The sequence below is a fragment of the Nicotiana attenuata genome, unplaced genomic scaffold (assembly GCF_001879085.1).
Source record: "Nicotiana attenuata strain UT unplaced genomic scaffold, NIATTr2, whole genome shotgun sequence".
NCBI classification, from domain to species: domain Eukaryota; kingdom Viridiplantae; phylum Streptophyta; class Magnoliopsida; order Solanales; family Solanaceae; genus Nicotiana; species Nicotiana attenuata.
Window position 1 is genome coordinate 79,018 of NW_017670860.1, and position 72,089 is coordinate 151,106.

General features: G+C 40.0%; 4 protein-coding genes across 4 annotated transcripts; 2 read left to right on the forward strand and 2 right to left on the reverse strand.

Moving 5' to 3' along the window:
* Positions 1-345: 345 nt before the first annotated feature.
* LOC109243965 lies at positions 346-2,347 on the forward strand. Its single transcript, XM_019410986.1, has 4 exons — positions 346-874; positions 1,254-1,394; positions 1,705-1,902; positions 2,022-2,347. The coding sequence occupies exons 1-4, from the start codon at positions 346-348 to the stop codon at positions 2,345-2,347; spliced, it is 1,194 nt and encodes a 397-aa protein (XP_019266531.1).
* A 3,142-nt stretch (positions 2,348-5,489) lies between these two features.
* Positions 5,490-6,314, forward strand: LOC109243971 (cell wall / vacuolar inhibitor of fructosidase 2). The gene has a single exon (XM_019410991.1). It carries the CDS (start codon positions 5,618-5,620, stop codon positions 6,176-6,178), a length of 561 nt encoding a protein of 186 aa, XP_019266536.1. The 5' UTR covers positions 5,490-5,617; the 3' UTR covers positions 6,179-6,314.
* Positions 6,315-26,101: 19,787 nt separating this feature from the next.
* LOC109243966 (uncharacterized mitochondrial protein AtMg00810-like) lies at positions 26,102-27,292 on the reverse strand. Its single transcript, XM_019410987.1, has 3 exons — positions 27,151-27,292; positions 26,928-27,055; positions 26,102-26,740 (listed from the first exon to the last, which is right to left on the reverse strand). Exons 1-3 carry the CDS (start codon positions 27,290-27,292, stop codon positions 26,102-26,104), a joined length of 909 nt encoding a protein of 302 aa, XP_019266532.1.
* A 16,664-nt stretch (positions 27,293-43,956) lies between these two features.
* LOC109243967 lies at positions 43,957-44,580 on the reverse strand. The gene has a single exon (XM_019410988.1). The coding sequence runs from the start codon at positions 44,578-44,580 to the stop codon at positions 43,957-43,959; it is 624 nt and encodes a 207-aa protein (XP_019266533.1).
* Between the last annotated feature and the right edge of the window lie 27,509 nt (positions 44,581-72,089).

A 72,089-nucleotide genomic window follows, 5' to 3' on the forward strand; every position in this document is an offset into this window, starting at 1 on the left:
GGTGCATGTGCAATCTGGAAAGGTCATTAAAATGCTAAGGACTGATAATGGTGCAGAATTCTTTAGTAAAGAGAGTAAGGATTTCCTATCAGGTTGTGGAGTCCTTCATCAAAGCAGCTATCCTCACACTCCACAGCAAAATAGAGTGATGGAAAGGAGACATAGGCACATTCTGGAGGTGGCAAGGGCACTGAGATTTCAAGGAAACATTCCACTACATTTCTGGGGAGACTATGTTTAATAACTATCTACCTTATAAATAGAGTACCATCCTCAGTTCTGGGTGGCAAATCTCCTTATGAGGTGTTTCATAAATCTAAACCAAGCCTATTACTTTTGAGGGTCATGGGTTGCCTGTGCTATGCCACAGTTACAAAAAAGATTGACAAGTTTTCACCTAGAGCTGTAGCAGCAGTTCACATGGGGTATTCGGTATCTCAAAAAGGCTATAAGTTGTATAATTTTAAGGCCAAGAGATTTCTTGTGAGTAGAGATGTGACATTCCAAGAGAATATTTTTCCTTTTCAAACAATGAAGAGAGGTGTAGACTTGCCATTGTTTCTGGAAATCCAAGATATTCAGATGATTAACAGAAGGGCACCTGCACAAGTAACAACTCATGGCACAAATGAAGTTGATGTAGGACAGAATGCAATCACCACACTTGTACCAATGCATGATGAACCAGCTTATGACACTCAGTTAGCAGTAGTTGATGAACATGCATTTGTTGAACAGGTTCAGCATGATGAATTGCATGCCACTGAGCCTACTATTCCAATAACTCCACTAAGGAGATCTTTAAGAGATCTAACACCACCAACATGGCTGAAAGACTATATCTATCCCGGGAAAGGAAGCTCATCCTCCAACTGTATCTATCCCATGTCCAACTACTTAGATTACTCTTCTCTCTTAGCATAATATCAATCGTTTCTGGCTGCTACATCTGAGATAGAGCCTGCATCTTATGTTGAAGCAATGAAGGACCCTAGGTGGATTAAAGCTATACAGACAGAAATGATGCTCTTGTCTTAAATAACACCTGGGAAATAGTTGAAGTACCTAAAGGCAAGGTTCCCATTGGATGTAGGTGGGTGTAAAAGATCAAATATAAATCCAATGGGGAGATTGAAAGGCTCAAGGCCAGGCTAGTGCAAAGGGTTATAGTCAGCAAGAGGGACTGGACTACCAGGAGACATTCTCTCCCATAGTTAAAATGGTCACAGTGAGGGTAGTTATTGCTTTTGCAGCTATGAACCAGTGGAACCTCTATCAGATAGATGTTTACAATGCTTTCCTTCAAGGTGATCTTGAGGAGGAAGTCTACATGCAGCTTCCACCAGGGTTTGGTAGCCAAGGGGGAGCAAGGCTTACAGACTACACAAATCCTTGTATGGGCTTAAACAAGCATCAAGACAGTGGAACTTGAAACTTACTGAAGCACTGTTGAATGCAGACTTTGTGCAAAACAAGCATGATCATTCTTTGTTCACCTTGAAGAAATATCTAAGCTTGTCATCATTTTTGTTTATGTTGATGACCTTCTTATCACATGAAATGATGCAACTCTGATTCAAGAAGCCAAGACCATACTTCACAAGGCCTTCAAAATTAAGGACTTGGGTCTTTTGAAATACTTCTCGGGAATTGAAGTTAGTAGATCACAGAAGGGCATATTACTATGTCAAAGAAAATATGCAGTTGAACTGATAGCAGAATTGGGATTAGTAGGATCTAAACCTGCAATTACTCCAATGGAGCAAAACAGGAAGTTGACAACGGTCGAATATGATGCACATTGCAGCTTGAAGGATGATCCAGCACTCACAGATGTAAAAGGATATCAAAAGCTCATAGGGAAGCTTCTTTATTTGACATTAACTAGGTCTGATATTGCCTGTACAGTGTAGACTTTAAGCCAGTTTATGCAAGCCCCTGAAAGGTCTCACTTGGAGAATCACATAGATTGGTGAGATATTTGTAGAATGAATCAGGATTAGGCATTCTTATGAGTGCAGATGGTGATATGACTTTAAGAGCATACTGTGATGCAGATTGGGCAAGGTGCCCCAATTCAAGAAAGTCAGTAACAGGTTACTTAGTAAAGTTTGGAGAGTCTCTAGTCTCATGGAAGTCAAAGAAGCAAAGTACAGTAGCAAGGAGTTCAGCAGAATCAAAATATAGGAGTATGGCACTAACAATTTCTGAATTGATCTGGCTGCTGGGAGTTTTCAAGGAACTGGGAGTTGAATTATCCATTCCAATTCAGTTGTTCACTGATAGTAAAGCAGCAATACAAATAGAGAGCAATCCAGTGTTTCATAAACGAACCAAACATATATAGATTGATTGCCATTTTATAAGAGAAAATGTGCAAGAAGGATTCATTCAACCTGTATATGTCCCAACAGAAGAACCGGCAGCACACTTGTTAAATAAGGGACTTGGGAGTGTGCAGCATCACCACCTGATGTGCAAGCTAGGTGTTTTGAACATCGTCATGGCACCTAGCTTGAAGGGGGGGGGGGGGGGAGGGTGTTGAGATGGCTAGAGTGACAGCTGGTGACAGTTGTGAAGCTGAATGCTTAGAGGGTGACAAAGTTAGTTAGGTGACAGTTGTGTACTGTAGGAGAGTACACAACTGTCATGGCACCTAGCTTGAAGGGGGGGGGGGGTTGAGATGGCTAGAGTGACAGCTGGTGACAGTTGTGAAGCTGAATGCTTAGAGGGTGACAAAGTTAGTTAGGTGACAGTTGTGTACTGTAGGAGAGTTAGTTAATTAGTTAGTGGAGTAGGTGTTAATTATATATACTCATGTGTACAGTATGTTAGGTGATTAGCCATTGTAATCTTTTACTTTCTCTGCAGTTGAGATTCAATTAATCTTCTTCTTCTTCCTTCGATTCGATCTAAGCTTCAATTCTCCANCTCATACTAAGTTTTTAAGAGAGTAAAGTGGACAATATTACAACAAACTATAAAGAAGCACAATTTGAAATAAATGATATATGTCGTTGCCCGTAGAAGGAACAAAACATACCAGATGTAACACATAGCAGAAGATTATTTTGCCTTGTTTTTTATATTTAAAAAGGAAAAGGCAGTATGATGCACAAAGTATTCCGCATTCACGCAAGGGCACGGGAAGGGCCGCATTTCAAGGAGTGTGATATAGACAACTATCCTAATGCAAGCATTAGTGGCTGCTTTACAGCTCGAACCCATGACCTATAGTGTCACACGAAATACTTTAATTTATAGTTTAAAATAGTTGTTTTTAATTATCTTTATGATAATTTGATTGTGTCAAGGTTAATTTCAAACACCTTGCAACTTTATGTAGCAATGGGCCATTAGCATACTACAGTAGCGGAGCAAGATTTTTCATTAAGGAATATCAAAATTTAATAAAATAAATACACAAATAAATATAAAGAGATTCAATCAATAATATGTATACTTAAAATATAATTGTTACCGATTTAAATAATATAATTTTCCGGCAAAAAATGTCAATTAAATCCGCCACTGGCTGCTACTTGTGTTGTGGTGGAGCTTTCACGAGGCTGAAAAGATCTTTATTGACTTTGATTTGGCAGTTCACGTGGTGACAATCTTCCTCTGCAAGGATGGAATACGTAATACATGCATTGATTCACTTTCACAATTCACAACTATTCCTTGAATAATGTGATAAAGTTGGATAGAAATCTAATTTTAAATTAAAAAAGACGAGTTTGTACATGCATGATGCTTTTTGTTTTGAAGATTGGCCAATGTAATCGATTTGAAGAGAAGATTAGATATGAATTGATTGCATCTAATTAAATACATAACATAATTTTACAAATTATATAAATGTAATACAAGTTTACAAATTTGTATCCTTGAAACTATTAAGATGTCACCAATATATACATAATATTCAAATTTATATATATAAAAGCACTAACCAAGTTTACTGAGAAATAAAAAGTTCACAAACCATAAATTAATGTGAACAAGTAAGAACAAAACATCTTAATATATATTATGAAACCATGTTTGTAATATTGTATGTTTCAACTTGTACCCTTATATGTCTTCCTTTGTTTTTGCCTTAATGTTTCTGATACTTGTAGCTCTTGACTCCTCGAACGGTGGTTTCTAAGTTTTTCGAAGCCTGGTGAGAGTACAACTTGTTAAGGGTGTATGCGTTTTGTCCGAATGGATGAAGGAGTTCTTATCGACGGAATCGTTTGGCACCTTAATATCGACTCATCCCATCCGATCCTGGGATTGTAGAAGGTCCCAAGGGTTAGGTATACCGGTCTTTTGTTATAATTCCTACTAAATTCCTTCCATTATTCGAAGAGATAATAAAGAAAATGTCAAGATATCAATAATTCTAGACATCAAAAGACATATATGTGTACTTGGAAGTTGGAACATGTGAATTTAAGTAGCTATAGCCTAGTCTAAAAGAAACAAATATTCCAGACATTAATATTGAAGGGGTCCAATGTTCCCGTGAACTCATTTTGGAAGGTAGGTAACTTCCAAAAAGGGCCTATTAATTGTTACTGTCCCTGCCAAACAGACCCTTACAATCAACTAGGAGAAAAGCAACAAAACACAACTAAAAGTCCATAATTTATCGTACCAGATTTCGATAGTGACACCAAGACCACTATCCAAAGTTCAAAATAATTATTAAAAAAGGTGACAAGAAATGTCTAAATCTATTATAAGGAGGTAATAATGATTTATGTCTCATTTTATTCTCTGATTGAGTAATTTCGTTTCTATAGTTTTCTTTTACTTGGAGATTTTTATTACTCCGTATATACCCTGAGTTTCTTTCTTTCTACGTAAACTTCCGTTGGCATTTCTTATGAATAACCAGTCTTTCTTCGTTAAAGATCTCTCGATATTTTTCTAAATACTTTTCTAGTTTTTCAGTTGCATAGTTAAAAGAAGTTAAATTTTTTATACATAAAAAGAAAATAGAAGCCTTTCTCTCACACTATACTATGCTTCATTTGGTAGAGCAAGAGGTCTTATTAGTGACAAACTAGGCAACCGTTTAGGTCAAAGGACTAGTGGCTAGGTCTCAAACATATAAATAGAGAGTAAAATTCTTGAACAAGTATTAAGTAACAAGAAAATTACAACGGGAGAAAACAACATCCACAATAGTCTTTTAGAACTTAAAAGGTCCTATTAGGGGGAAAAAATTCTCTCGATTATTTTGTATGCTTTTTTATATTAGAAGATTGTATATATATATATAAGGAAATGAGATTATCAACTATCCTCATTTTCAGCGATATTTTACATTCTTTGACAAGTTTTAAGTATATTTTATAAATACCCATCTCTTTATTCCCCGTTCAGTAATATGTAAAAACTTAATTGACACATTTTTATTTCTTGGTTTCCTATTCCCTAATTGGTAATTATTCCTAGTATAAAAGAGAAAGCAACCCTTTTCATACAACTATGCTTCCTTTACTAGACAAAAGAAATCTAACAACTCAAGTTCAATTCCTTTTTATCCCTTAACCCCATACCCTCTTCAAAACCCCAAAAGAAGAGAAAGTGAAAAAGGAGATCAAAATCCCTTTAATCAAGAATGTCTACTTGCTACTTCTTATTAATTCTTGTTTTCTTGATTTCAATTCAACCAACCATTTCCTCATCATCAGTTGATTTAATCCAAAAAACATGCAAGAACACAAAATACTATGATCTTTGTATATCCTCTTTAAAATCTGATTCCACAAGCCTCAAAGCAGACACAAAAGGCTTAGCAACAATTATGATTAAAGTTGGAATGGTCAATGCCACAGCCACAAATTCATACCTATCTTCTAAATTACTACTTAACACTAGTAGTAATAACAACACTACAAATAATGATACAGTTTTAATGAAGAAACTTCTTAAAGATTGTGCTGAAAAGTATGCTTTTGCTGCTAATGCTCTTCAATCTTCTCTTCAAGATTTAAATGATGAAGTTTATGACTATGCTTATATGCATGTTATGGCTGCTGCTGATTACCCTAATGTTTGTCATAATGGATTTAAGAGAAATCCTGGAGTTGTTTATCCTCCTCAACTTGCTATTAGAGAAGATGGATTTAAGCATATTTGTGATGTTGTTTTAGGTATTCTTGATGCTCTTGGTTGGTGATATATTTTATCTTTTTCTTGCTTCTTTCACGTGATTTTGTGAATTGTAAACTTTCCTATTATTTAATTTTCTGTTTGGATGGTCTTGTCTATGTGTAGATTTAAAGAAATGAGGTCTTGGATGTTGCCCTTGTTTACTCTTTTTTTCTTTAGAATTTACCTTCTAACCTTGAAAGTGTTAATAAGTGTAAGAAGAATTTTTACATAATCAGATTATTTTAAAAATTAATTACAAATAATTTTTTGTAAGAAGTAAAATTAGTAATCGAGAAAAAAATGATAATTGAAAATACCTGTTTATAACAAAATGATATTAATATTAGTAACCTTGAATATGATATAGATTTTTTATTATAATAAATTTACGTATATTTTCTACCCTATTAATATATACAGTCAAATCTTTTTATAAAAACATCCCTATATAATAGTCATTCACTATAAAAATCGAGTTATTTTCGGAATCGAATATTATATTATGTTATAATATATGTTCTTTATAACATCATTTCATTATAGCAGTTAAAAACTTCGAAACAAACAAAATTATTATAGAGAGGTTTGACTGTACTGCAAATAAAATCCTTTTAGCCATAGGGCAATAGTCATGATGATAGAATTCGTTCTTTTGAGAGTACTGTATTTATTTTACCAACACCATGAGAGCAAGTTGGAAAAAGGAAGGGAATGATGAAAGCAAAAAGTGGGAAGATTTGTCCCCTGCAAATTGTCTGTTTTTTTTAGATTTGAGAAAAAAGAATGAAAATACATAAGAGATGTGTATTAAAGGATAATTGTTGAATCATTAATTCCAGCATACTGAACTCATGCAAGAAAAATCTAAAGAAATTGAGAGATTATGATATCTCGTCCACATAAATCTTTTCGCGATCGTTTTAGTTTAACTTATTTATGTGTCCACTAAAATTCAGTTCCTTTGACTCTCTCAACAATGAAAAATGTTTTTTTTCCAAACTAAAACAATATATAGAAGGTAATTAAATTGTTTCCTTTTCACTTTCTTCTTTATCTAATATACCAATCTTTAGTTTCTCCTCTCATGAATACCAATTTCTGGTTTCCAAACAAAAGGAAATTTAGAGCCCGTTTGGCCAAGCTGTCAAAAACTGCTTATTTTGAAAAGTATTTTTTTCCAGAATTGCTTCATCCATGAGTACTTTTGAAAAAAAATTAATTTGTGTTTGGCCAATTCATTTAAGAAGTACTTTTTGCAACATTTGGTAAATAAATTGTATTTAGCCGATCTTTCTAAAAAGTACTTTTAAGTGTCAATTTACCAAAAAGGATAGTATCAAGGTCTTATAATTATTTTAAAGAAAAAAATGAACTTAAATATTTATCGTAAAAGACCTTTATTATTTTTTATTTTATTTTGTTGAAATATAAAATATAAAGTAAACATACATATTAAAGATTTAAATCAATATAACATATATAATTATACCAAAGCATATAATATTATCTACTATAATAACTTATTGTTAACATGATGATTTGAATCATCAAAATACATCATTCAGTATGAATTAAAAGTGTATTTCACAAATTACTATGTATTGAGAATCAACCATGAAATAATAAGCAAAGTCACTCGCACATGATAACAGTTCTCAATAATTTCATCTTTAATTCTATCACACTACGCCTCGATATTAGTAGAGGACTTGCCTTGCATTTCTAAAAGAATATCAGAAGGCACATCTCCTTCCTCAATATCTACAGTAATGTCTTCATTAGCATAATAGTTGAATTCCTTATCGGTAGAAGAATCTCATCGGATGAAATATTGTATAACTATGGTAAGTGTAACAAGATAATCTGAGTGTCACACTTGAAATATGACATTGAGCGTAAAATAGAACTAATTTTAAATATATAAAAAATTATTATTTTTCGAAAAAAATAATAGTTAAGTATGTTTAAATTCAAATTCAAAAAGAGTAACTAATTATTAACAACGCATACTGCATAATTTAATTTTTTTTAAAATTTAAATTAAAAAAAAAACTAATCATTACCTAGCCTAACTAACTTTGTCCTGAATTACCAAGTGGCCTATTGCGAGGCTGCCATTTGGCTTCGTGTGGAGGCTTTTTCTTCTTCTTTTATTAATATGTTGTGATGACCCAAAAGGTCATCTCGCGTTTTAGAACCCAATTCGGGGTTCTGAGGTCTTCAAAATCTCATTTTCTTTTACCTCGATTTGCGTGCGCAGTCCGGTCACGATTCCGGAAAAGCCTTTATGTGAAAATTTGAGAAAATATTAAGTTTTGCCTTTAAAAATTGATTTAAGTTGACTTTGATCAATATTTTGAGTAAACGGACCCGGACTCGTGATTCGACGGTCTTGGAGGGTCCGTAGGAAAATATGGGACTTGGGCGTATGCCCAGAATTTAATTCCGAGGTTCCTAGTCCGAAAAATGAATTTTTGAAGAAAATTGTTAAACTGAAAATATAATGGTTTTTAGAAATTTAATAATGCTTTATGTTGTTGGTATCAGGCCCGTATTTTGGTTCCGGAGCCCGGTACAGGTTTAATATGGTATTTAAGTCATGTCTGTGAAATTTGGTAAGAAACGGAGTTTATATGACGTGATTCGGACCCTCGGTTGAGAAAATAGAAACTTTAAGTGTTCTTGAAAATTTTATTGATTTTAATGCTAAATCTGTAGTCTTAGATGTTATTTTGGCGATTCGATCGCACGAGCAAGTCCGTAGTATGTTTTTAGACTTGTGTGCATGTTTGATTTGGAGCCCCGAGGGTTCGGGTGAGTTTTGAATAGGCCACAGAGTGTTTTGGTCTTAAGGAAATTTTCTAGTATGTTGCAGGTCCGCAGACTTTGCATTGTCTGGATCGCAAATGCGAGCATCGCATTTGCGTTGAAAAAGAGGAAGGAAGGGGAGTCGTTCTCAGGTCTCATGTGCAAGCTGGGCCTATTATTTAGTGCTAGAAGCTAACCGCCATAAGCTCACCCTTCGGGTCTCGCTTCCAGCGCAGGAGGCCAAGCATTCTGCCAGACGTCCCGGCCTGGGAGCCCCGTTCGCCTTTGGTACTTCAGTAGATCAGCAAGCTTCTTTCCGACCAGACTGACCTAGCAAAGAAGTATCCCTTCGCATTTGCGATCAGGAGGCTGGGCAGGGGACCTTCGCATTTGCGAAGTTCATCGTCGCAATTGCGACTTAAACAGTGGCCGCATTTGCGAACAACTATTCGCATTTGCGAAGACAGCAGGCCAGGCCAAGCTTCGCATTTGCATAACATTGGCACATTTGCGAGTTCGCATTTGCAACCCTGTGATCGCAAATGCGATACCTCCAACTGTTCAAAACGAGTTTTGGACGGGATTTTCAATTCATTTCTCAAATTTTCAAACCCTAATCTTCAAGAGGCGATTTTCTAAAGAGCAGTTCTTCCCCAAATCAAGGTAAACGATTTCTAACTCATTTCTTTCAATCTATTTCATCTTTTTACAAGATTTCATCACAAAATCTAGGGTTTTTCATGGGGAAATTGGGTGTTTTTGGGTAGAATTTAGGAATTTCGAAATTTGGGGAGTTAGACCTCAAATTGAGGTCAGATTCCAAAACTAATTACATCTTTGGGCTCGTGGGTGAATGGGCAATCGGGTTTTGGTCCAAACTTTGAGTTTTGACCAAGCGGACCCGGGGTCGATTTTTGACTTTTTGGGGAATTGTTGGAAAATCTATAATTATGCATTAGAATTGGTTTCTTTGGCCTTAATTGATGTTAATAAGTTAACTATGAATAGATTCGGGCGTATTGGAAGTGGAAACTAAGAGGAAAGCGGTATTTGAGGCTTGAGTTTGGCCGTGGAATGGAGGTAAGTGTTGTGGCTAACCTTAGCTTGAGGGATTAGGTGTTGTTGCCTTACTTGCTACTTGTTTAGTTGTTAAGTACAATGTATAGGTGTGGTGACGAGTATATATACGTTGTTGTCGGGTCATATCATGCGAGTGAGTCCTATACTTGTGACCGTTGTGTTCCTTTATACGTATTGTTTCTGTTGAAACTAGCTATTACTCATGTTAAACAAGTCTTATTATGTTTTTCCTAGTTTGGATATTGGTTGAGTATTGGCTCAAGTTGAGATTTCTGTTGTGAAATTAAATGATGAAACGAAGTTGTTTGATTGTGATGCCCTTGCCGGGTTGTTATTGTTTCTGTTGTTTCTTATGGTGAGGAAGAGTGATAAAGCACGAAGGGTGATGTCGTGCACATTTCTATTATTCGTGTGGTGAGGAAGAGTGATAAAGCACGGAGGGTGATGCCGTGCACATTTCTATTATTGATTGCATGGTGAGGATTGAGAGTAAAAGTACGAAGGGTGATGCCGTGCATTTTCTGTTTGTTGTGTTTACTTCTTGTTATCGGTTCAAGTGTACTAGCTGTTTAGGTTCCTTTACTGCTAAGATTCTTTATGTTGGAACCCCCATAGTATGTTGCCCCTTCCCATTCATTTCTGCTTAATTTCTATTGCTTGTTATTCTGGTAGTATATTGTTTAACTGCACAGGTTTATATAGTTTGTCGTGTCCTAGCCTCGTCACTACTTCATCGTGGTTAGGCTCGGCACTTACCAGTACGTGGGGTCGGTTGTACTGATACTGCACTCTGCGCTTTCTGTGCAGATCCTGGTACTGGACCATACTGATCAGAGTTTGGGTTGCTTCCTTCAGTCCACAGGAGACCCAAGGTAGATATGCCGGCGTTCGCAGACCCTGGAGTCCCCTTCCCTCTATTTTAGATTCCCGTTTTCTTTTATTCCGAAAAACAGATGTATCTTCCTTGAAACCAGTGTTTGTAGAAATTGTTAGACGTTCGTGGATTGTGACACCAGATCAGTGGGGTAGTTGTGTTTTAGAGTTTTGAACTGATATAAAATTTTCGCACTTTATATCTGTTTAGCTTTAATTATTATTTATTAATGTATTGGTTAATGATTAATGTGTTAGCACCATATTTGTTGGCTTGCCTAGCATTCAAGAGTTAGGCGCCATCACGATCCCGATGGTGGGAAATCTGGGTCGTGACAAGTTGGTATCAGAGCACTAGATTTCCTAGGCCTCACAATTCACGGACAAGCTAGGTAGAGTCTGAGGGATTGGTACGGAGACGTCTGTGCTTATCCCCAGAGGCTATAGAGTTTAGGAATAACTTCACATCTATTCTTCTCTGTCGTGCGATTTGATTTCTCAATGCTAATTGAAGTTCTACTCTGTTCTTTCGCAGATGGCGAGAACACCTACCGTTTTACCAGCTGATCAGCAGCTCGAGCCCCCAGTGGCAGCTCCTACGAGGGGCAGAGGATGAGGCCGAGGCAGGGGCAGGGCTCAGCCTAGAGCTCGAGCAGCAGCACCAACGGCGGAGCCTCAGGTAGAGTTTGATGATGAGGTTCCGGCCTAGACCATTCCAGTAGGACCAACTCAGGTTCTAGAGGGGTTCATCGCTACCCCGGTACTCCAGGATGCTCTGGTCCGTCTAGTGGGCCTTATGGAGAGTGTCACTCAGGCAGGCATACTTCCTATAGCACCAGCCGTTTCTCGGGCTGGGGGAGGAGTACAGACTCCCGCTACTCACACTCCGGAGCAGATGGATCCCTAGTTTCAGACTTCAGCAGCTCAGCCAGTTGGGGCAGTTCCCCCGGGTATTGTAGCATAGACCGGTGATGGATCAGCTATGTCTTCTGATGCTTTGTGGATATTAGACAGGTTCACCAAGCTTTTCACTACTACATATGGCGGTACATCTTCATAGGATCCCTTGGATTATTTAGACAGTTGTCACGAGGTTCTACGGAACATGGGGATAGTGGAGACCAATGGGGTCGACTTTGCTGCTTTTCGTCTGTCAGGTTCCGCCAAGAAATAATGGAGAGATTATTGTTTGGCCAGACCAGCCGGGTCACCAGCTCTCACTTGGGACTAATTTTTACAGTTATTTCTTGAGAAGTTTCTTCCCGTCACTCAGAGGGAGGAGTACCGCAGGCGGTTCGAGCATCTTCAGTAGGGTTTTATGACTGTCACCCAGTACGAGACTAGGTTTATTGATTTGGCTCGTCATGCTCTTCTTATACTCCCCACCGAGAGAGAGAGGGCGGGGAGGTTTATTGAGGGACTCGCTCAACCTATCAGATTGCAGATGGCTAAGGAGTCAGGGAACGAGATTTCTTTTCAGGATGCGGCCAATGTGGCCATGCGAGTTGAGATGATTTTAGCTCAGGGGAGTGGTTAGGGGTCTAACAAGAGGCCTCGTCATTCTGGCAGGTTTAGTGGTGCCTCGTCTGGAGGCAGGGATTCTTTTGGTAGAGGACATTCTCCTAGGCCGTTTCATTCAGCACTTCAGGCTTCTCATGGTGCTCCAGGTGGTCGTGGCCCTCATATGCAGTATTCTGATCAACTAACCTACAGTGCATCACCAGCTCCTATCAGTTGACCACCACTCCAGTGTTTTCAGGGTGGTTATTCAGGCCGTCAAGGTCAGTTTCAGGGTCACTAGTCTCAGCAGCCGAGGTCTTGTTATACTTGTGGCGATCTGAGGCATATTGCTAGATTTTTCCCTCGAGCATCGAGCAGCTCTTAACATCAGGGTTCTAGTGCCATGATTCCAGCACCGCCTGCCCATCCAGCTAGAGGTAGGGGCCAGGGAGCCAGAGGTAGGGGTCAGCCCGCTAGAGGTGGAGGTCAGGCCATTAGAGGTGGAGGTCAGGCCACTAGAGGTGGAGGTCAGCCAACAGGAGGCCGTCCTAGGGATGTAGTTCAGAGTGGTGGGGCCCAGCCCCGATGCTATGTTATTCTAAATAGGCCTGAGGCTGAGTCCTCCGATGCAGTTATCACAGGTACGGTTTCAGTTTGCAGTAGAGATGCTTTAGTTCTATTTGATCCAGGGTCTACATACTCCTATGTGTCATCTTATTTTTCCCCATATTTGGTTGTGCCTCGTGATTCTTTGAGTGCCCCCGTGTATGTGTACACACTAGTGTGGATCTCCTACTTCTCGATATGGTGGATTTCGATGTCATTTTGGGGATGGACTGGCTATCACCTTACCATGTTATATTGGACTGTCATGCCAAGACCGTGACCTTAGCCTTGACGGGGTTGCCTCAATTGGAGTGGAGAGGGACTCTTGGTCATTCTATCAGCAGGGTTATTTCATATATGATATGGTCGAAAAGGGGTGTATAGCTTGTTTGGCTTATGTTCGTGATTCTAGTGTTGAGGTTCCTTCTATGGATTCTATACCAGTTGTTCGGGAGTTTCCAGAGGTATTTCCTGCAGACCTGCCGGGGATTCCACCCGAGAGGGATATTGAATTTTGCATTGATTTGGCTCCGGGCACTCAGCCTATTTCTATTCCTCCGTATTGCATGGCCCCGCCAGTGTTAAAAGAATTGAAGGAGCAGTTGCAAGATTTGCTTGATAAGAGCTTTATTCGACCTAGTGTCTCGCCCCTGGGGTGCGCCAGTGATGTTTGTTAAGAAGAAGGATGGATCAATGAGGATTTGTATAGATTATCGGTAGTTGAACAAAGTCACCATCAAGAACAAGTATCCATTGCCGAGGATTGATGATTTGTTTGATCAGTTTCAGGGTGCCAAGGTATTTTCGAAGATTGATTTGAGATCTTGCTACCATTAGTTGAGGATTAGGGCATCCGATGTCCTAAGACAACTTTCCGCACTCGGTATGGGCATTATGAGTTTCTAGTGATGTCATTTGGGTTGACAAATGCCCCAACAACATTTATGGATTTGATGAACCGGGTGTTCAAGCCCTATCTGGATTCCTTCGTGATTGTTTTCATTGATGATATTTTGATCTACTCCCACAGCCGAGAGGAGCATGAGCAGTATCTTCGAGTCATTCTTGAGACTCTGAGAGACAGTCAGTTGTATGCTAAGTTTTTGAAATGTGAGTTTTGGTTGAGTTCAGTTGCTTTCTTAGGTCATGTTGTATCAGCAGAGGGTATTCATGTGGATCCTAAGAAGATTGAGGCGGTCAAAGACTAGCCTAGACCCACATCAGCTACAGAGATTTGGAGTTTCTTGGGTTTGGCGGGTTATTACCGTCCGTTAGTGGAGGGGTTCTCATCCATAGCAGCCTCGATGACCAAGTTGACCCAGAAGGGTGCCCCATTCAGGTGGTCGGACGGATGTGAGGCGAGCTTTCAGAAGCTCAAGACAGCTTTGACTTCGGCGCCGGTGTCAATTTTTCCCATAGGTTCAGGGCATATATAGTATATTGTGACGCATCTTGTATGGACTTGGTGCGGTGTTGATGCAGAATGGCAAGGTTATTGCATATGCTTCGCGGCAGTTGACGATTCACGAGAAGAATTATCTAGGTCATGATTTGGAGCTAGCAGCCATTGTTCACGCGCTGAAGATTTGGAGGCATTATTTATATGACGTGTCGTGTGAGGTATTCACGGATCATAAGAGTTTGCAGTATTTGTTCAAGCCAATGTGGTGGCCTATGCTTTGAGTAGGAAGTCGGCTAGTATGGGTAGCCTTGCATATATTCCAGTCAGTGAGAGACCGTTTGCTTCAAATGTTCAGGCTTTGGCCAATCAGTTCGTGAGGTTGGATGTCTCTGAGCCCAGCCATGTTCTAGCTTGTACGTTTGCTCGGTCTTCATTATTTGAGCGTATCAAGGATCGCCAGTATGATGACCCTCATTTGCTTGTCCTTAGGAACACAGTGCGGTACGGTGGTGCCAAGCAGGATACAGTTGGAGATGATGGAGTTCTGAGGATGCAGGGTCGATTTTGTGTGCCTATGTAGATGGACTCCGTGAGTTGATTCTAGAGGAGACCCATAGTTCCCGGTATTCTATACATCCGGGCGCTGCCAAGATGTATCAGGACTTGCGGCGACATTACTAGTGGAGAAGGATGAAGAAGGATATTGTTGCATATGTAGCTCGGTGTTTGAATTGTCAGCAGGTAAAGTACGAGCATCAGAGACCTGGTGGTTTGTTTCAGCAGATTGAGATTCCTGAGTGGAAGTGGGAGCCTATCACTATGGATTTTGTTTTTGGACTCCCACAGACTCAGAGGAAGTTCGATGCAATATGGGTTATTGTTGATTGGCTGACTAAGTCAACGCATTTCATTCTTGTGATAGTTTCCTATTCCTCGGAGCGGTAGGCTGAGATCTATATCCGGGAGATCGTTCGTCTTCATGGTGTGCCCGTGTCTATCATTTCTGACCGAGGTACGCAGTGTACCTCGCATTTCTGGAGGGCAGTACAGCGTGAGTTGGGTATGCGGGTCGAGTTGAGCACAACATTTCATCCTCAGACGTACGGACAGTATGAGCGTACTATTCAGATTTTGGAGGATATGCTTCGCGCCTGTGTTATTGACTTTGGAGTTTCTTGGGATCAGTTCTTGCCGTGGGCGGAGTTTGCCTACAACAACAGCTATCAGTCGAACATCCAGATGGCTCCTTATGAGGCATTATATGGTAGACGGTGTCGATCGCCAGTTGGGTGGTTTGAGCCGGGGAGGCTCGGTGTTGGGTACAGATTTCGTACAGGATGCCTTAGATAAGGTTAAGATTATTCAGGATAGGCTTCGTACAGCTCAGTCCAGGCAAAAGAGTTATGCCGATCGTATGGTTCGTGATGTGGCTTTCATGGTCGGAGAGCGAGTGTTGCTTCGAGTGTCGCTTGAAGGGCGTGATGAGATTTGGGAAGAAGGGAAAGCTAAGACCTAGGTTCATCGGACCTTTAGAGATCCTTGATCGAGTGGGGGAGGTGGCTTACAGACTTGCATTGATGCCAGGTTTATCACCCGTTCATCCAGTGTTTCATGTGTCCATGCTTTCGAAGTATCACGGCGATCCATCCCACGTGTTAGACTTAGCACTGTCCAGTTGGACAAAGATTTGACCTATGAGGAGGAGCCGATAGCTATTCTAGACAAGCAGGTTCGTCAGTTAAGATTGAAGAGTTATCCTTCGGTTCATGTGCAGTGGAGAGGTCAGCCTATTGAGGCAGCTACCTGGGAGTCCGAGTCCGATATGTGGAGCAGATATCCCCATTTTTTCTCTAGCTCAGGTACTTTTCTATGTCCGTTCGAGGACGAACGATTGTTTTAGAGGTGGAGAATGTGATGACCCAAAAGGTCATCTCGTGTTTTAGAACCCAATTCGAGGTTTCGAGGTCTTCAAAACCTCATTTGTTTTTCTCCTTGATTTGCATGCACAGTTCAGGCGCGGTTCCGGAAAAGCCTGTATGTGAAAATTTGAGAAAATATTAAGTTTTGCCTTTAAAAAATGATTTAAGTTGACTTTGGTCAACATTTTGAGTAAACGGACCCAGACTCGTGATTCGATGGTCCTGGAGGGTCCGTAGGAAATTATGGGACTTGGGCGTATGCCCTGAATTTAATTCCGAGGTGCCTACTCCGAGAAATAAATTTTTGAAGAAAATCGTTAAACTAAAAATATAATGGTTTTTAGAAATTTAATAATGCTTGATCTTGTTGGTATCGGGCCCGTATTTTGGTGAGCCCGGTACAGGTTTAATATGGTATTCAAGTCATGTCTCTGAAATTTGGTAAGAAACGGAGTTTATATGACGTGATTCGGACTCTCAATTGAGAAAATAGAAACTTTAAGTGTTCTTGAAAATTTCATTGATTTTGATGCTAAATCCATAGTTTTAGATGTTATTTTGGCGATTTGATCGCACGAGCAAGTCCGTAGGATATTTTTATACTTGTGTGCATGTTTGATTTGGAGCCCCGAGGGCTCAGGTGAGTTTTGGATAGGCCACGGAATGTGTTGGACTTAAGGAAATTTTCCGGTATATTGCAGTTCTGCAGACTTCGCATCGCATTTACGAAGACCCTTCGCATTTGCGATCAGGAGGCTGGGCAGGGGACCTTCGCATTTGCGAAGTTCATTGTCGCAATTGCGACTTGAACAGTGGCTGCATTTGCGAACAATTGTTCGCATTTGCGAAGACAACAGGCCAGGCCAAGCTTCGCATTTGCGAAGAATTGGCCGCATTTGCGAACCTGTGATCGCAAATGCGATACCTGCAACTGTTCAAAACGAGTTTTGGACAGGATTTTCAATTCATTTCTCAAACTTTCAAACCCTAAGCTTCAAGAGACGATTTTCTAAAGAGTAGTTCTTCCCCAAATCATGGGTAAACAATTTCTAAACTCATTTCTTTCAATCTGTTTTATCTTTTTACAAGATTTCATCACAAAATCTAGGGTTTTTCATGGGGAAATTTTCTGGTATGTTGTAGGTCTGCAGACTTCGCATTTGCGAAGCCTGGCTTGCAAATGCGAGCATCGCATTTGCAAAGACCCTTTGCATTTGCGATCAGGAGGCTGGGTAGGGGACCTTCGCATTTGCAAAGTTCATCGTTGCAATTGCGACTTGAACAGTGGCTGCATTTTCGAACAACTGTTCGCATTTGCAAAGACAGCAGGCCAGAAGTGAAAGAGTAATTAGGTGCCCTTGTGTTAGGTGCGACTGTGTGAAGTTTGGAAAACCGGCGGAAGTTAAGCATCATCTTTATAGGAAGGGGTTTATAGCAAATTACTTTATGTGGACTAATCATGGAGAGATCGATGGTAGCCATGGGATATTTCATAATATGGTTGTGGGTGAAAGTAGTAGGTCAGTGGAGAATACAAATCGTGATTCTAGAATTCATGATATGGTTGCGGATGCTTTTGGGATGCACTTAGGGGGTGAGCCCAATCAATATGTTGAACAAACTCCTAATGATGACGCAAAACGTTTTTATGAACAGTTAGAGGAAGCTAGTCGTCCACTACGTAATGGAAGTCCGCACTCTAAGCTGTCTGTTGTAGTTAGATTACCAACTAGCAAATTTGATTGGAATATTTCTCAAGCAGCCATGGACTCTTTCATTGACCTTATGAGTCAACTAGTTGACCCTAATATCAAATTACCTGGTGATTTCTATAAGGCAAAGAGATTAGTTTCTAAGTTAGGACTTTCGTCAATGAGAATTGATTGTTGTGAAGATGGTTGCATGTTATATTATAAAGATGATGCAAATGTAAACAGTTGTAAATTTTGTGAAAAGCCTCGTTTCAAGAGGCCTTCCAGTGGGAATATGGTCGCTATCAAGGCGATGCATTATTTCCCTCTTATACCTAGGTTAAAGAGGTTATATGAGTCGATGAGTTCTGCTCCTCATATGAGATGGCACTTTGAAAATAGAAGACCACCTAGTGTTATGTGTCATCCTTCAGATGGAGAAGCTTGGAAGCACTTTGATAGGACATATCCAAATTTTGTTAGTGAACCAAGGAACATTTGGTTAGGTCTGTGTGCGGATGGCTTCACGCCTTTTTCTGTATCTGCGACACCATATTCATGTTGGCCTGTCTTTCTTACACCTTATAATCTACCACCCGAGTTGTGCATGACTATTCCATATATATTCTTAAATTGTATTATCCCCGGTCCACGTAATCCGAAAAGTTTGATTGATGTGTATTTGCAACCTTTGATTGATGAGCTAAAAAAATTGTGGTATGATGGTGTTGAAACATATGACATATCAACCAAGCAGAATTTCAATTTGCGTGCTAATTTAATGTGGACAATTAACGATTTTCTAGCGTATGGAATGTTGTCTGGGTGGATGACTGTTGGGAAGCTAGCTTGTCCTTACTGCATGGAAAATAGTAAAGCGTTCACTTTGAAACATGGCCGAAAGCAATCATGGTTTGATTGTCATCGTCAATACTTGCCTGAGGGTCATGAGTTTAGAAGAATGAAAAATGCTTTCAAAAAGAATAAACTGGAATATGATTATCCACCTCCGATACTTTCAGGTGATGAAATTTGGGAGAGGGTCCAGAACTTCAGTAAAGTTATTGAAGTTCCACCGCATAGATTTCCCGGATACGGTGTTACTCATAATTGGACCAAACAGAGTATATTTTGGGAGTTGCCTTATTGGAAGGATAATCTTCTCCGTCACAACCTTGATGTCATGCATATTGAGAAGAATTATTTTGACAATTTGTTCAACACAGTGATGGATGTTAAAGGTAAGACAAAGGATAACCCGAATGCTAGAATGGACTTACAAGAATATTGCAGGCGGCCTGAATTACACTTGCAGACAGCAAACAATGGTAAGTTATTCAAGCCCAAAGCAAGTTACACATTCACTTTGGAGGAAAGACGGCAGATTTGTGATTGGGTAACGAAATTGAAGATGCCTGAGGGTTATGCGTCCAATTTTGGGAAAAAAGTTGATATGGAGGTAGGGAAGTTGAGCCATTTGAAAAGTCATGACTGTCATGTTTTCATGGAGACCTTAGTGCCTATTGCGTTTTCTGGTTTGCCTGAAAGAATCTGGAAACCTATCACTGAGATTAGTTTGTTTTTCAAAGACTTGTGTTCTTCCACATTAAGGGAAGAAAACCTACTCCGGATGGATCAGAACATTCGTGTAACTTCGGGTAAGATGGAAAAGATATTTCCATGTGGGTTTTTTGATGTGATGGAACACCTTCCAATCCACCTTGTACACGAGGCACGACTTGGAGGGCCTGTTCAATGCAGATGGATGTATCCCTTTGAGAGGTAATATTATAGTCCATATATAATTTTCTATTTTATTTGAATGTTCTTGGCTAACCTGAAATTATGTAGGACAATTGGCAAATGCAAACAATTTGTTAAGCAGAGGAATAGAATTGAAGGATCTATATGCGAAGCTTATCTTGCAAAGGAAACTGCTCATTTTTGTTCTTATTATTTTGAGAGTAATGAGCCATGTGCTAGGAATAGGCCCAACAGGCACACGGTCGCCCTTACGAATGATCCATTATATCCGCCTATGTCCATATTCAATCAACCAGGCCGATGTTCTAAGGATGGTAGAAAGAGAAATTTGAGTGATATGGAGTTCAAGTCAGCTACACTTCATGTGTTGCTAAATTGTCCCGAAGTAGTACCATTTCTCAAGTAAGTATTGATTTAATAGTTATCAAAATATAAAATTTACTGTGATTACATCTCAATGCAACTACTAAAAATATTTGATGTGTCACAGTCACTTCGTGGGTCAATTTGGCCAAGATGCTGTATATACGACATTTGATACGTGGTTCAAACAATTTGTAAGTTTATCCTTAAAATATTCTAACACTATGTGGGTAAACAATATTTGGAAGTTATGCTAACTTATGAATTTTTTAACATATGTAGGAAATGATCCAAATAATGGTGTAAATCAATTTTTGAAAGATATATCTTTGGGATCTGGGCTTGAGGTCACAACAATGTCTAATTACGTTGTGAATGGTTATAAGTTTCATACAGAGGATTGCTCTAAAAATAAAAATAGCAACAACAGCGGGGTGTGGGTTTAAGGCGGTGATGGCAACCAAGTTGGAGATATTGATTATTATGGTGTGCTCAAAGAAATAATAGAACTAGAATATACAGGTTGGCCATTTAAGAAATTGATACTCTTTAGATGCAAGTGGTTTGACCCAAATCCAACATGAGGTACAAGAGTACGTAATCAATACAACATAGTTGAGGTTAATCATACGAGGGAGTATGATCGCTATTATCCTTTCATAATTGCACATAATGTTTGGCAAGTGTATTATGCTCCTTATCCATTGCGGCGGAATAAGTCCGATTGGTGGGTTGTAATAAAAACTAAGCCTGTAGGTAGGGTGGAAGTCGAGAATGTGTTAGATGTTGCATATCAAAACGATATCTCCAGTGTTCACCAAATAGTGGACAAACTTTTAGAAAATGATTTGGAACATCCTGAACACATATTGGAAGAAGTTGATATAAATGAAGTAAGAATTATAGAAAACGAGGAAGAAGAATCAACTGATGAAGCTCAAACTAGTGAGGAAGAAGAATTCTCGGACGAGGAACAATACGTCGATGAGCTTTAAAAAGTTGGTTTCTTTAATAACTCTCGTTTATAGCTAGTTTCTTATATGTTTCAATCTAAATATGTATTATATTATGCAGATGACAGGCAAGGGTCGAGGTAACAATGACCTTACTGGTTCTCGGGGTCGAGAAAAGGCTAGGAAACCAAAGAGGAGGGTAGAAGATAATACTCAATCTTTTCCACCCTCTTCAGAGATGCCTATGTCTTATCCTCCACCCCAGGGCTATTCTGAGCTACCACAAAATCACGAGCCCTACACCTTCGTGCAGACACTAGGTCTTTCGTCATAGGGCCATAGGACTATACGTTCGGCATACAGTCCAGCTGCCTCACGACTACGTGGATCACAACCATCTACATCGCATGGATCGCATCGATCCATGTCACATCCACATGGATCACAGTCATCAGTGTCACAGCCACTCGGGTCACAACCACTCGGGTCACAACAATCAGTATCACAGCCACTTGCAGTCCATCCAGCTATGTCGCAGTCACAGGGATCGCAGCCATCTTCATTAGCGACTCCATCTATTTCAGGCCTTCGCCTGCGAGATAGTAGCTCCGACCCCCCTACACCTTCCACACTTGCCTCTGATATACATGTTTCGGACCGTAATGATGATGATGACGTGGAGGTGCATTATGATCAATATGGCAGGATCATCATAGTCCTTGAGGGTGATGGGTAAGAGTTATTTGTTATTTTTATGTTTATTGTTTTGTATAGCTTGTACTAAGATATTAATGTGTTTTTTTGTTAAATTGCAGGTTCATCCTGAGTAATATTACTACGAGGATAATCACCAAAGCCACCAGAAAGCTTTATGATGGCCCTCATGTGACTTGGAGTGAATTCCCATTCTCGCTGAAGGAGCAAATTTTCAATCAATTTAAGGTATAAATGTTCTTTTAAGCAGTATAATTATTTATATTTATGATATTTCCATATAATATTTAAATTTTGAAATACAGAGCAAGTGTGTATGGGAACACCACTATAGCGCGAAAGTGGCTGTAAATTTTCATCACAAAGCTCGCAAGCGGTTGTCGCATAGTTTCTCCAAAGCTAGAAAGTTGAACCAGAAGCCTGACTGGTTGCTTCAAAATTTATGGGAGGATTTGAAAAGGCAATGACTTACCGCAAAGTTCTTAGAGACGAGTGAAAAAGGAAAGAAAGCTCGCGCATCTGAGAAGGGAGGCTCCTGCACACTAGAGGTGCGATCAGCCTAGGGACAATAAAAAGAAGATTGGTACGTAATTGCTTAATTTATTTTAATTTTCAAAGTATATCTATTCTGTTTATTAACTAAAATTTATGAGTTTTCAGGAAAAGAAGTTGGGGCATCCAATGAACCAAGATGAGCTATTCAAGGAGACTCATATTGTAAAGAAGAAGAAAGAGACGTATCAAGAAAGGTGGGTTGAGGCTCGAGCCTCGACTGTACATGTAAGTTTTCACTTTTCAATAACTATTTTGATTTACTTTTATATAAATTTTGAAATACTAATTCAATGTACTTTCTTATAGGGTCGCTTCACAGCTGACGTGGAGGAATTCATACGCAGTCGGCCACCTAATGAGTCGGGCAAGCCAATCCAAACTTCGGATGAGGATGCTGAAAGAATATGGATGGATGCTGCTGGCGGTCCAAAATGGGGGAAGGTATACGAGCTTCCTACTAAGAAATTCCATTGCTATATGTGTGGAATGCAAGGAATAGGGACTTCCTCGCAAGGCGAGCAACTTGATGGGGAGAGCCTCTCGGCTATGCGGGAGACTATGACAAAGCTCACATCCGAGCTAGAAGCGGCAAAGGAAAGAGAAAAGCTTAGAGATGCTTAGTACATTAGCATGCAAGCTCAGTACCATGGCATGCAAGCTCAGCTCAAAAATCTCCTAGCTTCTGGAGCTTTTCCGATTCCCCGGTCTCGTGAGTCATCGCCAGAGGCTCGACTTGAACGTGAGCGTTCCTTCCGTCCTCCCCGTGCTCGTTCCTCCCGTCCTCCCCGTGATCGTTCTTCCTGTCCTCGACAAGTAGACCCTTCTGTATACCGTCTTGTTGATGAATCTTCATCAGATGGTGATGATAATGATGCTATACAAAACACTCCTTGACTTTTATATACTTTGAACAAGACAAATAGAACCGGTTTTGAACTAGTTGTAATAAGCGTTAACTTAGTATTGTTAGTTTAATTTGTTAGTTCTATTGAACTTTAATTTGTTGGTTTTAATGTATTTTTTGAATTGTGTTGTTGTTATGTTGTTGTTGTGTTTTTGTGTTGTTGTTGTTGTGGAGATTTTGGTATTGAAATTGTAGTTTATGAATTGAATTATATTGTTATTTAGGGATTTTGGTATGCTGGTAGGTGGTGTAGCTGCCAAAACAGGCATTTTATGCCAAAATTATTACCCAGAAAAGCGACCAAAGTTGGTCGCTAACCTATTAAAAAAAATATTTTCTGGCAATTAGCGACCGCTTATATTTAAAAAAAAATAAAAAATAAAAAATTGGCGACCAAGGTTGGTCGCTAATGAAATCAGATTTTATTTTTAAAAATATCTTGGAAATTAGCGACCAAGGTTGGTCGCTTATCTATAAAAAAAATTTAAAAATTAAAATAAGCGACCAAAGTTGGTCGCGTATGAACCCAGATTGTTAAATATATATTTTTTAAAATAATATATATTTTAGTTTACAGACCATCATTGGTCGCTAATTGTTGAATTCTAATAATTAAAAAAATATAGTATTAAATATACAGACCAACGTTGGTCGCTAAATTTATATCATTAAAATATTGTACCGACCAAAGTTGGTCGGTATCTTATTTACATTGAACATTTGGTCATTTTACCTTAGCGACCAATGTTGGTCGCTAAGTAAAAAGGACCACCAAAATAGCGGCCAAGCCTGTTTGGACGCGTTTTGGTCGCTAAATTGAGATAAACGACCAATGTTGGTAGCTATATGTGATCGCTTTTTGCCGAATTTCTAGTAGTGCTTATCAACGTAACTTACTTAAGAAATTGTTTAAAAATAAAAAGATAAAAAACCATCTCCTTTGAGTCGAAAGTCCTAAAAACATTATTTCCTTAGTCATTTCTTATTTTGTTGGACATAGAGTCAGTGGATGCAATTGAGGTAGAAGGTGAGGCTGCAGTGTTGATAGTGGAAAATGTTAAGTTGTCCCACATAGCTTGTGGGATATGGAATTGGTATTCAATATGTTTAATTTTTTGGCAATTTTCATTTCATGAGTTAGTTTTCGTAGTTGAAGCTGTCCCAACGTATAATTTCACATGTTATAAAGGAGTGGGGTGGAAATAGTTTTCTACAATTTAATTAGCAACTACAAGCTAGAAAATTGTTTCATCAAAAAAATAAGTATTATATTTCATAACAAATATCAATGAGAAAAGATTTCACCAACGGAATGGAAGTTTATGTTGTCATACTTATGATATATTTCATGTGTAGTCAACAACAACAATTATGCCGCAGTCCCAAATAAGATAGGATCGACGATATAAACAAATTACACTGTTATCACGGCGTCTGCACCTGAAACTTGTAATTGTCATATTATAGCCCCTATTCCGTTGTTGCTTAAAGTTCAAGAATCCTTTTTTTGGAGCCCTTCCATTAAGAGATTATCTCAAGAGAGAAGCGAAAGTTCAAGAAATCCTTTCCTTTTGATAGGTAAGTGTATTACCTATAATTAATCAAAGCAAACATGTAGCCTGGCCTGTTTACTTTTGGTTGAATACTTTTAATCCATGTAACTGCTGTATCTTAGAGGCATTTCTCGAATTTTGGTGTTTAATTCTTTATGCGATTGAATGTATGTTATGTATGACCCTGCAATTATATTCCATAAATAAATATAAACACTTCTTCCGAACTTATGCATGCATGCAGCCAAGTATCAGGTTGTATTACATATACATTCCTTTTATAACCTGATAATATCAGCTGTTATCCCTTGGACAACATAGCTTATGGGATTCGCTATAGTTAGACATATCTTATATATAGGTTACTATAGCCATTGCAAGGGAGGTGGAATCTGTTACTCGACCTGGCATTGAGGTAATTAAAATGTTGAATTCTAGTTGGAATCTGTTACTAGACCTGGGATTCGCTACACTCTGATTTTTTTCATGCTTTATTTTATCGAACTATTTCTTGGAGTAACAATAGTCTGTTGCTATCTGCATCCAAGGGTCTAGCCTTGTAGTCAATGAAATTGGAGACCAACCAAGGTTCGTATCTCAGGAGAGACAAAAATTACTAGGTGATTTCTTCCCTCATGTCTAATGCATGCAGAGTTACTCGGTACCTCTGTTGGTGGGAGAGGTGTAAAAACAATGAGAGTAATGGAGGAGCAGAGCTCAAGCTTGAGCTCCAATGGAGGAACCCTAGAAGGTTCTCGAAGATGAACAGAGAAGAGAGAATGTCGGTTATGTGAAATGAATTGACTAAACTGTATTAGACTTTCAACTGAGTACATATATACACTTTACACGTGTGTATTGTAAATGACCAATATCATCTAACTAATACACAATTAACTAGCTATTAACAAACTACTAACAAAAAATACCTATACACATAATAAATACACTATCTCAATACCCCCCCCCCCCCCAAGTTGGAGGTGAGGGTGTCACTGCCAACTTGCTCATAACTGTTGCATGCTTGACTCCAGTAAGTGCTTTAGTTAAGACATCAGCCAACTGACTATTAGTCCCAATATGATGAAGAGACACCAGTCCTTCCTGTAATTTGTCTCTTACAAAGTGGCAGTCTACTTCAATGTGTTCGGTCCGCTCGTGGAAAATAGGATTTCGAGCTATATGCAGAGCAGACTGACTATCCCAAAACACTGTGACGGGTGTAGGAAATGGAACTGTTAGCTCAGTAAACAGTCTGCACAATCAAACAAGCTCTCCAACTACATTTTTGAGGGCTCTGTACTCTACATCTACAGAAGAAAGAGATATGGTAGCTTGCTTCTTGGACTTCCAGCTAATGGAACTGTCACCAAGTAATACCAAATACCCACTAACAGATTTCCTAGAATCCGGGCAGGCAGCCCAATCAGAATCACAATACCCTCTGACTGTGCAATCTTGGCTAGCAGACATAAAAATTCCAAGAGTGGGATCAACTTTCAAGTATCTAAGTAAATGGTAGGCAGCTTTGAGGTGAGGTTCCCTGGGATCTTGCATGAATTGACTGAGGTGATGGACATTATAAGCAATGTCCAGCCTTGTATTCGTAAGAAAATTCAATTTGCCTATCAAAGTTCTGTAGAGACAGGGGTCTGCTAAGGGTACACCTTCCTTGGCTTGAAGTTTGACCGTAGGATCCAGTGGTGAGCTGAAAGCACTAACATGAAGGAATTCATACTCCTTTAGTAGGTCAAGAGCAAATTTTCTTTGAGAGATTATCACACCATCTTCCCTGTAGAGAACTTCTAAGCCTAGAAAATAATATAGTCTGCCCAGGTCCTTGATTTTGAATTGAGCATTAAGAAAGGCCTTCAAAGAATTGATTTCCTCTGAATTATTTCCCTGTGACAATGACATCATCCACATATACAACAACATACATAACAGAAGAGTCAGGTTTCTTGTAAAACAAATAATAATCATTGAGGGAATGTGCATAACCCTTGGAGCACAAGGCCTCAGCCAATTTGGCATACCACTGTCGACTGGCTTGTTTCAAGCCATACAATGACTTGTTCAATTTGCATACCAGCCCAGGTGTATCAACCAACAGTCTAGGAGGCAAATCCATATACACTTCCTCATGTAAATCCCCATGGAGGAAGGCATTGTTGACATCAAGTTGGAAGACACCCCAATGCTTCTTTACTGCAGTGGCTACAAATGCTCTAATGGTTGTCATTTTCACAACAGGGGAAAAAGTTTCAATGTAATCAACACCAGCCTGTTATGTATACCCCTTTACTACTAACCTGGCCTTAATCTCTCAACACTACCATCAGCTTTATGTTTGATCTTATACACCCATCGACAACCTATTGGTCTCTTCCCTGTAGGTAAGGGAACTAAGTCCCAAGTGTGATTGGCATGGAGAGCCTCAAACTCTAGTGACATTGTTGTTTTCCAGGTAGGATTCAAGGCTGGTTCCTCATAAGATCCTGGCTCACTATCATGGTAAACATTTCGCAGAAGTTGCTGACTATCAGGGACCAATGAAGTGAAAGGGACATGATGATGTTTGGAGAAAAGGGCATTGAGAGAAAAAAGGAGAATCTGAGTTAGATGTGGTGGTAGAAGAAGATGAAGTAGATGGAGGGTGAACAGTAGGATACAGGTTAGGTAAAGAACACACATAGTCTTCTAAATGTGCAGGTAAATGATGTTCCCTAGTAGACCTTCTAGGTACATGATTATTCTGAATTTGAGGTGTTGAATGAAGTACATGGGATTGCAAGGATGAAGAGTGACTTGGGGTGATATGGGAGTAGTTGTAGGTGAGGCTATATGGGAAGTGTCAGCTGAATCTGACTGTGGTCTAGACACACAATCAGTTGAGTGCATTTCAGGAGGTGACATATCTACTGTAGGAGGGACAGAATTAAGCACCAAAGGAAAAGAGGAAGATGAATTAGGTAGAATAGCAAAAGGGAAGATGTGTTCATGGAAAATCACATCTCTAGACACATGAATTTTTCTGGTGGCCAGATTCAAAACATTGTACCCTTTAGTATCATAGGGGTATCCCACAAAGACATGAGGAGTTGTCCTAGGCTCAAACTTATCTCTATGAACTTTAGGTATAGTGGGAAAGCACAAGCATCCAAAACTTCTCAAGTGGGAATAGGTTGGTGCTTTGTTATAGAGGATCTCAATTGGGCATTTATTTTTTAGATAGGTAGTGGGAAGTCTATTTATAATATGGGTTGCAGCCAATAGACATTCACCCCAGTATTGCAAGGGCAATTTGGACTGGAAAAGGAGTGCTCTGGCAGTCTCCACGAGGTATTTATGCTTCCTTTCTACAACTCCATTTTGTTGAGGAGTGTAGGGGCATGTTTTTTGATGAACTATCCCCTTGGACTGAAAAAATGATAAGGTTTCCATATTGACAAATTCTGAACCATTGTCTGATCTGAGGTATTTGACACTGGATTTAAAATGGGTTTCAACTAAGGATATGAAGTTCTTGATGACTTGTAAGACATTGCTTTTACTACTTAAGACACTACTACAAAAAGGGCATTTGGAGGCAATTATTTAGCGGCAATAAGTCAATTGCCGCTAATATATTCTATAAGCTAAAATATATGCGGCAAATGACCATTGGCCACTAAAAAATAACCTTTTACCGGCAATTAAAATCAATTGCCATTAAAAACTATTAATCGACTAACCGCGCATATAGGTTTTTCTTTTCTTTTTTTTTAAAATTTTCTCTCCCTGCCAAATAAATCGTTCCCTCCAAATATTTTGCACAAAATATAATCGATCGATTCCCTCCAATCAGAAAAAATAGGAAAACCTATTCCTTCATTGAACGAGATACGGTTTTCCTTCATCGAATAGGATACGAATCTCACATATCGATTTTCCTTCATTGAACAGGATACAATTTACAGAGTCTACATATAGGTCTGGCGAGTTTTTATTGTTTCATTGAACGGGATAACTGTTGTTCTTCCCCAGCCAGAATCGCAGAATCACAGAATCGTAGAATCGCAGGTCTCCGGCCAGATTAACAGAATCGAAGGTCTCCGGCCAGTTTCTTCCCCAGATAACTGCTCTTCTTCCCCAGGTATTTTCGTTTTTTCACCCAGCAGACGCGATTAACAGTGGAGTTAGGATTGTGCTGCTCGATTATGCTCTATCGTCGTTGTTAGTATTCTCTGTTTTATCCGTTTCCCACTTCTCTTTTCCTGTAGGTTTCAAGATCGTTGCAGAATTCAGATTTCAATTTCTTGTGTTTATTAACAAAACAATATGCTTACCAGGTACAAATTCGTGCCTTCAACTGTTGCATTTTGAGCTTTGCGAAAGTACAGTTTTTTCTGCATATGCGAGTCTTTTGTGATATCCGATTGTTGTAAATTGACGTGCGGTGATTGTGTTTATTCCTCCTCTGTTCTTTGACTGTTTTATGATTTTGTTCCTTTTTTTTCTGCTATTCTTGTAATTATTCAGAAATTTTATAAGTGTTGCTGATACATATTGATGTTTTCATTGAATCTACCACTAGTCGAGATATGAATTCCTCTGTATGTTTTCTGTTATTCTCGACATTGTTCATAATTTTTAAGTGTCGTAGATGCATATTGATGTTTTCATTGAATCTACCATTAGTCGAGATGTATTCCTCTATATATTTTCTGTTATACTTATCAAGAATCTGCCAATCAAATGCAAAGGCGATGGTTCCTTTGATCTATGTAAATACTAAAAGTATAATTGAGTATTGAAAGGAAGGAAAGATACATGTCTTACACAGTAAAGAACAACATTATAGTCTTGAGATCTAAAAACCTACAATCAGACAACAGATTGGTATGCTAGACAACTTTAGTTCTATTAGGTAGGTACAAAGTATTTGCGTCTAGAAAACTGAATAGTCGTGGGTGAATCCACATAGATGTGATGCTTTTAATAACAAAACTCAGGTAAAATCAAAATGATAGCATTGCCATTTGTAATAACAAATGTTTCCCGCTATCTCACCTAACACTAAGAAGAAAACACGCAGGAAAGAAAAAAAGAAGTGAACCTTAGTAAACTAATAAATATGTTTAGATAAGTAAATTGCCAATGAAACAATGCCTGCGTGGATCCCAAACTATATATTAAAAAATTATAATTTTAAACAAGATTAGTTGGGTCCCAAACTGGAAAACTGAATCGAGAAATCAAACTAAGAAAAGAAAAATTGAACAAAACAGCTATTGTCGAATAACTGAGAAGAGATAGAAGAGAAGAATGAGATAAATGAGTGTATCCAGTACTTTGTTGTTTGTTGTACAATAATCTTTGAGTTATGGAATTACATACAAATAGGNATACAAATAGGATGGTTATTTACTACATTTTGAATAATTCCCTCTGTGTTGACAGTAAGTGTAGAAAAGAAAAGAATATCTTGAACGTCATGGACAATCCTAGAAATAAAAGATGGAAGCATTGCGATAGAGTTAGTAAAAAATATTTGGATGGAGTAGATGATTTTATAAACCATGCCTTTTCTATAAAACAAGATGGGGAACAAATTCTATGTCCTTGTACGAAGTGTGAGCTTATCCATCAAGTTAATCGGGCTACAACATATGATCATCTTGTGATTAATGGTATTATGACATCATATGATACTTGGTTTTGTCATGGTGAGTCTTTAAAGGGATCAAGCAATGCTCAAACAAATAATCGAAGCCAGTCAACTCTAAGGGGCGATGATATGACAGGAATGATACATGATGCCTTTGGAGGCTTTACAGAGTTCATTAGTGAAAGTGGTGACGTAGATCATAACTTACAAGAGAATATTGCTCATCCATCTGGAAATCAACCTCATGTAGAGGTGGATAAGTTTGAACGGCTCATGAAGGAGGCAAATGAAGAACTATATCCAGGATGTAAGAAGTTTAGCAAACTGTCCTTTTTGCTGCATATGTATCGTACAAAGTGCATGTTCAAATGGTCAAATGAATCTTTTAATGCTTGCTTGGACTATTGAAGGATGCGCTGCCTGAAGGGGAAAAATTGCCTCCTTCTTTCTATGAGACCAAAAAGATAGTTGAAGGCTTGGGCTTAAAGTATGAAAAAATCCATGCTTGTCCCAACGATTGCATGCTTTTTAGGAAAGAGTTTGCTAATAAGAATATCAATGAATGCAAAGTTTGTGGGGCTTCTAGATGGAAAAATGATGCTAGAAAAATTCCAGCCAAGGTCCTAAGGTATTTTCCTTTAAAACCGAGGCTACAGAGATTGTTTATGTCATCAGAAACTTCCAAAGCAATGCGATGGCATCATGAAGAGCGCAACAAAGATGGAGTTCTACGACATCCTGCAGATTCTGAAGCTTGGAAAATTTTTGATAATAAATATCCTGAATTTGAAGGAGACCCTCGCAATGTGCGCCTAGGATTAGCTTCTGATAGGTTTAATCCATTTGGCACAATGCGAACTGTTCACAGTACATGGCCAGTGATTTTAATACCATATAATCTTCCACCATGGATGTGCATGAAACAAGAGTTTTTCATTCTGTCCTTACTTATTCCTGGACCAAAAGCGCCTGGAAATAATATTGATGTCTTTTTGCAACCTCTAATAGAAGAGTTAAATGAATTATGGGATGTTGGTGTAGAAACGTACGATGCCTCCCCTAAGGAGATATTCCAAATGCGAGCAGCTCTCATGTGGACGATAAATGATTTTCCAGCATATGGTACTCTCTTTGGATGGTGCACTTATGGTAGATTTGCATGCCCGTCTTGTAATATACACACTCAATCTAGAAGGCTCAAACATGGCAGAAAGTTTTGTTATATGGGGCATCGCCGCTTCTTGAAGTCAGGACACAAATATCGGAATGATGCAAAATCATTTGATAGGACTAAAGAAACAAGATCTGCACCTTGTCCAGTAACTGGTTCAGTAGTGCTGAATCAAGTTAAAGATATAAATTTTACTCTTGGCCAGTCAAGTGAAGCGGTAAATGGGGTGATGAAAAACACATGGAAGAAGAGAAGTATTTTTTTATATCTTCCTTATTGGAAATTTAACTTGGTGCTCCATAATCTTGATGTGATGCACATAGAAAAGAACATGTGTGATAACATAATTTATACATTATTGGATCTTGGTAAAAAGTCTAAAGACAACTTAGAGGCTCGATTAGACTTGAAGGAGATGAAAATAAGACCAAGCTTATGGCCTCAGTACCGAGCTAGTGGTAAATCATATCTTCCTCCTACTTTTTTCACAATGTCTCCGATGGGAAAGGAGTTATTTTATGAAGTACTACAAAATGTCAAGTTTCCAGATGGCTATGCGTCTAATATCTCACGTTGCTTTCGCAAACGAAAGATATCTGGGCTAAAAACTCATGATTGTCATGTTTTAATGCAAGAACTTCTTCCTCTTGCCTTGCGGAGATCAGTATATAAAAGAGTTAGTTCAATTTTAATTGAACTATGAACATTCTTTCGTGTTCTGTGTAGCAAAGAGATAAAACTAGAAGAGTTAAAGTTACTTGAAGTAAAAATCCCAGAAACATTGTCTACTATGGAGAAACTCTTCCTCCCAGGATTCTTTACTGTTATGATACACTTGGTAATTCACTTGGCAACTGAGGCTAAACACGCGGGACCCGTACATTATCGCTGGATGTACCCAATTGAGAGGTATGAAGAATATCACTGAATCTTTATCTTATGTCTTTAGTTGTTAAATATTCTAATATCAAACTAATAATATTACTTTGTTCCATAGGTTTTTGGGTACTTTAAAATCATATGTTCGTAATCGTGCATGTCCAGAAGGTTCAATAGCAGAAGCATGCATAGCAAATGAGTGTATGGCATTTTGCTCACGATATTTGGAGGGTGGAGATTCAAGGTCTTATTGTTCAAGAAAATGCAATGATGAGATTGAGCATGAGACTAGTAAAGAAGAATGTCTTTTTCCTACTGTTAGGGAGTCATACGGTGGAGTAGATGTATTTGAGTTGGATGAGAAAACATGGTTGCAAGCACATCGGCATGTGCTTTTCAATTGCGAGTCAGAAGTCGTTGAGAATTATAAAAAGTAAGTGTTATATCTATTATTTAATATATGTATATTACTTATTTGATAACAAAATTGATATATGCGAGTTACGTGAATAGGGAACATATTGCTGAAATCAAAAGAGCACATCCTAAGCGTCGTTTTTTTTGACACAACATCAACTTGACCGTGTGCATTTCGATACATTCCATGAGTGGTTCAAAGAGCAAGTAAGTAGTAGGACTAAGTCATTGGTTACATTAATTATTGTCCTTGTACAGATATCCACATTTAGTTGTATCTTTTATTTGGTTAGGTAAAGGAGTTGGAGGCAATATCTAACATCTTAAAGGATGTTAAAGTCCTTGCACGAGGGCCGAGTTACATTGCAAAAAGATTTAGTGCGTTTGATGTAAATAATGGCTACCGATTCCGAACGAAACAAAGTGAAGAGTTCAACGTGACACAAAATAGTGGTGTCATGGTCGATTCAAAGACTGAAAGTTATGCAAGCACAAGTGACAATGCTCCAAAATCTGCAAATATCACATATTATGGCATATTGAATGATATTGTGGAGTTAAACTACTATGAAAAATTTAAGGTTGTCTTATTTAAGTGTGATTGGATTGATGTAACCAAAGGTAGAGGAATTAAGGAAGATGACTTGGGTTTCACACTTGTGAATTTCTCACACCTGACATACTCTGGCGATCCAGAACGTCATGAGCCCTTTATTTTTGCAGAACAAGCTCAACAAGTAATATTTGTGCAAGATCCTCAAGATCATGAATGGTTTGTCCGTAGGTTAATTAAACCTCGAGACATTTTTAATATGGGGGAGGAAAATAGTGCATCTTGAGTCGTCAACGCAGAGTGATGCCACTGACTTAGCTCTTTTAGAAAATGCTCGTGTTTTAGAAGATGAGTTTAACGATTGGGTAAGAAGTGGTATTGATGGAATAGTAATTGATACAAACGTACATTCTCAAGCTTCTCTAAATGATGGTGAAGCTAATGTTGAGGGAGGAAATGACATAGAAAATGAATGTGATTCTGAATAAGAGAGGTGGAACTTATAGAATATTTTTTTGCAAGTGTTATTTAAGAACTTCTAAGGGTGTTATTTTTTTACTTCAGAAGTTTGATATTGGATGTTTGAGTGAATTCGTTGTGCTTTCTTTTACTTATATTTTGCTTATTATATCCATTTAAATGTGATATGCTAAGGTGGTATTATCACTTGATAATTGTTTTATTAGTGCATCAATAACTCTTATCTCTAAAACAACCTTTGTCACAAGGCTTTGTTTGTGTGCACGAGTTGTTAATGTTTCTCACATCTTGAGAATAGGACGGTGCTTCCTCCTGTTTTGTACGTGACCTGCTGATCTATTGGAGTTAATCTGGTACTAATATAGCTTAATGCAACTAGATAATTTTTTTATTTTTGGAGAAGGAACTATGCGAACTAGAGGTCGCAACCGACTTGTAATTGAACAAGACGACGATGAAGATGCGCGATCTTATATTGAGCATTTGATGGATGCTCAAAACCATACTGCGACCCAGCCTTATATTCAGCAGTTGATGGATAATAGGAACAACTCTGAAGACCACGCACATGATAATCAATCTAATGAGTTGAACAGTTCTGTTGGTGGCACTGAAGTTCAACATAATGATGATGAATCAGGTAACACTTTTCTCTGAAATTATTTTCAAATCTTAATTGTGTGTTAATCTAACTAGTTTATATAGTGTAATTAGCAACCGTAGTTTTCTGTAATATCTATTGTGATATGAACTGGTTATATGGATATGCCTCTTCTGCAATTCTTCTAGGATCTAGTATTGCTGTCAAAGATGTCGTGCATCCCATAACCATAATAGCTTCTCTTGCAACTGTAATGTTATAGAATTTGTATATACTCTATAATGTTGGAAAACCGAGATTAGGCCCAAGAAAAAGACAGATTGTCGAGGTAGAACATCTATCATAATAGCTTCTGTTGCAACTGTAATGTTATAGAATCTGTAACAGATTTTCCTGAAGCATTACAAACATGTTTGGCTTCATATTATAATGCATGCAACTCAAAAACTTAATCTAACCAGCACTTTCTAGTGAGTCCTGAAAATTCTTCACAGATTGCTGGAAATATTGATGATATTCACGAGTTGAGTCCTAAAACCAGCAAAGGGAATCTGTAACAAAGGATATTCACCAAGTATTTCTACTGAGTGCTGAATCTGTAACAAATTATGTTTGGATTTGTAGCTGTTTTCTTTGAAGTATCAAGTACATGTCCAACACCTTTAGCCATAGGAGTTTGTCCAGCTGCTTTTCTCTCACAATGATCATCCTTAATCCCTTCAATAACACCAATATATCGCGCTGATGTAGGAGTTTGTCCAGCTGCTTGCATATTTCGCTAAAGTTGCAAAAATAGCCCATTTCGATTAAGAATTCTGTCCTAGTCATGTGCTTGCCATAGTAGCTATTGTTATGTCATAGTACTGCCCAGTAGTATCCTGTCCAACGCAATGTCCCAGTGTGCTTGTTTGTTTGTTATCACTGCCCAGTTCCACGATTCTATGTTAACTCTGCTGTATGTGTATCCTGATATAGTCTTCTAGTTGTATGTGTTAAGTTCCTGCTTTTAAGAATGTGTATATCACCTAGATCCAGTTAAAACGTGCTGCCTCATCCACAAGCTAAGAACTTCTCGCTTGTGCCTCATCCACAAATGGTCTAGCATATCATGTTGTTTCCATGACCTTCTTTGTGATGTTTTGTGTTGTACTTTCCAGTTTTTTCTGTATCTCCACTTAGTACCCAATGTTGCTTCTATTGCTTTCCTCTTGCCTTGCTCCATGTATGTGTTGCTAGTATTAAAAATAACAAATCTGGCCTGAAGCTTTGTACCAGTTGATGATACTGATTTTTTTGACATTAGCTGCATGTGAGGTCTTGGCTGCTGATTTCAGTAGCACATTCCAGTAGCACGAGATTTATTCCACTTGCCATTAGATTCGTACGTCAATCCGAAAAGCAGTATTTGGTTTCTGTAAAACATTTACATTAAGTAGCTTTCCAGTAGCTTCTCTGAGGCTTGGAATTTTAGAGCTAATCCAAATTAGAGTGACTTTGAAGGCATATATACATTTATTAATGGCGAAATGGCTTCCTGGCCACTTAAACTTGTCGGGGTTTTAAAAGCCGATACATAAACTTATAATTCTCCCATTTGAACACTCGAACTTAATTTTTCCATAACTAATAGACACATCTGACAAGAGACCATGTGCGTGTGTATTACACATACACATACGTGTCCATCCAGTCAACAAATGACCAATAGATGTCTTACACGTAAGGGCGCAAAAATAACAACTCCTTCTCTTTGACTGCTTTAGCATTCTTCTTCATCCCATTAATTACCATTTCAAGCTAATTCCAACGCCCCTAGCAACAGAACGCCTATCTCTGCTCTTTTTTCTTCCCTTCACCACACAACACTCCACCTGATCAATTTTCTTCCTCAATCAAAAGCCGAGGTTGCTGTTTGGAGGTTTGTCGTGGTTCAGTTTTTTCGGCGAAGTTCCGGTTACTCGGAAGTTTTCTTTTTCGGTTGCCGATTGAGGTTCCGTTCGTGGTCGTTGGTTCCTGATCTTGACCGCTGGTGCCGATCCTGAATTTTTCCGACTATCAGAGTTGAAAGATGCCATTATAGGGTTCAAAGAGTTCAACGAACTTGGAAGGGGAAGTTATGGGGAAGTATGAAAAAAAATAACCTAGCGCACCACTATTTGATAATATTTTGGGCAAAATTTAAAGTATCCCATTTTTGGTTAAAGTTTAGAGAATCCATGGCCGGCACCACTACCGCCGGCGACACCAGCACCAGCAGTAGAAGCAACCTAGCGCCGACAAAAAGTCTCAGCAAAAAGGAAAATCAAGGACTTTTATTGTATGAAGTTATGGCCACAAAGGCCAAAATTTTCACGGTAAAAAATATACAACTTTCCACCATTTTCACGGTCTGAAAAAATGAAAAAAAAATTGAAAATGGACCTTCAGATTTTTAAAAATGGAGGAAGGGGGTATTTAGAAGGAATAAATAAGAACACAATTAAACACAACCCATTTTGTACTGTTGGGCGTTGGGAAGGGGGTTTTCACGCTCCTGTGCGTCGTGTTCCTCACGCGGGCTGCTGATTAGGACCAACTGACAACACATGGGCATGGTAAATGGTCAAATGTGTTTATTAGTTATGGAAAAGATAAGTTCGAGTGTTCAAATGGAAAAGTTATAAGTTTATGTATCGGCTTTTAAAACTCCGACAAGTTTAAGTGGCCAGGAAGCCATTTCGCCTTTATTAATTAATTGAAGATAAAAACTTACCTTTTGGTGTACATTTAGTGTTGACCATATATACTTTTGCCATTTGATGACCTTTAAATCTTCCATTCCAGGTAATTCGGAGCCAAGAAAGGTTCGTGGGCCTAATTTACTGAAAGATGTTTGGAAACTTCCTCAGGGGAAGGTAGTTGATGTGCCGTTTAATAATCGTAAACAAGCTATTGGGAAAAAAGGTCGAAAGCTTTCTAGCTTTCTAGGAATTATTGCGAGAACTCCAGAACTAACACCTCCAGAAATTGGTGGATTTTGTGAGGGTATGTAGTAGTAGTAGTTTTTGTTATTATTATTATTACTACAACTATTATTATTATTATTGTTATTGTTGTTGTTTTTGTTATTATTATTATTATTATTATTATTATTATTATTATTATTATTATTATTATATGAACGAGTTCAATCTTTTATACATGATATTTTTTTCTAAATGTTGGCTTTATTTTTTTAGAAGAAGTTCTGTATCCCAAGACGGGGAGAAGCTTATGTCCTAAAGTCACTAGGAAAGAAATGGAAAGATTACAAGTGCGATTTAAAAGGTGAGTATCTGCCAAAATATAAGACTAAAGACGCTTTGCTGAAAAATAGACCAAGTGCATAGCGAGGGATCAATGGAGTGGTCTTGTCTCCTATTGGCTTTCAGATAAAGCTAAGGTATTAACAAATCTTTAAAACACCTCTACTTCATTATTTTCAGTGTTTTGATCTTAGTTATGCTCAATTTTATTTATAATTTATAAGATATCATTTTAATATTTCAATGACAGAGGCGTACCCAAGCAAATAGAAACAATAGGCCCAATCAAAAGATGCCTCACACAGGAGGATCCAAAAGTATTGCTACCTTGATGAATGAGCAGGTAAACTTGTAAAAATCGCTAATTATAATATTTTAAAATCCTTTTTTTTCACGCACATCTGACATCAATTTGTATTAGGCTGTAAATGGGGTAGAACCTACACGAGCAGAAATTTCCTTATTAACTCATAAACAACGTAAGGATGGTAGACCACTGGATGTTGATTCTGCCAATGCGATCGTAAGATTTCTTTTTTTATTTAAATTTCTGAATTGGGGAATAGTTTAGAAAAAAACATAAAAGCGAAAAATAAATTCCAACTTGGATTTATGTATTCTGTGGTCAGGAAATGATAAATGAAAGGATGAATAATAGTGAGAGCTCTACTGATCAACCTCCTCGCAGTGTTGCTTGGGAAGGCGATGTGTATTCCCAGGTGTTCGAAAATGACAAAAGTGGGTATGTTCGTGCTTTAGGACTTGGTCCAACTCCTTCTTTCTATGGGGTAGTAGATCTTCCTTAGGAAATATTGTTGCAGAGGATTCGTCTAATGAGGCCGTACAAAGATTAAATAGGAGATAACCGAGTTAAAGGATAAACACAATGAAGAAATGAATCTGATGAAACAAAATCAGGATAAGATGCGATCAGAATTACTCCAAATGAGACAATTGGTGCGCAAATATGTTTCTAATGAATCTATGCCTCAAATCGATGGCACCTCAAGTGAACAGGTAACTCGATTTTTAGAAGTTATAGGCATTCTTAATGAAGTTTCAATACTATAAAAGAACTGTAATCTAATGTGTTAATATTTATTAGGTCCTTGACGCCAACAGTGGCCATAAACGAGTACCACAAACATCAAGGATACCTAGTGTTGCTGAAAATACTTCACTGTCTCAAGGTACTACTCATCTTTATCCTTCGGTGCTACTATTTCAGTTTTCTATTGTTTGAATTTTCCTTCAATTTTTTTATCATTAGAATCCTGATTTCATGTAAACTTGCAAGAAATGGAAACAAGATATAGTTTCGACTTACATGCTTCCATAATTCGATTGTAACTTTCTCAGTGTTAGTACCATTTACATAAGAGAGCAATAGATAATGAAATAGCAGTCATAAAACTGAGGTCTTCATAGACCATTTGAAGCACCAGCATGTTCTGTAAAGTAACACACACTACAGATGACTTTCTACCGAGTATAATGCTATGACTTATTACAAACAGGGTAGCTCGTACATTCCTTATTCTAATTGTGATTCCCCTGCGACTTGTTTGAGTTGATGAACTTATCCTTGTTTGTTTCTGCTTGTTTGAATTGAATGTGATTGACCTGAAATCTAGTGTCTATTGCTGCTGAAGTTCTATTTGGTCTTTTCTGCAAATTTCGAGTTGACCTGCACACTGAAAACATTAAAAACAATTAATGATCCTAGAACCAACTTTAATGTGTTTGAATTGCAATCCTCTAATAGAAACACCAAATATTCCTACCAACTTGTTCCCTATAGCTGCTATAAAAATGGCTTGAGCTAAACTCTACTGATTCCAGTTCTGAGGGAGAAGAAGAGCAGCAATGTCATCTTGTCACCACGTTATTTATTCCTGATTTTGATGTATGAGTTTAAAAACTGAACTTCTACTCGATCGTCTGAGTTAATTGAGTTGAATTCGTAAGTTTGGCTCGAGTTCCTTATTCGAATTGTGATTCCCCTGCTTCTGGTTCAGTATGCACTTGAGAACCATCTGCTTCTGGTTCAGTATGCACCTGAGAACCATCCGCTTCCGTTTCTTGTTTGTATTTTTCTTCCTACTTGTTTTGGTAGCATGAATCCCTTGAGTATCTTGTTCAAGATCACGCACTTGGTAGTGTCTGTCTATTGCTGTTGAAGTTCTGACTACTATCTACTGAGATCTTGAGGAGTTGACTCAAGTTTGAGTTCTTCTCCTGCTTTATCCAGTCCTAGAACTGCTACTGCTGATTCAACTGAGATCAAATTTGCATCTTCACTCTCGTGATCATCATCTTCACTCGAGTTCCCAACATACGTATCATCGTAGTCTTCTTCCTCCTCATACCCACGTTGATCTGACCATATCCTGGATTTGATAGCCATCCCCCTCACATTCGCCTTTATAACTTCATTATTATTCCTAGAGGACAACATCAACTCACTCCATGTTCACCACACGATTCCAACGATTGTGATGGCACTTCATAGATTGAGGTGTTCAAAGTGACCATTGGTTGTTTAACCATGTTTGTATGCATCATCATTGCATTCTGAGCTTCTTTAATGATTTGTTCGACATGAGGGCTGGACAAATGTATTGTAGGAACATTAGAACTGTGTGTGCCCATTAGCTCCTCCACACCATTTTTCTTTGAGGCCTGCTATCGAACACTCCCTTCCTTTGCCAAATTTTCACTATCCTGTAATCCTTTTTCGCTACCTGTGCAAGGAACAAGTTGTTTGTTCATCATATCATCTTTTTCCATTGTTGAATCCAGTTTCCCATCATCCACAGCTGCCAGAACTTTGAAATTATTTGAGTTGGAGACACAGTTCGAAGCATTTTGTCGAACACCTAAGTTCTAAGATTTTGGAGAAACCCCTTTCTTTGCAGAAGATTTTCTACCTGTTACCATGTTCCAAACTCCCTCCTCTTTGTTCCTATCACCTCCCTTATCATCCTCAAATACCTTCCCAATTGTATTTTCCAGGTCTATGCTCATATGCCCATCTTTTTCAATCCCTAAAGTCTGGGCAACTGCTTCTCTGTCAGAGGTTTCCCTTGCAAGTTTTTGCTGTGCACCTGCAGATAGTTTATGAGAGGAATCAGCCTCACTACCACCTTTACCACCTGATGAACCATTTCCACCCTTTACCCTATCCTTTTCTTCATTATTTTGATCTCCTATTGCCCTATGTATTTTTCCATTCCCAGCCCGTGCATTCACAATGGCTCGATCAGTAGCAGTTTTTAAAGCACCAGTAGTAGCTAAAAACATTCTTCCAAACACAGTAGCAGCAGGGACATCTTTTGGAGGTTTAGATGGTCCCTTATCCAGCTTTAACACTTCCTCTATTGGCACCATAGGAACAGTAGCATGTGGTGTTGCTGTAGTTTCAATAAAATCTGTATGTTTCTGCAATTTTTGTTGACTGTTTTCAGCTGAAATTTTCTGCACTTTGTGGTTATTCTGCTTGATGGTTGTTGTTCTGTTAATAGCAATGTTTTTTCTGTTTATGAATCGTGACAGTGATGGAATTTTGAAGATGTTTTTCCGCATTGTATTTTATCTTCTGATATAATTATTTTATTATTTCAGGTCATACAGTTTGATGCTCGATAATTCAGCTGGTGGAAGATTTCATAATGATGAAAAGTTGCGAAAATCGTTTGAAGACTATCATTCGTTTGGATAAGTTATATAATGACATTAGCTATTTAGTTCAAACAATATAAGTTTAGTTATTGTGACATCAATATTTTTGATTGGTGCTTCCTTTAATTTGTTAAGATTTAATGAGATATATTTTTTTAAAATTAATATTAATTTATTTTCTTATTTGGGTCATATTTTGGATAAATATAGTAACTATTATTAATGGTGGCTACAATATTGCTATTAGCGCTTGTGACTTTTAACGCTAATTTAGTTGGATATACCAGCTATATAAATGGACGATAAATGGCAAATTAAGATGTTTTACAAGGGATATTGCAGTTGTTATAATTGCTGTAAAATAATTACCGTTAAAAATATTGACTTTTAGCGGCAATTTAGTTAATCATATTAGCCACTAAAATGGCAAACTAATATGTTTTCAGAAGGGATACTATGGCCATTTTAATTGCCACAAAATAATTGCCGCTAAAGATGCGAACATTTAGCGGCAATTATTTTGAATTTAGCGGCTATAAAAATGGATGCTAAAGGAGTATAATTATTCGATTTAGTAGCCATAGTAATTGCCGTTAATGATGTGAACTTTTAGCGGCAATTATTTTGAATTTAGTAGCTATAAAAAATGGTTGCTAAAGCAGTATAATTAGCCGTTATGGATTAGATTTAGTAGCCATTATAATTGCCGCAAACAATTGCCGTTAAAGATGATAATCTTTAGCGGCAATAAACCATACCTTTTACCAGCTTTTGTGACAATAGCCGCTAAAGGCTTTAGCGACCCCAACATCAGCGGCTAAACACCAATGGCTGATAAAAGCTATAGCGGCTATTGTTATTCCCGCTAAAACCATTTTTAATTGCCGCTAAACATCCTTTTTGTTGTAGTGAGAGGTGGGTCCAAGTGGACTTTCTATGATCATCCACCAAGGTGAGGAAATATTTTGTAATTATCATGAGTAGCAATATGATAAGGTCCCCAGAGGTCTACATGAAGAAGCGCAAAAATGGAAGTAGTAGTGCTAGTCCTGTGAGGAAAGGAAAGTCTAGGTTGTCTAGCCATAGGACAAATGGAGCAGAGGAAAGGCTGTTTAGTTGAGAACTGAACAGGGATGGAGGATATCCCCATCATTTTGACAAAGGGTAAATGACCTAATCTGTAATGCCACAGCAAGTCATCTTGATTCTTATCAGACAAGAGAGAATGTGAGGAAATGCACTGAGTTTTCTTACTGATGGAATTATTTACAACTGATTGTGAATGGCAAATGGGAACATTTACAGATGATTCAGGATGTTGATTCAGGATGATTCGGAAGGTTTAGACAAAATAGAACAAGAAACAGGTAAAGAAACATGTGAAGTAGAGCATGAATTCTTCAGACAACTCGAACACAGGAGGTACAAGCCATCCTTGACCTTACCAATCTCTAGAGGCCTCTTCATTGAAGGGGCCTGCAGTAGACAAAGAAAGTCAGAGAAGGCAACCAAACCTTTAAGTTGAGAAGCTAAAGAGTGAATTGATATAAGATTGTACTTGAAGGATGGAAGATAGAGGACTCTATGCAGAACAATGTTAGGTGCTAATGAGACAGTTCTAATTTCTGTAACTTTGACTCTATAGCCATTTGGTAGTGTAATTAACATAGGATACACTAAGGTTTTAATGTGAGTTAGTAAGGATTTGTTAAAGGTCATATGGTTAGAGACCCCAGAGTCTAGGATCCAAATGTCAGCCCTTGATTTAAAGCATTTACATGAAAGCAGGCCAAAATCAAAAGAGAGAACAGAAGCGGAACAAGCAAAAATACTTGCAAAGTTCATAGCTCCACCAGTCACATTATTGTCTGAGTTATCTCCTCCAGTGCTGGTCTGAAAGTGTTGAAGCAAAGTCACCAACTGCCCATATTGCTCCCTAGTGAGACTCACATTGGAGTTGCTACCTTGAGTTTGTGTTTCTTCACCTTTCATGCAGAATGTATCGACTGGAGTAGTGTGTACATTAGCTGTGGTCCTTTTGCCTTTATAATACTTAGGATTCTGATTAAAATCTTGCGGATAGCCATGGAGCTTGAAGCACTTGTCTTTGGTGTGGCCAGTGCATTTGCAGTGATCACAGAAGGGACGTGGTCTGGCACTTGTGGAAGGATGATTGTTTGGGGAGTAATTGGTTCTGAAGTTGTTATTCATAGATGCTCTGTTATTGAAATTATTGTGCGAAGGAACATTAACATTCAAAGAAGCAGAATCGAGCATGAGTTGATTATGTGGCTTCACTTCTCGTTGCTTTTCTTCCTGAATGAGCAAAGAAAAGGCCTGTGCCATGGAAGGCAGTGGATTCATCATGAGTATACTACCTCACACTGTGGTATACTCTTTGTTTAATCCCATGAGGAACTGAATAAGTCTTCTATCTTGTTCAGCCTTGCCATATTCTCCTTAGCCCCACAAGTACACTGACAACTACATTGTGACTTAGAATTTATCATGCTTAATTCCTCCCAAAGCTTCTTCATTTTCGTATAATATCCGGTAACATCGAGGACTCCCTGAGCTAAATCGTTAATTTCATTTTGGATTTGATACAACTTAGTGCCATTAGTCTGGTCGTACCTATCTTCCAATTCCCTCAAAAGTTCAAAAGCATTGTTAGCGTACTCAACACTGTCAGCAATTTCCTTGCACAGAGAATTCAGGATCCATGAGGTTACCATATCGTCGCACCTTTCCCACTGACGAAATTGTGGAGAGTCTAGATCTGGTCGCTTGTACTCATCGGTGATGAATCCTACTTTATTTTTGACTGAAAGAGCTCTGAGGATGCTCCTTCTCCAGGATCGATATCCGACGCCGTTGAACGGAGCTGTCACCAACATCGCACCAGGATTATTCGATGGATGCATGTAAAATGGGCAGCTTGGATTGACCCTGGGGTCAGTAGCGGCGGTGTAGGTTGAATCACTTGATTCAACTCCAGAATCAGTGTTTGGATCAAGGATAGCCATGAGAAGGGATTGCTGGTATACCAGGTAGATGTTTATCTTTTCGACTTCAGCGAAAATGTTCAAAGCACCACATTCGTCAATTATCTTGATGTCGAAAGGGAAGAGGACAGGGATAGTGTCAATTTGTCAAAAAAATGAAGCGAGAAGAAGAAAAATGTCGGATCGAGAAAATTAGGGCAAAAATGGAGACGGTGACTGTATCTTTAGAATCCAATAAATTGAGAAAGATATTGAAGAGAATAACAAGTAGAATACCTCGCTATGATACCATGTCAAAGCAATGAGAGTAATGGAGGAGCAGAACTCAAGCTTGAGCTCCAATGGAGGAACCCTAGAAGGTTCTCGAAGATGAACAGAGAAGAGAGAAGGTCGGTTATGTGAAATGAACTGACTAAACTGTATTAGACTGTAACGACCCGACCTGTCGTTACGGGAGTTACCGCCCCGTTTTCCCCGTTTTATGCTTCTATATGTTTCATTATACGTGTTTGGAGAATTTGAAGTAATTCGGACAGAGTTTGGTTAGAAATGAGACAATAAGTCTCTTTATGATAAGGTTAGTTTGGAAAAGTCAACCGAATGTTGACTTATGAGTTAGAAGGCTCGGAATGGATTTCCGATGATTCGACCAGTTTCGGGAGATGATTTGTGACTTAGGAGAGCAATCGGAACTGAATTTGGAGGTCCGGTGTGGAATTAGGCTTGAATTGGCTAAGGTTGAATTTTGGCGTATTCTGGATGGTAGGTGAGATTTTGATCCGAGGGTCGGAATGGAATTCCGAGAGTTGCAGTAGCTTCGTTAGGTGATTTTAGATATGCGTGCAAAGTTTCAGATCATTCAGAGGTGTTTAGGTCGGGTTTTAGATCAAATGCAAGTTTCGGAAGTTTTAGTTTAACTTAGGCTTGAATCTGTGGTAATTCGACGATTTTGATGTTAACGATAGTGTTTTGATGATTGCAACAAGTTTGAATAAGGTCTTGGGGTGTGTTGGTGCTATTGGTTGAGGTCTCGGGGGCCTCGGAATGATTTCGGGTGGTTAAACGGAGAATCTTGATGTTTGTTGCAGGTCTGGTGCACCTGGCTTCTGGTATTTCTGCATCTGCGGAAAAGGAGCCGCAGAAGCGGTTCCGGAGATGCGGCTAAGAGATCGCATAAGCGGTCCATGAGGGACCGGGGTAATTCCGCAAAAGCGGACGGGGTGTCGCTTCAGCGTGTCCGCATAGGCGAAAACGAGGCCGCAGAAGTGGAATGGTGAGATCCGCAGAAGCGGATGGTTGGGCGCAAAAGTGGAAGGCCAAGGATTTAATGAAAAACCGCATAAGCGGTCATATGGCCGCAGAAGCGGTCCCGCATAAGCGAAAGCGGGACCGCAGAAGCGAAAAATCGCTGGGCGACAGAAGGGTTTTAAAATAATATTTCATCCGCGACCCTTTCATATTTTTCCTCCATTGTTGACGTTCTTAAGAGCTTTGAACAAGGAAATTCGAGGGTTTTGACTGAGAATCACTTGGAGGTAAGTTCCTTGGCCTAAATATTCGAATTTATGGTAGAAATTACATGTAAATTGTAGAAAATTCATTAAAAACGGGTCAGGCTAGGGCTTGGAAAGCTGTGATGTAAAAATGGAATTTGGAGGGTCAAACGAGCTCCGATTTTGGTAAACTTTATATGCACGGACTTGTGGCGAGACGAGGAATCCTTTGATGTGATTTTCGGAATTTTTCGAGAAGTGGGCCTGGGGTTCGGGTTTTACCAACTTCGTGAATTTTAGTACTTTTCGAGTATTTTTGATTGGGTTATGTTTCTTTAACCCATATTTATGTATTCGTTGTGATTTTGACTAGATTCGACGCGCGAGGAGGTCTATACGAAAGGAAAAGGCATTGCGGACCATTCTACGGCCGGATAGAGGTGAGTAGTTGGTGTATACGATGGCCTGAGGGTTTGAAACCCCGGCTTATCACATTGTGACGCTATTGTAGGGCGTGACTCGCACCCCATGGCAGGTGCGGGATTGGTTATGACTGGGGATCGAGACTTAATCCATCCCGAACAAGAATATTTCTATATTGGCGACTGATACGCACCCTGTATTGAATATATCTGGGCTTATTGCCGTGTTTGGGGCCTTGTGCCGATCTGTAGCATCCTTAGAGGATGATTGTCATTGTGATAGCATGCTTTGTATAATCATTGATCTCAGTCCTGTGTTTAATCACTGTTATGAAACGCTAAGTCACTTTTCCTGAAGTTAAATATCTAAAGTATATTCTTCTTAATAAATTGAAAATTGGGAAATTAATTGAATCTGTTACGTGACTCATATGCATATTGTGGACTGAGTATGGATCGGGCTGCACGCCGCAGCGAATCGTATGATTATATTGCGCTTGGGCTGAAGGAGCCCCTCCGGAGTCTGTACACACCCCCAGTGAGCGCCGTCGACGTTAAATGGATCGGGCTACGCGCCGTAGCGGTCATGTGCATTGCATTGCATCTTTACATTATACTTGACTGATATATTTGAGTTGTTTTGCTGTTAGTTCGTAGTTAGGTGTTGGACTGTTAGTTTTAGCTTTACTTTGTGGCATTTCGTGGATTTCTTATCTTCAGACATTTTATATGCTTATTACTCACTGAGTCGGTAGTACTCACCCCTACTCCCTGCACCTTGTGTGCAGATTCAAGTACACCGGAGGCTTAGCTGAGCAGTCTTTGTTTCCCAGAGCTTATCAGAGTTGTTGAGGTAGCTGCTTGACGTTCGCAGGACCTGACTACTCTTCCTATTTCAGTTTTATTTATATATACATTTCCAGACTTGAGTATTTTCATTTAGATATTGTTATTCAAATTGTTTTAGAGGCTCTAGACTCGTGACCCCAGGTCCTTGGGAGTGTTTTATCAGACTTCGTATTTTTCTCAGTATTATTCTATCATAAATATTGGATTATTATTCAAAAACTATTATAATCTCTTTAGATTGTCGGTTTGAGGTTTACGGTTAATTTGGGAACGATTGTGGTCTGGCTTGCCTAGCAATGTTGGTGGGCGCCATCACGATCGGGTTTGGGGTCGTGACATAGACTTTCAACTGAGTACTTATATACACTTTACACGTGTGTATTGTAAATGACCAATATCAGCTAACTAATACACAATTAACTAGCTATTAACAAACTACTAACAAACAATACCTATACATATAATAGATACACTATCTCAATAAGAGGTAGCAAATACCTATTGGAATAGTTGAGGTGCGCACAAATTGGACCGAACACCACCACCGATATTAAGAAAAAAAGAAGAGCAAATAGTGTTGTTGGTCTGTTTTTCAGACCAAACAAACTCCCATACGTTGGAGATCAGACAGAAACTTCAGTCGAAGGACTTCCAATTTCAGATCTTTTGCATGTCAAGAGCAGCTTTAGAGGTGGCTTGGAAAGAATTTCTCTTCATTGTCTTTATGCCAAGCACTTCTGCCTGTAACTATTTAAGATTTTTAGTCAAATTCTAGTTTTCACCCCTTCTGAAGATGATTACACTGTGTCCAAAAAATAGAAGCTGATTAAATATTTTTTCAGTAAAATACTTCTATTCTAATACACATTGTTCATTTGTCCATCGTGTTTTCATTTTCCTTTAATCTATTGGGGTTTGAGTGTTGTGAAGTTAATGCTGAGGTGGTGCTCAAGGCAACAAAATTAACGTTGATGGTGACTTTGATGATGACCCTCGGTATAATCCTGATGCTCAACTCCAGGATTTCCGAAGTTACAATGATGTAACTGTTTGGTGAAAATACAAATACAGTTCAAAAATAAAATGAAGAAAATAAAATATCTTCAGGCTGAGGCGCGGATATCTCGCTCTCTTTAAGGAGTTTCAAGCCCACTGCAGCAAAGTCTTCATTGGTCCAGCAGTAATCCTCTTGGCTTGTCTCCCCCAGGATACAACAGCCCGATCACGTCGTATGACTCGAACAAACTCTGGATAAGTTGTTGAGTCCAAAGCTCCACCAAGATGAACACCTTTCTTCAACAAAAGTAAAAACTCTCTTCTTCTTTTTAACAACTTTAACCTCACCTTATTGAAACACTCTACAATTATTTTTTTCACTCCACATTATGGAAGAAAGATTCCTATTTATAGGTGTAGGCCTTCCTTAAATTAAATTGGAAGAAAGTGAGTTAATAAGTTATGAAATCATGGAGAACATAGGATAATTAGTGTGTAAATAGTGGTAGAACATGGAAGAATAGTTACAAAAGAGTTATGGCCATTTTCTACATCATGGAGTAGTGGGAGTTATGAGAGTTATACACATTATCTACATCATGGAGTAGTGGGAGTTATAGCATATTTTATTTTAATAATAAAATGGTAAAACACTAACATGCCCGCACTCATTTTAATATTAAAATAAGAGAGTTTAGTTGAAGGGAGGTTATTATGCATAAAGAAGGTGTGCTCTACGTTGAACCTCCACTTAGCAAAACATCGATCTTTACTCCAGAGCCGGTAGTGGTCTTAGACTTGAACTATGAGTGCTTTAGGAAAATAAATTATCACTGCTTACACATAATAATCAAAGTGTTGACATGAGCTTTATTAGCCAGCACATTACGGCCTTGTGCTATCTCGGTTTTCATGAGTGTTTTTTAGAACAAGCTCAATTCTCATAGGAAGCGGCCTACTTCCACACTCACATAGGTGAAAACTATCCAGAGTGCTCCTGTAACTCTAATACGCCACTCATACGAGCTAAAGATTTTCATTAAGAGTTAATAAAACACAACCTCGCGAATCATTACAGGATAAATGCATTCATACCATAGGGATGGCAATAATAAGAATAATGCATTTCAAACTAAGTCATCATATGATTCGTTCTTCCCATTGAACCTGGTTATAGGATCTCTAGTCCCTAGGTTGGGTTTCCTCATATATGACTTATGAGCTTGTGGGCTTCAATCCCATCCCCCTCGATGTGCTGCAGACCCTTTCTCTTGCTAAGGCCTTAGTCAGTGGATCTGCAAGATTATCACAAGATTTAACATAATCAACATTAATGGTACCACTTGTCAAATATGATCTCATAGTATTATGTTTTCTCCTTATAGGTTTGGATTTACCGTTGTAATAACGATTTTGTACACTACCAATTGCAGCGGTGCTATCACAATGAATTAAAATAGGAGGAATTGGTTTTTCAAAATAAGAAATTTGAAATAATAAATCTCTCAACCAATTCGCTTCCTCACTAGCTGAAGCTAAAGCAATTAGCTCAGTCTCCATGCTAGAGTTAGTAATTACTGTTTGCTTTTTTGATTTCCAACAAATACCACCACCTCCGAAAGTAAAAATATAACCTGTAGTAGAACAGGAATCACCAGATAAAGTATTCCAATCAGCATCAGAAAAGCCTTCGAGTACAACAAGATTCTTTTTATAAAATATGCCATAGGTTTTTGTACCAAGTTAATACCTCATAACTCTTGTTATGGCATGCCGATGTTCGTTATCTGGCTTGCTTGTAAACCTGCTAAGTACTTCAACTGCGTATGCAATATCAGGCCGAGTACAATCAGTCACATATCTCAAGCTTTCAATTAAGCTAGCATATTCCTTTTGATTTATCACATCATTGTCACTTTGTACAGGAAATAAGTGAACACTTGAATCAAAAGGGGTTACAACATGCTCGCAATCAATAAAATTATATTTTATCAAAATTTTCTCAACATAATGCGACTGGTCAAGGAAAATTCCATCACATGTTCTAGTAATTTTCATCCCAAGAATAAAATTTACCTCACCCAAATCTTTCACTTCAAAATGGCTACTAAGCATGCTTTTTGTAACGACCCGACCAGTCGTTTTGAGTTGTAGGGCTCCGTTCAGCAGCCTGAGGCTGTGAGCAGCTTCATTTCAGGTATTGTGACTTGTGCGCGTGGCCGGAATTGAATTTCGGGAAGTCCAGAGTTGATTTGGAAAGAGAATTCTCATTTCGGAAGCTTAAAGTTGAAAGAATGAACTAGGATGGGATTCTTGAGTAAACGACCTCGGAATTGGGATCTGAAGGTTCCAGTAAGTGTCGAAGTCGACCATCTCGTCTCTGCTTCTTCGAGGTTAGGCGGGATACTCATTGAGTACACGTTGTTTTCGTACTCATACTACACTTCTGTGCATTTTTGTTGCACAGGTATATGTAACCCTTGTGGCCAACTGGGCGTAGCAGCGCGGATGATTCTGGGACTAGGTGAGTTGTATTATTCGAGGCGACCCGCAGCTAGTATAGTCCCTTCCAGTATATTGTATTTATTTCTTTTCCACTGTATTTCGGACGGATGTTGTATTTTATTTCCTTATCTGTAGATGCTCATGCACTTGTGATACTGGGTTCTGGGATGGTTCGAAGTATTTTGCATTGAACTGCTTATTATTTAAATCTGATTTGAGACAATTATCTTTTAAATTGCTATATTTGAAGGAAAATCCTAGATTTTCAAAAGTAATAAAACGAGAATTTGATTAAGTAATTTAGTTGGCTTGCCTGACAGCAGTGCCCGGCGCCATCACGACCCTTAGTGGATTTTGGGTCGTGACAACATGGTATCAGAGCACTAGGTTCCTAGGGTCTCACGAGTCATGAGCAAGTCTAGTAGAGCCTCGCGGATCGGTACGGAGACGTCTGTACTTATCCTCGGGGGGCTGCAGGACTGTTAGGAGTACTTCACTTCTTGATTCCGTATCGTGCGATTTGATCCTTGGAGGCGTATGCCTTTGATTCCTTCCTACTTACGCGACGCAAAGAGCTTGTTATAAATCGAGAATTGAAGAAGCATAATGGTACTACACATGTGGTGCGGGATGTTTCTCCCGGTGTAGTTGATTGGATTATTATCGTCGCCTTATGGAAGGATATTTTAATGTTTCAGCTCAGTAAGGTACTTTGGAGGGCTTTGGGTTAGGCACAAGCTGCCATGATGCCTATGAATGACTGTTCCGCAGTAAGTGATATGATGGTAGGATGTTTGCCCACGTGTCGAGGCAGTGAATGACTTGAAGGGAGGTTTACTCGGAGCTTAATCAAGAGGTTTAGTATTTTATTCCCGGCAGGGGGAAGGCAAGCGGACTAAGCATGGTCAGATGTGACTGGTGGAAGTAATGAGGCTTGGTATTTGCAAGCGTGGTAGAGTTTTCTTCTATAATGAGGTGTCGCTGTCCTTGTTGAATGTACTAATTTCGCCGGCGTTATGACCTTCTACAATTGCCCTTGGAGCAGGATATTGCGGGTTAGTGTCAAAGAAGCGACGGTTAGAGATCGCGGGGTGCGGCGGTTCAAGATGGAACCGGTGTTTCTAAGGATGACGGCTCGAGAAAGATGATCTTCAGAAAGGTTTAAGGTTAGTAGCGATTTGTGGGTTCAACTGCTACAAAGTTAGATTTCATCTAAGGCAACAATTGAGCAGCAAAGAATGAGGAAAGACGTTTGGGAAGTGTCAGGTGGTGGCTAAAATTTCTAGAAGGCCAAGCATAAGGAGCAAAGGGCGAGTGGTCGATTAAAGGGATGAGTTCCGCCAAAGTGGGAGAGTGGCGGAGCTGCATATGGGTATTATGGTAGGATGACTACGCACCTTAAGGAGAGTTTGGAATGATTTGAGAATTTTAGAGATTTGTAATTGGGGTCTACGGATTTAATTTGAAGTATGGACTATTAGGCGGCAGGAGATTTGATATGACGGGAAGGAGCTGCTTGAATGAAGAAGGGTACAACATAACATTGAATTGGAAGGTTGTTGCCGCACATTCAAGTGATGTCCGCGAGGGATGAATGGACTGGTGCAGCTAGAGATGGAGCTCGGACTCAGGGAGAGTTATGGATGTCATAGTGATTGCACCTTGTGCAGTAGCGTTGGAAGATATCGGGGAGTGATTTCCACAAGCGGGTTATTCCCTGTGAGCAGGTTAGCGATCGCATGGTGGGCGAAGCTTTTGCAAAGAATTCTATCGATTATATAGCAAGGAGATCGGTTATGCAAATGTGTTTGATGAGTCAGAATATAAGAAGGGGGTTTTACAAAAAGATTTCGAGAATTTTGGCGGTTGATTGTGCAAGGTTATGTCAATAAGAGATGAAGAGGACGGGTGAGTTCCAGATTTGTGAAATAATGGCATCAAGCTAAGTGGGAGAGTCCCACCGCTTATGATTGGGTTGCATAGTTAGCTACTTGCGAGGTTTCTGGTTATTAGCATATTGATGAGCTGTTTCAGCTACGAGAAAAGGCCATAAGTGGTAATTTGAGCAAAGGAATTACTAAAGGTGGGCTATCGTTGGCCTTATTGGCCCATGTTCAGACTTGGGGAAGGACTCAGGGTTTATGCCTTGTATAAATGCGGGTTTCAAAGGAAGTGATTCCGCCGGGTGCCTCGTCGAGGGGGTATTCATGCGTTATAAGATTTATGAAGTTGATTATATTCGGGACCAAGTTAGAGCGGGTGGCTCTCAGTAACGGTCCTAATGGATTCAAAAGAGGTAAAGTATGGTGCCTAATGATTTCGAGCCTATAAGTACAGTTAAGAATCAAGCTTTTGCAGCAGCTTACGAGTGGAGGCCCAGAATGTTCTATGATGTTTTGACTTGCAGTGTAGCTCTTGAGAGAAAGATGAGAAAGAACTTCGGATTCGTAGAAGGATTTGCAGAATGGGCATATCAGTTGGGGGTGCGAATGTGCGCACAAGGAAGGTATGAAATGGTTCAGGGGATTTGAGACAGCATGGTTTCGTGATTCAAGGTCTCTCGAGATGAGTGCAGATGGAGTATGTTATGTGTGGATGGAGTTAGTATTATCTCTAAGGAAATCAAGGATAAATTGGAAGAAGGTAGATTGATTGGCCATAATTGAATTTGGCATATTGGTGTTAGTGATCAGTTTCCTCAGCGTGATCGAGTTATGCAAGTGAGTTGTGACGGTACATATCAGGCTTGTCAGCCGCCGTAATTGATGTTATTCAGAAGCATTCTACTGCTATGGCTTGTTGTGTGGAAGCAGATTCCGGAAGGGCTATGGTGGCTTAGACCACTACTTAGAGATTTGCATATTCTACGGTTATGAAAATTCGCCTGTGTGCTGTCATGGTTCTCCTGAAGTGAGTTAAGTGGAAAGCTTTTATGTGGTGAAATGTCAATCTAACAGTGCTCCCGAAGCTATAATGAGGAACGAGTTCTATCATATATTGGCATGTTAAATGCAGCAAGTGGTATGGAATTTGAAGTGAAGATCAAGGTAACAGTCCGGAGTTGACAAGGATGTCACGAACTCGGATGAGCATGAGAGGAGTTTCGATGTTTAAAGTAAGTTGGTTTTGTCATCAGTGTCACCTGAGATAGGTTGTTTGTAAAAAGGGCTTTGCATCCTGGTTAATGATTCTTGATCGCTTTTCAGCGTTAAGGGCGGCCGGTGGTTTGGAGGTACGACCCAGTTATTTGTTATGGTAGGTTATGGGAGTGTGTCCCACAAGAAGATTGTATAAGTGTGGCAGGTAGTCACTGGATTGATTAAAGACTTAAAACAAGTATGGAGGTTGTGATGATATCGTTGATTTGAGAATATATGCCTGGAGGGCACTCAGTTTATGGAGTTGTGGACTGCGGAGGATTTCTCCTGTTGTGATAGTTGTTCTTGTGTGTTATGAGAAAAGGGAAGTTAGTATGGACCTTTGAAGGGTCATTGGACTAGTTTGGTATGATCAGAACCGGCTTGAGGTCGGTGGATGGATTCAAATGTGAATATGGGCTCTATATCAGGCCAAACGTGTTCATTTCAGTAATGTGCTCCTTGTGGAGGAGTAGTCAGGGTGTTATTTCGCTGTCAGATATTTCGTGTAGTGATACGTTGCGCCGTGTGAGTTGTGAGACGGCTTGAGAAATTGCTTATGTGTTGAGGATCCGCGTAGAAATGGTGTTATATGAGAAAAACGGCTCCTGAGATTCAGATTGTATATCGCGCCTTAGTTGTGCTTGAGTTGTAGCTTATGTCACTATATGTCTCCCCAGGGATGGTATTATGCACCTAGCGTGCTTGTGACCGATAGTCGGTATCTTGCTGTAATGAGCAATTTAGCTCGATGTATATCTCCTTATGTGAGTTCTATGTGTGGATTCGGGTTGCACACCGCAACAGTGTGATGATGAGCACAGTTCCCTATATCTGTTTTTATGTGTTTCGTTTCCTATTTTTTTTAGGAAAGCTCGCATTAGCTGTGAGCCTGCGTCGCATGTATGATTCGCGAGCGGGGTGTCTGTTCAGAATGTTGCTCGCGTCGCATGTATGATTCGCGAACGGGGTAATTGGATTTCCTTTTAAGAGTTTATTTTCATTGTATCGCGTTCGAATTGGTAGCCTATTGGCACATTGCGGCATCATATGTGGCTTTTGATTATGTCCGGGGTGGCTTATTGCCTGAGCAGTTCGTACTGGGTGAGACGAGATCATTGGATTTAGGATCAGTGCAATCTGACTATATGAAGTACATTAAGGAGCTAAGACCATTATTTGGATCAGAATGAGGTGATGGTTATTGTCAGGAGTATAGACCCAAATGATTGGTTGATTCGGCAGTTGATTATGAATTTCTGCACATCTCTTCCGTTGTGGCGGTATTGTAAGAGTTAGAGTAAGACCTGTGTATGTCATGGGGTGCAATGGGAGCATCAGATACGTGGAATTTCGACTAAGTTGATCAGAAAATATTATTGTGGTCCGGTGAGTAAAATGATGCAAGGTGTGAATTCAACAAAGTTATGCGGTCATGTTTGGGTACAGCGTGTAGTGATTGATACGGTGTTCGTATGTTGGAAACAGGCCTGACAGAGAATTCCGGATGTTGGAATTAGGCTCTAAGGCCTATCTGCTTGAATAAAAGGGAATATCTTCAGAATTGATCGAGCTGATGTGCTCAACTGAGTTGTGGTAGCACGGGAAGGTGCATGAGGAGTTAACCAGTGATTTCGGACTACTTCAGTGTAGTTCTCAGCACGTTCGAGGACGAACGTATGTTTAAGTGGGAGAGAATGTAACGACCCGACCGGTCGTTTTGAGTTCTAGCGCTCTGTTCAGCAGCCTGAGGCCGTGAGCAGCTTCATTTCAGGTATTGTGACTTGTGCGCGTGGTCGGAATTGAATTTCGGGAAGTCCAGAGTTGATTTGGAAAGAGAATTCTCATTTCGGAAGCTTAAAGTTGAAAGAATGAACTAGGATGGGATTCTTGAGTAAACGACCTCGGAATCGGGATCTGAAGGTTCCAGCAGGTTCGTATGATGATTTTCGGACTTGGGCGTATGCCCGGTGCGGGTTTTGGATAACCCAGGAGCGTTTTGGCGCCTATTGTGGAAGTTAGCATTTTTGAAGAAATTTCTTAAGTTTGGCTTGAAGTGCATTTCAGTGTTATCGATGTCCGTTTGGGATTCCGAGTCTGAGAATAGCTCCGTATGGTGATTCTGGAGTTGGGAGCGCAATCGGAAGTGAATTTGGAGGTCCGTAGGTCATTTTGGAGCCATTTGGCTAAAGATAGAAATTTGAAGGTTTTTGAGAAGTTTGACTGGAGGTGGACTTTTTGATATCGGGGTCAGAATCCAATTCCGAAAGTTGCAATAGGTCCGTAATATCGAATATGACTTGTGCGCAAAATTTGAGGTCAATCGGACGTGATTTGACAGGTTTAAACATCGGAAATAGAAGTTTGAAATTTTGAAGTTCATAAAGCTTGAATCGGAGGTAATCCATGATTTTAGCGTTGTTTGATGCGATTTGAGGCCTCGAGCAAGTCCGTAATGTGTTTTAGGATTGGTTGGTATGTTTGGTTGGGGTCCCGGGGGCCTCGGATGGATTCCGGGCGGTTAACGGATCGAAATTGGGATTTGTGGACAGCTGAAGGATCTGGTTGCTGGTATTTTCGCTTCTGCGGTGGGTTAACCGCAGAAGCGGCACCGCAGAAGCGGAAAGGGAGCCGCAGAAGCGAGTTTTGGTCAAAGGCTTGAGGATCGCAGATGCGGTCAAGTACCGCAGAAGCGGAACCGCATCTGCGGAAAGGGGTCGCAGAAGCGGAAGGGAGCAGCTTGGAGAGGACCGCAGATGCGGTCAAAGTTCCGCAGAAGCGGGACCGCATCTGCGGAAGGCAAATCGCAAAAGCGAAAGGGGCGGCTAGCAAAGACCGCAAATGCGGATTTTAACCGCACCTGCGGAACCGCAGAAGCGGCCAAGGAACCGCAGGTGCGGAAACAACTGAGGCAGTGAGGTCTTTTAAAATTCGGGGTTGGGTTCATTTCAACCCCATTTTCTTCCATTGGAGTCGATGGGGAGCAGCTTTGAGGTGCCATTTTCGTCACTCATCATGAGGTAAGTAATTTATGCTAGCTTTGAGTTAAATACAAAGTTTATACATGGATTTAGGAAAGGAAATTATGGAAAAATTTAGGTTTTGGTGGAAAACCTAGAAATTGGCATTTCTTCGAATTTGACCACGATATTGAGTATGGAATTTAGTAAAAATTATATATTTGAGTTCCTAAGGTCATGGGTAATCTTTATCTTCGAAAAATTTCGGATTCCGGGCACGTGGGCCCGAGGGCATTTTGGTAAACTTTTCGATCGGAGTTAGGAATTGCTATAAATTAGATTGTAATGAATAAATGGGCATATATTAATGGATTTGCGTAGCCGTTGGCTAGTTTTGGGGCGTGGTGCGTCAAGTAGAGTCTTCGGAAGGGCGTGGAATGCCGGTTATGGATCTTCGGGGCGAGGTGAGTCTCCTTTCTAACCTTGTAAGAGGGAAATGTCCCCATAGGTGAATTAATTGGATATTTGCTCCTATTTGCGGGGGCTACGTATGCACGAGGTGACGAGAGTCCGTGCGTAGCTACTATTATGCTATTGTCCGGGTAGTCTAGGACCTAAAAGCATGTTATACTTGGATTAATTGTAAGCTCATTGATAGCTTGGATTACTTAGATCGCATTGAATTAGTAAATGAATTTCAAAAAGGATTAAACTTTAATCTCTTAAATTGTTAAAAAGAGGACTGGCTTTTAATTGGACAAATGCTCCCTGATAAATCCTTAATTGGCTATTTGAGCGTGTATTTTTATGTGAACCTGCGTCGCATGATTGATTCGCGAGCAGGGTGATTGTTTATTTTATGTTGATCGCGTCGCATGGATAGTTCGCGAGCGGGGTAATAGATGCATCTATGGTTCGAGCCGATCGACCCTCGGCAGTGCACAGTTTACATTTCTGTTGGAGCGGGCCATCGACCTCAGCATGATTTGCGCATGATATATTGTCGCTTGAGAATTTTTATCTGTGAAATTGCCCTTCGTGGCTTGATTTAAATTGATAAGATAATGAAAAGCAAACCTTGAAAATCCCTTATTATTTGTTGAAAGTGTTTTGCCTGTTTTCCTGCCTTGTGAGTTAGAACTGCTGTATAGAATCCCTGATTTCCTCACACTTTTAGTATATTATTATTAGACCATTAGTAAGTGTCGAAGTCGACCATCTCGTCTCTACTTCTTCGAGGTTAGGCGGGATACTCAATGAGTACACGTTATTTTCGTACTCATACTACACTTCTGTGCATTTTTGTTGCACAGGTATATGTAACCCTTGTGGTCTACTGTGCGTAGCAGCGCGCTGGGACTAGGTGAGTTGCATTATTCGAGGCGACCCGCAGCTAGTATAGTCCCTTCCAGTATATTGTATTTATTTCTTGTCCACTGTATTTCGGACGGATGTTGTATTTTATTTCCTTATCTGTAGATGCTCATGCACTTGTGACACCGGGTTCTGGGATGGTTCGAAGTATTTTGCATTGAACTGCTTATTATTTAAATCTGATTTGAGATAATTATCTTTTAAATTGCTAAATTTGAAGGAAATCCTAGATTTTCAAAAGTAATAAAACGAGAATTTGATTAAGTAATTTGGTTGGCTTGCCTGACAGCAGTGTCCGGCGCCATCACGGCCCTTAGTGGATTTTGGGTCGTGACACTTTTAGTTTCTCCAATAACATTCATGTTAGAGCCAAATATTAACAAATCATCAACATAGAGGCAAGCAATTACTTGTGAATTATTGCAAGACTTATCATGGATACACTTATCACATTCATTTGATTTAAAACCATTTTCAATCATGCAGGAATCAAACTTTTCATGCCATTGCTTAGGTGTCTGTTTCAAGCCATGTAGGGATTTAGTAAGTTTACACACTTTACTTTCTTGGCCTACTTTTATAAAACCCTCAGATTGATCCATATAAATTTCTTCATTTAAGTCCCCATTTAAAAAAATAGTTTTTAAATCCATTTGATGAATATGCAAATCAAAAATTGCAGCAACAACAATTAAAAGTCTAATGGATGTAATTCTAGTTACTGGAGAAAAAGTATCAAAAAATTCTAGGCCTTCTAGTTGCTTAAAACCTTTAGCAACTAACCTAGCTTTATACTTATCAACGGATCCATCCGGTTTTAACTTTTTTCTTAGGACCCATTTGCACCCAATTGTTTTACAACCTGGTGGTAAATCAACCAACTTCCAAGTTTTATTAAAAATTAGTGACTCCGTTTCATCATTTACAGTCTCTTTCCAAAAAATAGCATCAGGTGACAATAAAGCTTCTTGTAAAGTAAGAGGGTCATTTTCAATATTAATAAAAATCATGTCACGACCCTAAACCCGGACCCGGTCGTGATGGCGCCTCTCGTGAAGACAAGGCCAGCCGACACACTCCCTCTTCATTCTTAAGCAATTAAATAATAGAACTAAGTCTAAATCATAATAATAAATTCCAAAATAAGGTAGATCATACTATAGCGGAATAGACATAGCCCGACATCGGGGTGTCACAAGTCACGAGCATCTACTAAGGTCTAAATACAACGGAAAATTCTGAAAATGTACTAAATACAGTCTAATGAAATCAGGAGGGAGAAAAGCAGTGCTGCGGACGTCGGGAAGCTACCTTGCTAAACTCCGATGACTCTGCCTCTGAGCAACCAATACCCGCTACCGGGTCCAGAAATACTTGAACCTGCACACAAGGTGCAGGGAGTAAATTGAGTACTCCAACTTAATGAGTATTAATAATAAATGCAGACTGAGTAATAAGAAATCCCGTAAAGGCACATCAACAGGCTATAAAGAAGCAGTGAAAGCCAGTAAAAACAGTGGAACAGTGAAAATATGTAAAGTCACTTTAGTTCAATTTAAGCTTCTTCAAAATGCCTTTTTAACAGTTAAGCAAGTAAATGACAGGTAACTAGAAAAGATAACACATAAAGAATCGCCCCTCGGGCACAATATCAACAGAATCAGCCCCTCGGGCACAATACCAACAGATTCAGCCCCTCGGGCAACCACATGGAACAATACCAGCCCCTCGGGCAAACACATGGAACAATACCAGCCCCTCGGGCAAACAAATGGAACAATACCAGCCCCTCGGGCTATATCTCATATCACAATGGGTACCCGCGCTCACTGGGGATGTACAGACACCGGGAAGGGCCCCTTACGGCCCAAGCTCAGTGACAAGCCATCTCGTGGCATAATCAATCCGGCCCTCGGCCTCGCATAATAAACAGAATCATCACTCTAGGTACCCCGCGCTCACTAGGGGTGTACAAACTCCTGGAGAGGCCCCTTACAGCCCAAGCGCAATATCAAGTCATCTCGTGGCATCATCAATAGGCTCTCGGCCTCATATCAACAAGCCACCTCGTGGCGTACAAATCTCAGGCCCTCGGCCTCATAATCAACCAGCCACCTCGTGGCGTACAATATCTCAGGCCCTCGGCCTCATAATCATAAATCAGCGTATCCTCACACACACAGGCCCTCGGCCTTACTCAGTCAGAATCTCATAAGCCACTCGGGCAACAGTAAAACATGATGCTCAGCACAATTATTATTTAAAAATATCATTTAATGTATTTAAACAGAGTAAGCATGGCTGAGTTATAAAATAGTTGTATATAACATGACCGAGTACAAGAATAAAGTCAATTAGTGAGGAAATATCAGTAAAAATCCCCTAATGTAACGACCCGATCGGTCGTTTTGAGCTTTTGCACTTTGATCGCCAGTTCTCGGGCATGACTTGCCCCGTATGATATGTTATGACTGATGTAGATCGTTGGTTTGGTTTTCAGGAAAATCAGAATGAATTGGAAAGAAGAGTCTCGGTTGAAAGTTTTGAATTTGAAAGGTTTGACCAAGAGTTGACTTATTTGTATATGAGCTCGGATCAGAGTTTTTATGATTTGGTTAGCTTTGTTGGGTGATTTATGACTTAGTATCGTGATCGGAATTGGTTTTGGATGTCCGTTGTAGAATTAGACTTGAATTGGCGAAGTTAGAATTTTGGCGATTTCCGGTTGATAGGTGAGATTTTGATCCGAGGGGTCGGAATGCAATTCCGAGAGTGGCTGTAGCTTCGTTAGGTGATTTGGGATGTGTGTGTAAAATTTCAGGTCATTCGGAGGTGATTTGGTTGGGGTTTTTTATCAAATGCGTGTTTCGGATGTTTTAGAAGAACTTAGGCTTGAATTCGATGTGAATTGTTTGTTTTGGTGTTGTTTGAGGTGTTTTGGTGATTGGAACAAGTTTGAATGATGTTATGGAAGGTGTTGGTGCTTTTGGTTGAGGTCCCGGGGGCCTCGGATGAGTTTCGGGTGGTCAATCGGACCATATTCCATGTGGAATGTTGCAGAAAATTGATCTCAGCAGTTGCAGCAATTTATCTCTTCGCGTTCGCGAAGAGTAAGTAGAGGAAGGTGTGAAATTGGCCTTCGCGTTCGCTAAGCAGGCATCGCGTTCGCGGAGGGGTGTGATCTCAGTGCATCGCATTCGCAGGGGTTTATTCGCGTTCGCATAAAAGGATTTGAGCCAGTGGGTTTGAAGTGGAATTGTGCTACGCGTTCGCAGATGTGTTGTCGCGTTCGTGAAGGGTCGCATATGCAAAGCATCGCGTTCGCGAGTCCTGTGTCGCGATCACGTAGAAGGGAAATCTGGTCAAGGTAAGTTGTGCATTGCGAACGCGATAGTTTGACCGCGTTCGCGAAGAAAGAATTCCAATGCTGAGCAAAAGGTTATAATTTCATTTCATCCGCGATTTTGGGTCATTTTTCCTCCATGGTTGGTCATTTTGAGAGCTTCTTGGTGGAGATTAAAGAGGGATTCAAGGGAAACGACTTGAGGTAAGAATTTTGGTCTTGAAACTCGATTATATTGTGTAATCCGCCTAGAAATTCATGGAACTTAAGCAAAAATGGAAGAACTAGGGCTTGGGATTTTGAAAGTTTAAATTGGAAATTTAAGGGCATTGAGGTCGATTTGAGAGCTTTAATATGTATGAACTCGTGGCGAGATGAGGAATCTGTTGATGTGAAAATTTCTGAGTTTCGAGAAGTGGGCCCGGGGCTCGGGTTTTGGTAATTTCGGGATTTGTGCCCGTTATTGTTTGTTTTCGCTTGGGCTTTGTTCCCTTAGCATATTGTGATGTATTCGCTTTGTTTATGGATAGATTCGTCGCGCGTGGAGGCCGATTTGAGGGGCAAAGGCGTCGCGAGCTAGAGATTTTGCCGGTTCGAGGTGAGTAATGATGGTAAATGATGTCCTGAGGGTTTGAAACCCCGGATTTGCACAACGTGGTGCTATATTGAGGTGAAACACGCGCTTAATGACGAGCGCGGGGCTGTTTACTACTGGGGATTGTGACTTGGTCCGTCCCGATTGATGTTTTTACTGCGTATTTGACTGAAATGTGTTTGTTATCAACATGACTTGGGCTTATTGCCATATTTTGGGCTTCATGCCGACTACTTGGATCCTTCGTCGACTTTTATCACCTTTTCCTCACTATTTTGATATATTACTTGAACTCAGTCCTGTTGATTAATACTGTTTTACAAACTCAGCCACTTTTAATTGAATTTTGAGGTTTAAATGATATTTCCAATGTTGTTTGGGCTGAGCACTACTGTTTTACTGATGCCTGAGAGGCTTGTGATGATATCTGGACTGAGTGAGGCCGAGGGCCATATGTGAGGATATGCTGAGTGATAAGAGGCCGAGGGCTTGAGATATATTTATATGCCACGAGGTGGCTTGAGTGACGTGAGGAGGCTTTCAGGCCTTGTGAGTGATGTGAGGAGGCTTTCAGGCCTTGTGAGTGATGTGAGGAGGCTTTCAGGCCTTGTGAGTGACGTGAGGAGGCTTTCAGGCCTTACGAGTTATGTGAGAAGGCTTTCAGGCCTTACGAGTTATGTGAGAAGACTTTCAGGCTTTATGTTGATATAGCGCTTGGGCCGTAAGGGGCCCCTCCGGAGTCTGCACACCCACAGTGAGCGCGGGTACTCATATGATCTGAGAGTGAGCCCGAGGGGCTGATACTATGCTGAGTGACTGAGAGTGAGCCCGAGGGGCTGATACTATGCTGAGTGACTGAGAGTGAGCCCGAGGGGCTGATACTGTGCTGAGTGATTAATACTGAGCCCGAGGGGCTGATACTGTTCTGAGTGATTGATACTGGGCCCGAGGGGCAGATTACTACTCACTATTTACTTTTTGTTTTACCTGATTTACCTGTTTTTAAAAGGAGATTTCATTTGATTCTTTACGGTTTTACTGCCTGATATAGAATTGCCTTGTGCATTTATGTGTTTTCATGCTTTCAACCATTATTTATTGTTATTACTCACTGAGTTGGAGTACTCACTTTACTCCCTACACCTTGTGTGCAGATGCAGGTATTTATTCACCCGGTAGCGGGTATTGGCTGTGTGAGGCAGAGCTGTAGGAGTTTAGCGAGGTGACTGCCAGCGTTCGCAACACCGTTTTCTCTCCCTGTTGTTCATTATTCCTGATCAGTGTATTTTTAGACTTTGTAGATGTAATTACGCTCTTATAGATGCTCGTGACTTGTAACACACCGGTTTGGGCTGTGTCGGGATAGTTTTCCTTGTTATTATCGCTGTTTCCGTAATTATGACTATCTTAAACATGTTTTAGTTCTGCTTATGTTAATTAATTGTTTAAAGGAGGTGTTTCGTTTGTTCTGGCTGGCCTTGTCTTCACGAGAGGCGCCATCACGATCGGGTTCGGGAGTTGGGTCGTGACAAGTTGGTATCAGAGCCTAGGTTACTAGGTCTCACGAGTCATGAGCAGGTTTAGTAGAGTCTCGCGGAGCGGTACGAAGACGTCTGTATTTCTCCTCGAGAGGAAGCAGAACCTTTAGGAAAACTTCACATTCTTGAATTCTTATCGTGCGTCCTTGATTCAGCTTGAAAAGTAACTCTTGAAATTCTTTCCACGCATTCGTATGCGCGCATGAGCGCTCAGTATCAGATGTGCCTTGATGGCTTGCGATTCCCCGATCGACGGGCGAGATGTGATCTCTGTGAGTTGAAATTGGGCCAGTCTGGAGGACTTGAGGCCGGATCTTTGCCTATGGCTTGAGCACCGAGGTGCTGATTGTGTGAGTAATTGTTTTGAACTTATATGTTCGGTATTGTCCCTATTAGTGGAAGTGACGGTTGATAGCCATGTGATGAGTATGTTAGTACTGCGAGATGTATCTATGTAACTTGGAAATGACGAGGAAGGTCTGCTGGATGATAGAAGAACTATTAGGTTTTTGAATTCCATCGTGATTCGAGGTATATCCCCGAGTTATGGGTGTGTGAAGGATCTTTTCATGTTTTCCGGTTGTAGGTGAAATAAATTTCATGTTGCGGGATGAGTTCAGACTCAGGAAGACTAAGTGACGGTGTAATGTGTATGACGGTGGAAGGTATACAGAAATGTTATATTGAGGCAAAGCAGGTGGGTTATCTCCTGCGGAGTGTTCTGAAATGGTGTGATCCTTATGTGTATATTAGGAGATCTCATGTGCAAGTGAAAAGTACGTGTTGAAATTTGGAATTTCGGGTCGCTTATGAGAGTGGGTTTATCTGTTGCGGGGATGAATGCGAGATTTGCAGAAGATATACAGTATGAGATGATCTATGTTTTCACAACCTTATAGATGATTTGAGTTTAATCTCACTATGTTACTGTGGCATCAACAGAGTAAAAGTGTTATGAGTTATAGAGGGTATTTTGATCTATGGCTTCGAGCCAAGTGGAGGAGTCTGCTGTGAGTAGTTGATTGCACGGTTAAGTGCTATGCTGGTTCCAGTTTGAGGCATGCGGATAAATCAGTTATGGCTTGCAAAAATTGAGACCGAGGATGGCTCAAGTAAAGGAAAATTTTGACAAAGGTTATATTATGCTTCATAGGGTAAGGAAATCACAGGATGTCTTAAGTTGTTGGTAAAGAATGCTCAGTGCGTAGAGCAGAGAGTTGCTTGGTTGTATTGGGATGAGGATTTCATTCTGTGGTGTCGGAGTGCCAATAAGGCACGGGTGGTTCTGTTCGTTGGGTCAGGTAAATTGCAGTTTGAATAAGAGTGAACGACTTGCGAGAATGGTTCTAATGTGTCCAAGAGTCTGCGTACATCAATTGAGTGTTCTAAAGTTGCGTGTGTGGTTAGAAACTGACTTGCATGGGAAGATGGCAAGACTTGTGGTATTTCTATGATAATTATGGGATTCTATGTATCAGTATCAGGAAAGTAAAGGAAACAAAGTTAGATTCGAAGGAAGTTCTTCAGAGTAAGGTATTCTGGGATGTGGTATTTCTGGGAATATTTCAGAGAGTATTCAGCGGTTTATGGGTTTCAGACAGTGTGGTTTTATGCTTGGGTCTCGTGTGGTAAGCCTGGGTTGAGGAATTGTGGTACTACAGCAAGGGAAAATATCAAGTTGAAGACGAATCAAAAGAAATTTAGATAGACGGAGTAGCTTGATAGTAGATCGAATCGGCATGGTAAGGATATGATTAATTCTTTGTGTGTGTTCGGGGTAATGAGTTCGTACAAGTATTTTCGCAGCAATGCTTTGGGGTTCCGACGACTTGCTTAGCTTGGTCGAGTTAGAAGGATTCAGTTCGGCAGTTTAGTTTGTGCAAATGGAATTGGGAGAGTTCTGGTTGATTTCTACCGTGGTCGGAAGGGTGCATATTCTACGGATGTGAGAGGCATGGTATGTGTAATAATTTTTCTTCTAGATGGGATCAATGGAAGTTCTTGGCTAGATAAGTTACAGTTCAGTTCTGGAAGGGGAGTCCATAAAACTCTTAAGCAGCGGATAACCTCAGATAATTAAGGGAATGATATTTCTAATTGGAAGTGATTTGATGGGGTATTTAAGGTGTGATATGCTTTCGGACGGCAAATTGGGATCGGGTACAATGATTGGTATGCTATATGGAGTTGGAGACTGGGAGTTCTCATGTTCAGGCTATGTTGTGGTTGTGGATCGTGTGTATCGGCACCGTTTAGCGGCTTTCGGGATTTGGAGGCTCGAGTGGATCTTTCTTTGCTGGTATGTTAGATATTGGATGTGATGTTGGAGTTCAGACTGGTTGCCTCAGTATTGGGTTATTCTGGACTATTGCGCTATGGGCTATGCTGGAAACACCACGGGTTGAGTGGCAAGGCGCGTCGGATTATGTTCTAGCAGAGTGGTTTATATTTCAAAGACCCAGCAAACGGCTGGGAAGGATTGTTTTTCTTAATTGAGCCTTCGTGATGGATGTCAATGCAAGGGTTTCTACCATCGACTCAGTTCCGGTGTTGAGGGACTTTTAGGATTGCCGGGCATGTCGCCGGGCGAGGTTGTGGATTTCGGTATTGATTTGGTGCCGGGCACCGTATCGTATGGCTCCGGTAGGAGTTGTAGTAGTGGAAGGAGCAGCTTCAGGCTTCCTTGATAATGAGTTCGTTGGCAGGCCAATGTGGATGCGTGTTCTAGCTTGAGTCGGCTTGGTTGGCCCCGAATGGTATTGTGAGGGATAGGTTGATTCGATCGTTATTGAGCTTGTTAGTGATCTAGGGAGATCTATGGGTTGCTTTTCTGTGTTGTGAGACGTTACGATTTGTTGGTTATGGGCACATATGGTGCGGTTCTATTGGGGTTCATAGTGGAAGTCGAGCGGGGAGAATAATTGGGTGTTGCTCAGTGAATGGCGTATCGGTTATGTTCTATCGGGCTTGTGTGGTATAGGTTACTTATTTCACCGGGAGTGTAATGATTTGTTTTGGTTTCAGGCATCAAATTGTGCGTGGTTGTCAATTTCGGGCATAGTGACTTGAGGTGTCTCATGTGGAGCAGTGTTTGGATAGGATCGTGCATTGCAGCGAGGCTATGTGGAGATATGACCTTGCGGGTTAGATTCGTGTGTTCTATTCTATGATGTGAGACGGGTTCTCAACCTTATGTTGTGGTGGTACTGGTGAGCTTGTGGTATAGCTCTTTCATTTGAACCATTTTCATGATTTGGGTGTGTTCGGACCGTTGCATATTGGTGCGCGTATTATGCTAGTTGTGGCTTAGGCCTCTATTGACGTGTCATGTCACCAGAGTGGTGTGTTGGATTAGAGGAGATCGTGGGGATCATTAATGAATACGAACGGATTTGATTTCAGCATGTTGGAAGGTTAATGTCGAGGTTCGGCTCCAAAATTTGTTATGGTAATTGCTAGAGGAGTAATGGCTTCATGAATGGTTGATCTGGGAAATGGTTATGGTTTATTGCGTGTTTCATTTATTGTTGGCAGTATATGAAAGTGTTGGAAATGAGGCTTTAGCTGATAAGAGGTTTTCTATCGGTATTTGGTTGTTATAGGCAGCTGTTGTGAATGGAAGTTATCGCTGCTTGTGTTTGAGTTATGTGGTATATCATATGATTGCACCTGAGGTTGCAGGCATGGGCTATTACAGCTGGTTCGGGACTATTCAGAGTATAGGTGTGAGGTTTTGATCGTAATGATGGTTTCAAAAGTGAAAGTGTGGTTCTATGGCTTATGGACTAGGATGGATTGTGAAATTTCAGCTATGTTGTGTTATCGGACCTATGTGAGATAGGGTGACGTGGGATCACCCCCGGGTATATGCTTGGTAAGGTTATTCAGCTATTTGTTGGCTTCTAGAACAACTCTGGGTACGTTCGAGGACGAACGTGTGTTTAAGTGGGGGAGGATGTAACGACCCGACCGGTCGTTTTGAGCTTTTGCACTTTGATCGCCAGTTCTCGGGCATGACTTGCCCCGTATGATGTGTTATGACTGATGTAGATCGTTGGTTTTGGTTTTCAGGAAAATCGGAATGAATTGGAAAGAATAGTCTCAGTTGAAAGTTTTGAATTTGAAAGGTTTGACCAAGAGTTGACTTATTTGTATATGATCTCGGATCGGAGTTTTTATGATTTGGTTAGCTTCGTTGGGTGATTTATGACTTAGGAGCGTGATCGGAATTGGTTTTGGAGGTCCGGTGTAGAATTAGGCTTGAATTGGCGAAGTTAGAATTTTGGCGATTTCCGGTTGATAGGTGAGATTTTGATCCGAGGAGTCGGAATGGAATTCTGAGAGTTGTTGTAGCTTCGTTAGGTGATTTGGGATGTGTGTGTAAAATTTCAGGTCATTCGGAGGTGATTTGGTTGGGTTTTTGATCAAATGCGTGTTTCGGAAGTTTTAGAAGAACTTAGGCTTGAATTCAATGTGAATTGATGGTTTTGGTGTTGTTTGAGGTGTTTTGGTGATTGGAACAAGTTTGAATGATGTTATGGAAGGTGTTGGTGCTTTTGGTTGAGGTCCCAGGGGCCTCGGGTGAGTTTCGGGTGGTCAATCGGACCATATTCCATGTGGAAATGTTGTAGAAAATTGATCTCAGCAGTTGCAGCCATTTTGTCTCTTCGCGTTCCCATAAGTGTCCTCGCGTTCTCGAAGAGTAAGCAGAGGAAGGTGTGAAATTGGCCTTCGCGTTTGCGAAGCAGGCATCGCGTTCGCGGAGGGGTGTGATCTCAGTGCATCGCGTTCGCAGGGGTTTATTCGCGTTCGCATAGAAGGATTTGAGCCAGTGGGTTTGAAGTGGAATTGTGCTACACGTTCGCAGATGTGTTGTCGCGTTCGCGAAGGGTCGCATAGGCAAAGCATCGCGTTCGCGAGTCCTGTGTCGCGATCGCGTAGAAGGGAAATCTGGTCAAGGTAAGTTGTGCATCGCGAACGCGATAGTTTGACCGCGTTCGCGAAGAAGGAATTCCAGTGCTGGGCAGAATGTTATAATTTCATTTCATCCGCGATTTTGGGTCATTTTCCTCCATGGTTGGTCATTTTGAGAGCTTCTTGGTGGAGATTAAAGAGGGATTCAAGGGGAAACGACTTGAGGTAAGAATTTTGGTCTTGAAACTCGATTATATTGTGTAATCCGCCTAGAAATTCATGGAACTTAAGCAAAAATGGAAGAACTAGGGCTTGGGATTTTGAAATTTTAAATTGGAAATTTAAGGGCCATTTGAGGTCGGATTTGAGAGCTTTTGATATGTATGAACTCGTGGCGAGATGAGGAATTGAGTGACTGAGAGCGAGCCCGAGGGGCTGATACTTTGCTGAGTGATTGATACTGAGCCCGAGGGGCTGATACTGTTCTGAGTGATTGATACTGGGCCCGAGGGGCAGATTACTATTCACTATGTACTTGTTGTTTTACCTGATTTACCTGTTTTTTAAAGGAGATTTCATTTGATCCTTTACGGTTTTACTGCTTTAAGTAATTTACTGCCTGATATAGAATTGCCTTGTGCATTTATGTGTTTTCATGCTTTCAGCCATTATTTATTGTTATTACTCACTGAGTTGGAGTACTCACTTTACTCCCTGCACCTTGTGTGTAGATGCAGGTATTTATTCACCCGGTAGCGGGTATTGGCTGTGTGATGGCAGAGTTTAGCGAGGTGACTGACAGCGTTCGCAACACCGTTTTCTCTCCCTGTTGTTCATTATTCCTGATCAGTGTATTTTTAGACTTTGTAGATGTAATTACACTCTTATAGATGCTCGTGACTTGTGACACACCGGTTTGGACTGTGTCGGGATGGTTTTCCTTGTTATTATCGCTATTTCCGTAATTATGGCTATCTTAAACAGGTTTTAGTTCTATTTTTGTTAATTAATTGTTTAAAGGAGGTGTTTCGTTTGTTCTGGCTGGCCTTGTCTTCACGAGAGGCGTCATCACGACCGGGTTCGAGAATTGGGTCGTGACACCTAAGGGTCCAAATAGTTGGCACAAGGCTCAAATATGGCATTCACCCCAAAACATAATGATAACACAGAGTTTTCAATCAAATACGCGGCAACAATCATTAGGGATGGACTAAGTCACAATCCCCGATGGTGCACGACCCCACGCTCGTCATCTAGCGTGTGCGTCACCTCAATATAGCACCACGATGTGCAATCCGGGGTTTCATACCCTCAGGACAACATTCAAAGTCATTACTCACCTCGATCCGGTCCAAACTCTAGCCCGCGTTGCCTTTGCCCTCGCGAATCGACCTCCGGATGCTCCAAATCTAGCCACAATCAGTGCATAACCATTAAAATATGCTAAGGGAACAAAGCCCACTCGAAAATATCCAATTTATACCAAAAATCTCGAATTTGACCAAATCGGGCCCCCGGGCCCACGTCTCGGAATCCGACAAAATTAACATCTATGGAATCCTCATCCTCTCGCAAGTCTAAACATATTAAGAATATCAAAATCGGACCTCAAATGGCCCCTCAAATCCCAAATTCTAGGTCTCCAATTACAAGCCCTAGTTCTTCAATACTAGGCTTATATCCCATGATTAATTAGGTAGAATTCACATAAGAATCGAGTATAAAGTCCATAAATCTTACCTCCAAGTGTTCCCCCTTGATTCTCTCTTCAATTCCCTTCAAGAAGCTTCACAATCGCCTAAAAATGGAGGAACTTAGCCTTAAAATTGCGGAAATGAGCTTTTAAAACATTCTGCACAGCACTTAAAATTTCTTAATCGCGATCGCTGGACCCTCATCGCGATCGCGAAGCACAAGCTTCCCAGACCCTAAATTTACTCTACGCGAACGCGGATACGCCCACGCGAACGCGATGCACAGGACTTTAAACCTACGCGATCGCGAGTATAGCCGCGCGAACGCGAGAACAATTTGCCCAACTCACGCGATCGCGAAGCACAACCTGAACTGCCCCCATCAAAGCTCTACGCGATCGCGAGACTCCCTACGCGATCGCGAAGAAGGAAAACCTGCAACAGCTGAAGCCCAAAAATCTGCAACTTCTCAACATGCAATTTCATCCGTTCAACCACCCGGAACTCACCCAAGGCCCTCGGGACCTCAACCACGCATGCCAACATATCCCATAACATCATTCAAACTTGTTCCGACCTTCGGAACGCTCAAAACAACAACAAAACACCAAATTTGTATCGGATTCAAGCCTAAGAATTTCAAACTCCTCTAAATTACGCTTTTGATCAAAAACCCAACCAAACCACGTCCAAATGACCTGAAATTTTGAACACACATCCCAACTAACATGACGGAGCTATTGCAACTTCCGGAATTCCATTCCGACCCTTATATCAAAAGCTCACCTATCAACCGAAAAACGGCAAAAACTCAATTTCGCCAATTCAAGCCTAAATCTACTTCGGACCTCCAAAGCACATTCCGATCACGTCCTAAGTCCCAAATCACCTAACGGAGCTAACCAAATCATAAAAATTCTAATCCGAGATCATATACAAACAAGTCAAAACTTGGTCAAACCTTTCGAATTTCAAGCTTCAAACTGAGAACTGTTCTTCCAAATTCATTCTGATTACCCTGAAAACCAAAACCAACGATTTACATAAGTCATAATGCATAATACGGGGCTAGACATGCCCGAGAACTGGCGAGTGAAGTACAAAAGCTCAAAACAACCGGTCGGGTCGTTACAAATCAGGACCAAAATCTTTTTCTATTCTAGCTCTTTTACTTCTTTATTAACTCAAAAGCATCATTTTCTTCATTTTGTAAAATAGAAGTAGAAGAACTTGGCATAGACAAAAAATTATCTTTATCTCTTTGACCCCCCACTATTTTTAGACTCAAATTGAAATTTATTTTCATGAAAAATAGCATCACCTGATTCTATAATTATATTCTCTTCATGATTTAAAAATATATAGGCTGAATTATTAGAAGCATAACCAAGAAAAGCACAAGTGAAAACTTTTAACCCAATTTTATATTTCAGGATCCGTTAGCCTAACATAGGCTAAACAACCCCAAACTCTAAGATAGCACAAATTTGGCTTGTGATTTTTCCACAACTCAAATGGTGTCAATTTTATTTTCCTATGAGGCACCCTATTGATCACATAACATGCAGTCAAAATAGCTTCACCCCCGCAAATTTAAAGGTGCATTTAACTCAATAAGCATGACATTAGTTAACTCTACCAAAGTTTTATTTTTTTCTTTCAGCCACACCGTTTGATGCAGGAGAATAAGGTGGAGTAGTTTCATGAATT

Bases quoted from the DNA above. Each gene is read 5' to 3' on its own strand.
- LOC109243965 (XM_019410986.1), top strand. From the start codon at position 346: ATGGGTTGCCTGTGCTATGCCACAGTTACAAAAAAGATTGACAAGTTT. The intron at 875-1,253 runs GTATCTATCCCA...TTGCTTTTGCAG, and splicing joins AGGAAGCTCATCCTCCAACT to CTATGAACCAGTGGAACCTC. The intron at 1,395-1,704 runs GTATGGGCTTAA...GAAAATATGCAG, and splicing joins TACAGACTACACAAATCCTT to TTGAACTGATAGCAGAATTG.
- LOC109243971 (XM_019410991.1), top strand. From the start codon at position 5,618: ATGTCTACTTGCTACTTCTTATTAATTCTTGTTTTCTTGATTTCAATT.
- LOC109243966 (XM_019410987.1), bottom strand. From the start codon at position 27,292: ATGTCACTAGAGTTTGAGGCTCTCCATGCCAATCACACTTGGGACTTA. The intron at 27,056-27,150 runs GTTAGTAGTAAA...GAGCATTTGTAG, and splicing joins TGTTGAGAGATTAAGGCCAG to CCACTGCAGTAAAGAAGCAT. The intron at 26,741-26,927 runs GTATGCAAATTG...TCATTGTCACAG, and splicing joins TGGTTGATACACCTGGGCTG to GGAAATAATTCAGAGGAAAT.
- LOC109243967 (XM_019410988.1), bottom strand. From the start codon at position 44,580: ATGGCTATCCTTGATCCAAACACTGATTCTGGAGTTGAATCAAGTGAT.